This window comes from Heloderma suspectum, chromosome 6 (genome assembly GCF_057233095.1).
Source record: "Heloderma suspectum isolate Gila_16-S chromosome 6, 16-S_ref, whole genome shotgun sequence".
Lineage (NCBI taxonomy): Eukaryota > Metazoa > Chordata > Lepidosauria > Squamata > Helodermatidae > Heloderma > Heloderma suspectum.
Window position 1 is genome coordinate 18,520,811 of NC_139463.1, and position 72,089 is coordinate 18,592,899.

Below are 72,089 nucleotides of genomic sequence, written 5' to 3' on the forward strand. Positions count from 1 at the left end.
CGGTCTTTTGACCGGCTGCCGCCGCCGCCATTACAAGCAAAGTAAAAAACAACAACAGTGCCCCTGTGATAGGCTACGTAACGATTAATGTAGCCTATCATGGCTAGATTTGCAAAGTCAGCCGTGATAGGCTACGTTAATCATCACGTAGGTATCACGGGTGACGTTAAAAAAAAAAAGCATGTACGGCTAATGGCGGCCCCCATAGGGAGCCGCCATTCGCGTTCCTTATTTGGTCCCTGTAGTCTACGTAAAGATTTACGTAGACTACGGCAAAAATAAGGACAACGCAAATAGCGTTGCCCTTATTTTCGCCGTAGTCTACGTAAATCTTTACGTAGACTACAGGGACCAAATAAGGAACGCGAATGGCGGCTCCCTATGGGGGCCGCCATTTGCGTACGTGCTTTTTTTTTTTTTTTTCAAAGTCACCCGTGATAGGCTACCTGACGATTAACATAGCCTATCATGGCTGACTTTGCAGATCTAGCCATGATAGGCTACGTTAATCGTTACGTAGCCTATCACAGGAGCATTTTTTCTTTTTCTTTTGAAGTTCGCGGCCGGGGAGACGGGACGCTTCTGCCCGGCCTGAATTTCGGCCGGGCGAGGCGGGAAGCCTCCCCCCCCGGCCTGAATTTTGGCTGGGCGAGGAGGGAAGCCTCCCCCCCCTGGCCTGAACTTCGGGGGGAGCAGCGAAGCGCCTCCCCCCCACCGCGAAGCAAGCTGCGAGACCAGGTAAGTGACTTTCGTGCACCCCTAGTGAGAGATGAGCGAGCTCCTCTCCCACGGATTGCTGTTCTTCCTCAGAATCAGAACTGCTCTGGGGCTCTATTGGCTCAGTTTCCACCCTGACACTATTGCTTTCCCTCCTCTCCCTCACCCCACATAGTCTCCCACCCCCTCCACAACAGTCAGCATTCCATGACCACTTGGGTGGGTTTTTTTTTGCCCCCTCCCGTTTTTCCCCTAAAGATTTTTGTGTACTTTTGCAAACTTTGTGGTTCCCCAAGAGTGCTTGTACTTCAGCTCTTGTGAATGGGTGGTGCCATTTTGGGTACATGAGTAACTGCATTCAAAGCCTTAACACTGGAAATAGAAGGAGTAATACGAATTTGAATGTGTGTGGAAATTGCACTCAACAACTTTCATATCAAAACTCAAGCCTAGATTTGATGGCTGCAGCTCTCTGTTGAAGGGACACTTTGGGATAGGCATCTGCCACTGCCACATAATATGCAAAATGGCCATTAGAGAAGACCAGCAGTATCTATCCCAGGGCAATTTGATTCCTTGTCCAACTCAGGACAGGACTTTACTGACTGTTGATTCCCTTAACAGAAGCCATAAAACAGCCTTCTGCAACCTGGTACTGTGTTGGATTGCAGTTCCCATAATTCCCAACCAGGATGGCCCTGTACAGAAGGCATTAAAAAGCCTTTTCCACCTTGAGGCTGTTGAACTACAATTTTCATCATCCCTAGCCAGGATGGACTACAGTTCCCATCATCCCTAGCCAGAGTCCCCTTACAGAAGCCATTTAAAAGGCCTTACCCAACCTGATGGCTTCCAGTTGTATTGGACTACAACTTCCATCATCCCCACAACTGGAGGGCACCAGGTTGGGGAAAGCTGTCATGATCTCAAGGAGGATCTGAAGCAACTGCTTCATCTCAGATGGTGAGATCTGTTTTCCCATTCAAGGACATTTCTGCCTATCTTGACTGAAAGCGTGGTGGGTAGGATCCAAAATACCAAGCTGTCTACCATCACATAGGAAGTGATAACAAACACTTGGCTGGATACAGAAGAGCTCCCACCCACCGCTTCCCTTCTCTCTTTTTATTCAGTAGCTAGTGTCTACAATGCACTGAGTTAAGGAAGGAAAAAGATTTTTTTAGCTACATTCCTTTCACCAAACAGGGAGTTCTTAAAACACATATACCCTCCCTCTGCCTGAAGAGCAGCATTCAAAAACAACAACAGTGAAATGTCATATCAGCATCATCATAATACTTCCTATCTAGTACTTTGCTTGTGTCCATGGATCTCAGAATGGTGAGTAAGTCCCTGTAGTCGTCCCCATTTTGCAAATGGAGGGAAGAAGCCCAACTAGACAGAGGGGCCCATCTGAGTTCAGCAATACAGCTGGGAACTGAAAGCATGGGCCTCCGGTCTTAAGTTTCCAAATCTCCCCTTGTGCCTCCTCCATGGCAGGTGCACCTGAATTCTCTATACCTCAGCAAGTCTTTGTGTTATGAGGACAGGCTGTCCTCCCCCTCTCCTGCTGTCCCATTGGCTCCATTCATCTCTGCTGGCTCCAGGCGTTCATCTTTGTCCTCATCCATCTCCTCCAGTTTTCCCTCTTCCTGATCTTCCTTCTTCTTTCCCTCTTCTGCCTTCTCCAATTCTCCCCCACTCAGGAGGTTGGCATTGGATGGGTGGCTGAGGAGCCGCCCCTCCTGGAAAGACTCAGCCAGTTCTTTGGCACAGCATGCTGGTGTGCTGGTTTCATAGGTGCAGTGAAAGCTGTTGTAGTCAACTTCGTAAAAGTCCTTCTCCAGGGTAAGAACAGGGGTGAAGCGGTGTCCCCAAAGCACTTCTGTGTCCATGTAGGAGCTCCGAGCCTGGCAAGTCATTCCTAGACAAAGAGAAAGAATGGACAAACCTTCAGTGTATTTGGCGAACAGACAGTCTTCTTGGATGCTCACACTCTGCTCCCGTTCGTTGCTGTTGTTTAAAAGCAGTTCAGTGTTGCTTCCGTACCTGGTTGCTCCAGGGCATGGAAAAGGTCTTAGCTTAATAAGCCTCCTTTTTTTTAAAAAAAAAAAAGTGTGTGTGTGTTGCCCCGGCCATAGGCTTCAAACTCTTAATTTAGAGGTGCCAAGATAGTGATGAATCAGACTCAAAGGTGTACTTACAAGGAGTACTTTATGGGATAACTTACAGCACACAGGCGTACCCAATGGTTGGATCAGACAGCTTCTCTGAACCAAGAGCCATGGGGTGCAATGGGTTTTATACAATATATATTAGCAATAAGCAGCATAACAGCAGCAAGCGCCCCCTAATGGGCATTCCCAGCATGGACTAACAGCACTAGGTTCTCAGCACAGCCACCTGTAGCTTTAAGGTAAACAAACTCTGCTTCTCAGGCACATCAGTGATAAGACATTCTCCTCATTAGCAAGGAATGTTCTTGGAGCTGCTTCTCACCCTTTTGACTCATCTGGCTACATCAAGAGGCTGGCTGAGGGAAAACAGCAGCCCTCTGACCAAAGGCAGAGAGCATTATGGATCTAAGCCACTCTAAAGCTACTAATAGCTTGGTTCAGGCCTGGGGCCTTAAGGGTGGGGGGGATTCTAAAGTGTCATGTTTAAACAAAAAGTTCAAGTATCTGATGAACTAACTGACCATGCTTTTTGTGGACAAAAAATCATAGGCTGAATGCACAAAAGAATAGTTTTAATAGCATACAGTGGTATGGGCAAAGTACAAAGCTCTTCCAGTTCCTTGTGAAGCTTTGCTACTGAAACTTAGGGCATATGCATAGGCTTCTCTCTCTCTCTCTCTCTCTCTCTCTAAGGTGCAATCCTATGGCAGCTAGTCAGCAGAATAGCTCGGTTCCCAGAAACTGACCTCAAAGCCCATGCTCTGAGGTCATATCCCTGAGAACCAACCTCCACCCCCTCCCACGCTGTCTTGTAGGCCGCATGGATCAGCCACGTGCTCCATACTCATTTCTGGGGCCAGGCTGGGGCAGGTGGAAGTGCCTTTCCGATGCTTCCTATGCGTCATCTGGTCCTCCTCCCCTCTCCAACTTCCCACAGCCAGACAGCTGAAACTGGCCGTCTAGCCGCGAATATCCCCTCCACTCTGTTCCTGCCCTGCCTTGGTTAGGCGGTTGCCTCTGAGTTTGGAGGCGGCCACCTATCCTGATAGGTTTGCGCCCTTATTTATTTATTCATTACATTTCTATACCACGTGTTAGCTGAAACTCTCTGGGTGGTTTACAAGACCTGTAAGTACACTTGTAGGTATTTTCTTGCTTTCATAGACCAACACCTTAGCAGCCATTCCATGGGAGGAAATTATAGCTCTCTTTGGCCATTCTCCAAGTGTACAATGCATGCATAGAGAAGGTGGAGCAGGAGAGCATTGCTGGATCCACCCGCAACATTGTTTGCCCCGCCCCCATCCTCCATGCATTCAGCCAAAGGGAAACCAGCTTGCGTACAGTTGTGTGTATGTAGAGCAAGGGCTGAATTCAAGTTCAGAGAAGCTCTCCGGGGCTGCATTCCAGTGGTGCAAAAAGAGATGGAGCCAAAATTCCAAGAAATAGCAGCATGTTTTAGATTCAAGCTCTTCCTGCCCTTAACTGATCCTTGGGCATTTCAACCTTTTAGAATGGGGAAGAAATTTTACAAAAGCCGGGAAACCACCAAATGATTTGCAGTCAGGGTGGGGGTGGGGGACAGAAAGCTGGAACCACTTGGTGATGTGAGAAAGGGGCATGGCCTTTTGGGAAACCCCAGGGGGCTGGACTGGGACTCCAGGTGGTCCTGTAAGTTGGACCTCTGCATGATCTGGGGTTCCAATTGTGTGTACAGCATCTCTGTGTGTACAGTTGTATATGTTAATAGTCAACTCCTTTACAGATGCCCTGCTGTCAGGAGGTTGCCCCTGCTGCCTTCTGAAATCCTCAGGTAGCCAGAATCAACACAGAGACAATAGTGCGGTTTTCCAAGGCTTTATTCCCATTCAACCTAATGACGCTTACAGATGCTAATTACTTGATCCTATGAGTGAGACTTAAGAAATCTGCCTACTCAGGGGATCTAGCCTTAGGAATCAGAACTGCTTTGGGGCTCTCTGGGCTCCAATCCAACCCTGACACCTACTCAATGTCCGGACATCTGTAGGGAGATGCTGATGAGGTGCAAGATGCTGGGGAGGACGGGGACAACTGGTGCAGACAATGCTGAGCTAGATGGACTGATGGATTAAGGAAGCTAGCTTCCTAAGTTCCCATGAGTTGCTATTGGCTGGTACAGAAGTTTGTCAGTGGTGATTCATCTGCGATGGCTCACTGACAGATGCATACCATTATTTGATAGCAACTGGCCTTTGGCACATGAGCAGATCTGGCCAAAAGCTAGGGTGAAGTCTCATCACATCCCTTCCTTAATAATATTATTCTGCATAACTGAAAATAAAGCCACTTATCAAGGAGATGGCTGGAAAGAGAGATGTGGTGGTGGTGATGGTGCGGGGAGATGAAGAAGGAATGTTTTGCTCTATTTGAAGCAGGACTAGAAATCTCTCCAGCAGCCTGTTAGAGAAGACTTCCGTTAGAACAGGCTTCAGGGCAGACACAGTCAACAAGAACTGCATTAGTCACAGCGTCCTGGCTTTCAGCAAACACAAGAACTAGGAAGTTCCACTGGAGGAGGAAAGGAAATCCAGAATGTTCTGAACAGGATGAGTGGGCCCTGCTTAGGAAGTGGTAGGCTTGGCTAGAAATCAAGGTTCTGCTCATAAGTAGGTCAAGACAGAATCCTGATTCCAGCATGACTGTAATAATAATCTTCCATCATTGCCTTTACTAGGTTGGCATAAACTGAACTAATCAGGATTGGCTCTACCATTAGGCAGAGTGAGACAGTGGGATGTGTGCGTGGGGCAGTGGCAGCACCCTTCTGCCCCCCTCCTGGCTAGGGCACACACACATAGTCAATAAAGAGGAAATGCATCAGCAAAAAAGTGGACACGGATTTGCATATGCTAATTTATATGCACAGTGGAAAACTTAAGAAATCATTACTAGAATTGAAATAGAAATACATCTCACACTACTAGGGAAGACTACAACCAGGTGAGCTATGTGCTGAGCAGACTGTGTGCTCACTCAGTCTGCTGTCCAGGTGCTAACTGTTGATGGGTGATGTCCAGGTCGTGTTCTCCCTTCTTTTGGTCCTTTATGTTTAAACTGGACTTGGACTGGACAGCCTTTCAAACAGAGGATGCCTTCAAACAGAGGACTCTCATCTGTAAAACAGGTCATATGGACACCCTAACCCATGAACATTCCATTTTCCTAGGGAACTGAGGTGTGCCCTAAGCTAGCCTGCTCAGGGTGTGGTGGAAGACACTGTCTGGACTTAATAAATAATAAATTAAATAACCATTTGCAGCCCTTTCATGACAGCCAAATCTAGCTGCCTGAAGCAGTCACCTCACTCTGCCTAATGGTAGGGCCAGCCCTGCTAGTTATTAATATAATAACAATAATGTTCTCCAATTACTGTTAGCAGCTAGTCAAGGCAGGGCTGTCCTTCCCACAAAGTGATAAGCAGCACACTTTCTGAAAGGCAGAATGTGAATAAAGGCACCATGATCTTGCCTCTTGCTTTCTCTTCAGTGTAAGTAAAAAAATGGTTAAGCGTAGCATGGGTTCACATCAAAGTTATGCCCCTGGAGATGGCTTTAACATGTACTTTACATACCTTGACCTTCCCATCCTGTGACAGATCTATGTGCCCTCAGTGTGGCTCCATCTCTCAAGATTCTCTCTCTCTCTCCCCCCTCTCCCTCTGAATCTATATCTATATCTATATCTATATCTATATCTATATCTATATCTATATAATCAGATAGAAAGAACTTCTGCTCCCAGCATCAGGTAGCCCCAGACATTGGACATGAAATGTCAGCCTTGCAATCAGTCCTCGGAACAGCTCTTGTACCTAAGGGAGTACCTTATCCTGATCTGGAACTCCACAACCAATTTCGTAGTTCTCTCCTGCTGTAAGTATTCAATTAAGGTAGGAACAATGGAAAGCTTTCACCAACCAAATGCTGTCTTTCCACTGGCTTCCTGCCGAAGCTGCTTTCTCGTAACCCCAGGGGTACACAGAGCCAGTGCAATTGAAGCAACTTGTAATTGCTCCATAATGCCATTCAGATATTCCTTTTTAGCACCATGTGCATTGGAGCTAATCGTACAGGGATGAACTGCCTGGTAACCCTGACGTCCCTTGCAAAGCAACACAGCTCACTTCAGACTCCATTAAGTGCCTGGCTTGGAGGCTGCCTACTCTCCCGAATGCGTTTCTCATTTTCTTGGTTAATTATTCCTTGGCCAAAATGAAGACAACGGTAGGAGGTGTTAAAACAGAATACCCAAGCTTCATTAAGTGCAGGCAGTCAGGAACAGTTGCTTTGGCACTTGCATGCAGTGTGACCTCCAAATTTGTCTTTTCTTCTTCAAAATATATTCAGCAGTAGACAAAAGACCATGAAGGTCCATTCTGATGTGACATCAAATGTTAAAATCCATAGCAGTTCAAGGTTGATGAGTCAGATACTTGAAACGCCCCAGTGGATTTTATTATCATAATTTAGATACCTCTACATGATTCCCCTTCATGGATCACTGCCTTGTTGTGGCGAAGGGGCTTGTGTAACTCAGTGAAGCCATAAGCTATGCTGTGCAGGGCCACCCAAGATGGACAGGTCATGGCAGAGAGTTCTGACAAAATGTGGTCCACTGGAGAAGGAAATGGCAACCCACTCCAGTATTCTTGCCAAGAAAACCGCATGGAACGTATCACAAGGCTAAAAGAGATGACGCCGGAAGATGAGCCCCTCAGGTCAGAAGGTGTCCAATATACTACTGGGGAAGAGCAGAGGGTATTTCCAAGTAGCACCAGAAAGAGTGAAGTGGCTGGGCCAAAGCCGAAAGGACACTCAGCTGTGGATGTGTCTGGTGGTGAAAAGAAAATCCAATGCTGTAAAGAACAATATTGTTTAGGAACCTGGAATGTCAGATCAATGAATCAAGGTAAGCTGGAGGTGGTCAAACATGAGATGGCAAGATTGAACATCGACATCTTGGGAATCAGCAAACTAAAATGGACAGGCATGGGCAAATTTAATTCAGGTGACCATCATATCTCCTATTGTGGGCAAGAATCCCTGAGAAGAAATGGAGTAGCACTCATAGTCAACAAAAGGGTGGGAAAAGCAGTACTGGGGTACTATCTCAAAAACGATAGAATGATCTCAGTACGAATCCAAGGCAAACCATTCAACATCACAGTAATTCAAGTCTGTGCCCCAACCACTGATGCCGAAGAAGCTGAGGTTGATCGGTTCTATGAAGACCTACAACACCTTCTAGAACTAACACCAAAAAAAGATGTCCTCTTCATCATAGGGGATTGGAATGCTAAAGTAGGAAGTCAAGAAATCACCGGGATAACAGGCAGGCATGGCCTTGGTGTACAAAATGAAGCAGGACAAAGGCTAATAAAGTTTTGCCAAGAGAACACGCTGATCATAGCAAACACGCTTTTCCAACAGCACAAGAGGCGACTCTTCACATGGACATCACCAGATGTGGCTCAGATCATGAGCTGCTTCTTGCAAAATTTCGGCTTAAATTGAAGAACATTGGGAAAACCACTAAACCATTCAGGTATGACCTAAATCATATCCCTTATGAATATACAGTGGAGGTGAGGAATAGATTTAAGAGATTAGACCTGATAGACAGAGTGCCTGAGGAACTATGGATGGAGGTCCGTCACATTGTTCAGGAGGCAGCAATTCAATCCATCCCAAAGAAAAAGAAATGCAAGAAAGCCAAGTGGCTGTCTGATGAGGCTTTACCAGTAGCTGAGGAAAGAAGGGAAGTGAAAAGCAAGGGAGAAAGGGGAAGATATATCCAACTGAATGCAGAGTTCCAGAGAATAGCAAGGAGAGACAAGAAGGCCTTCTTAAATGAACAATGCAAAGAAATCAAGGAAAATCACAGAATGGGAAGACTAGAGATCTCTTCAAGAAAATCGGACATCTCAAGGGAACGTTTTGTGCAAAGACGGGCATGCTAAAGGACAAAGAAGGCAGGGACCTAACAGAAGCAGATGAGATTAAGAAGAGGTGGAAAGAATACACAGAAGAACTATACAGGAAAGATCTTAATGTCCCTAATAGCCATGATAGTGCGGTCACTGAACTTGAGCCGGACATCCTCGCGAGTGAAGTCAAGTGGGCCTTAGGAAGCATGACTAACAACAAAGCTAGTGGAGATGACAGTCTTCCAGCTGAGCTATTTAAAATCCTAAAAGATGCTGCTGTTAAAGTGCTGCACTCAATATACCAACAAATTTGGAACACTCAACAGTGGCCACAAGACTAGAAAAGGTCAGTTTACATTCCAGTTCCAAAGAAGGGCAACGCCAAAGAGTGCTCAAACTACTGTACAATTGTGCTCATTTCACACGCCAGCAAGGTTATGCTCAAAATCCTACAAACTAGGCTTCAGCAGTATGCGAACCGAGAACTACCGGAAGTACAAGCTGGGTTTCGAAGAGGCAGAGGAACTAGAGATCAAATCGCCAACGTTCGCTGGATCATGGAGAAAGCAAGAGAATTCCAGAAAAATGTCTGTTTCTGCTTCATTGACTACGCTAAAGCCTTTGATTTTGTGGATCACAACAAACTGTGGCAAATTCTGAAAGAGATGGGAGTACCAGACCACCTTACCTGTCTCCTGAGAAACTTGTACGAGGGTCAAGAAGCAACAGTAAGAACCAGACATGGAACAACCGAGTGGTTCAAAATTGGGAAAGGAGTACGACAAGGCTGCATATTGTTGCCCGGCTTATTTAACTTATATGCAGAGTATATCATGAGAAATGCCAGGTTGGATGAATCACAGGTTGGAATTAAGATTGCCAGGAGAATTATCAACAACCTCAGATACGCAGATGATACCACCCTAATGGCAGAAAGCGAAGAGGATCTAAAGAGCCTCTTGTTGAGGGTGAAAGAGGAGAGTGCAAAAGCTGGTTTGAAACTCAACATTAAAAAAACTAAGATCATGGCATCTGGCCCCATCACTTCTTGGCATATGGAAGGGGAAGAAATGGAAGCTGTGACAGATTTTATTCTCTTGGGCTCCAAGACCACTGCAGACAGTGACTGTAGCCATGAAATTAAAAGACGCTTGCTCCTTGGGAGGAAAGCTATGGCAAACCTAGACAGCATAGTCAGAAGCAGAGACATCACCTTGCCGACAAAGGTCCGTCTAATCAAAGCTATGGTTTTCCCAGTAGTAACGTATGGCTGTGAGAGCTGGACTATAAGGAAGGCTGAGCGCCGAAGAATCGATGCTTTCGAACTGTGGTGCTGGAGAAGACTCTTACGAGTCCCCTGGACTGCAAGGAGGTCAAATCAGTCCATCCTAAAGGAAATCAACCCTGAGTGCTCATTGGAAGGACAGATACTGAAGCTGAAGCTCAAATATTTTGGCCACCTAATGCGAAGAGAAAACTCTTTGGAAAAGACCCTGATGCTGGGAAAGACTGAAGGCAAAAGGAGAAGGGGACGGCAGAGGATGAGATGGCTGGATAGCATCACTGATGCAATGAATATGGACTTGAGCACGCTCCGGTAGAGAGCGCAGGACAGGAAGGCCTGGCATGCTATGGTCCATGGGGTCACGAAGAGTCGGACATGACTGAACGACTGAACAACAACAACAACATGATATTCAAAATGCTTCACACACATCAGTGCCATCATCTCTTGCAACACAGGTGCAAGACCCCCAGGCCCAGGGGCCAGATCTGGCCCTCTGTGGGTTCCAATCCAGCTGTCCAGGATTTACCAGAAGGCCCCACCTTCTTCCTCTGGCTCTACCCTTCCCCTTGATTGCTGATCATTTGTGGTTTCCCAACATTTGTGCAGTTTCCCTCCATTCTAAAAGGCTGAATGCCTCTCCTATTGCTTAATTACTAGCACTAAGAGGTTTAAGCTAAAATACGCTGGTATTTTTTGGAGGGGGGGTGTATTTTAGCTCATCCCCTTTTTCCTTTGCCCACCACTGGAATGTAGCTTCTGAGAGCTTCTCCAAAATGGAGCCTGGCCCCGAGCTGAAATAGGTTCTGCACCCTGCCTTACAATAGCCCACTCTTGCTACTGCAACTGGTTTTCAGTGATATTTCATTTATTTATTTATTTAGTGCCATCAATGTACATGGCACCGTACAGAATAAAAATAAAATAAGGCAACAAATCCTTATTGGATTCTGAGAGCCAGTGTGGTGTCGTGGCGAGAGTGTTGGACTGGTAGTCGGGAGATCCAGCTTCTAGTTGGCCATGGAAGCTCACTAGGTGACTTTGGGCCAGTCACAGACTCTCAGCCCAACCTACCTCACAGGGTTGTTGTTGCGAGGATAAAATGGAGAGGAGGAGGACCATGTAAACCATCTGGGGTTCCTTGCAAGAGGAAAAAAGGTGGGATATAAACGCACTAAATACATACATACATACATAAATCTGTGTCACAGAAGCATGCATACAAATAAAATCAAATGATAAATCTGAAAGGAAGAGAAGGAAATATACCAAATGGGCACAGGGAACAATACAAAATAAATAATATTACCAAGCAATGAATAAAATCTAAAATTTCCAAAAGCTTTGGAAAGAGAAAAGGTTTTCATGGAGATTTAGAAACAGAAATTGAGCCAACCACCCGCAAATCCTCTGGAAGAGAATTCCAAGAATAGGGAGCAGCAAGAGAAGATGGAAGGAGTGGAGCAAGGGAAGTAAAAACCCTTGGGCAGGCAAGAAACATGCCATTCTGCTTCTGAAGCAGAAGTTCCATCTAGCCACCATGACTAATAGCCAATTTAGGGTGGCCACATTTCCTACTTTACAGAAGACAGTCACCCATTTGAAGGGTTCTCAGAGGTGAGTCCTCTATATGAAGGCATCCTCTGTTTGAAAGGCTGTTCAGCCAAATCTGTTTTAAACATAAAGAACTGTAAGAAAGGAAGCAGCAGGCACCATGAGGTGTCCCATCCGCTGTTAGCCCCTGGACAGCACCAGGTCACATTCTTCCCCACTATGGTGAGATATACTGCATTTCCATTTAAATTGTATAACAACTCTCTCTAAATTTTCATCTGTACGCGTCAATTGTTGTTGTTGTTCAGTTGTTAAGTCGTGTCCGACTCTTCGTGACCCCATGGACCATAGCACATACAAATTGTATGGAAATTGGTGTCCTCTTTTTCAGTGATGCATGTCCTCTTTTTGGCAATGCATAAGGGGTCATCCTAATAGCCATTGTCAGAATCTCCTTCATAGAGGGATCTACCAGCTTCCCTCCCTCGACTCTTTCTGCCCTGGAGACAAATTTATTCATTTATTTATTACATTTATATCCTACCTTTCTTCCATCAAGGAACTCAAGGTGGCCACTTCTGGTTCCCAAGTGGTTTCCCTTCCAAGCACTGACCAGACCTGGACCTACTTAGCCTCAGCAAGGTGGCTGCCTCATGTGCCTTCAGACGATGCCTTGGAATTTTATTTCAGGGGCCTTTGGACCCATTGAGCCAATTTTTTTCATTTGTTGCACCACTCTTCTTTTAGGTGGTATTTTTATGTGGTTTTATTGATGTTTACTCTGTCAAGATAGTACTGCCTTTGTGTAATTTGCATACCCCGTTGGGTATATACCTGCACAGGAAACTGATATTTGGCCAAAATGCATGGGAGTAGGTGCCACTGGACAGAGAGAGACTTATTTCTATGCTGCAAACAGCACAGGGCGATTCTATGCATGTTTACTCAGAAACAAGGCCCACTGAGCCCTGCAGCACTTACTCCATCCTAAGTGTCTGGGATTGCACTGTATAACATGCACATAAAGAATTCAATAAGAACATTTTTCTCCCTCACTCATACTAGAACCCAGTGGGGTCCACCCATGAAGCTGATTGGCTGGAGATTCAGGACAGATAAAAGGAAGGACTTCTTCACACAGCACATAGTTAAACTATGAAATTCACTTCTGCAAGATGTAGTGATGGCCACCAGTTTGGATGGCGCTAAAAAGGGGGTTAGACAAATTCCTAGAGGAGAAGGCTATCAATGGCTACTAGTCCTGATGACTATATGCTACCTCCAGTATCAAAGGCAGTATGTCTATGTACACCAGTTGCTGGGGAACATGGGTGGGAGGGTGCTGTTGCACTCATGCCCTGCTTGTGGGTTTTCCGTGGGCAGCTGGTTGGCCAATGTGTGAACAGAATGCTGGACTAGATGAATCTTGGTCTGATCTAGCAGGAGCAGGGATGTTCTTATGTTCTTAACTTTAGAACCCTAGTAAAAGTTTGGTCCAACCAGATATGAAGTGCAACTTTTTTTTTTTTGCAGAAAAGTTTTTTTAGTCCTTCAAATGAGAGTTTCACTTATATGGAGAGGACACAGGGATGATCGAAGAGAGTTGCCTCCAAAGGCATGGAGGAATGGACACTGTCAGCTAGCTTGAGTGGGAAAGGAAAAGTTATAAATTTTCTAGCTATCATTTCTCTAATTAGGCACTGTATGTCTTCATTAGCATCAAAGGCTCCAAAGTATGATTTCGAATGTTTGTAGAAATTAGTACCCCATTTGCACCAATTAATCTAACTACAACCTTGGCCTCTGAAATAGTCAATATTGTTCCTCCCCTTACTTCAAAAAGACACTAGAAAGCAGTTTGGCTCGGTTCCCAATTAATTCGTTGCATTTTGCCTGTAAAAGAGCTTGTCCACACACAGTTCACTTTGATTTCCACTGCTGGAGAAAAGATGGTAGGTTTCCAGTTTTGCTGAATGCTCTGTAGGCTTGAAAATAGTCCAGAGATTTGTTAACTGAAATGAAGGCAAGGATCTGAGAGGGGAAAAAAGAACCGGGGGGGGGGGGTATTGTGCTATGCACTATGGTGAGAAGAACGCGCACACACACACACACACACTTAAATTATGCACAGAGACAAAGGAGACATGACGTTACACTATCTATCCCATGGTGCATCTTGTGATAAAAGCTTTAGATTTCTGTGTTACAAGGTTTGATTTAATTTAATTTTTCTTCAAGCTCAGACGTGATCAAATCCAAGGAGAAAAGAATCTGAAAGAACATGAAAAGATCATTAAGACTGAAACTTCAACTACAATGTAACATAATGTTTCCTTTGCATGGAAAGTCACGTATACAGTAAAACCTCCCTCTCCGAATCTTAGTCCACAAACACTGTTTCATAAAGAAATACATGATGTAGGGATGTCAGAGATATCTGCAATGGAACCAAATGAGTTTGGATTTTGATGGATCTGACCAGTGGATTCTGCAGCAGAGCAGTCTTTCCCCTGTTGGGTGGATTCCCTGGACTTGCAGACCATTTTTTAAACTTTCCCGCTTTCGTGCAAATTTTGCTGCAGAAAAAACCCGGCCAAAAATGTGCATTACCCCCATAGCCTAAAGTGTGGAAATACACCTTTTGGGGAATTTTTGCACATTTTGGGAGAATTTGCGCATTTTTGCAGCTATGAATTTGTGCAAATGAGCATTTGCACAAATGCGCAATTGTGCAAATTCAGATTTATGATTTTGAAAAAAATCTGATTCTTTTGAAAGGTGCCTGACAATCCATGAAACACAGATGGAATGGATTTAACACAATCCACACATCCCTAACATGATGAATGAATGAATCTAAGGTAGTCTTATGTATTCAGGTAGAAACATATGCTCATTTGTGGAGAAAGTATAAAATGTACTCTAACAGTACAATCCTAATCATGATGCTCAGAAGTAAGCCCTTGAGTTCAATGGGATGTACTCCCAGGTAAGTGTATATAGGACTACAACCTAAATCAGATCAGTTTTGAAGCTGTCTACCTTCAGGGAGTCCTTTCTAGAACATAAGAAGAGCCATGCTGGATCAGATCAAGGGTCTCCATCTAGTCCAGCATTCAGTTCACACAGTGACCAACCAGCTGCCTGTGGGAGACCCACAAGTAGGGCATTAATGCAATAGCACTCTCCTGCTCATGCATCTATATCAATACATCTGCTGAGCAGCCTCTTAGTGCCTGCTGCAGGACCCCTGGGCACTGCAAACTATTCTGGGGCATCTTCTGAGTCTTCTTATGCCTTACTATAGCTCTTCTTGAGGTGAGAACATGACCTACAACGAGGGATGTACAGATTTTGTAAAATCCATTCTGTCTGTGTTTCTCAGAAGGTCAGGTGGTTTTCACTCCATCATCCACTCATTGATGGAATCAGTTTCCCTTTTCCTGAATTTGTGCAAATTTGCATTTGCGCAAATTTGCACTTGCAAAAATGATAAAATATCCCCTCAAATGTGCAAATCCCCCAAAAATGCTCATTAGGGGCATGGGGATTCAGTGTTTTAGGTGACAAGGGTGACAATGAAGGACCAAGGGAGAGGAGTGCAAATGTTCACATAGTGATTCAAAATCAGTGGCCAAATCTTTAGTTGCAGGTCCTCCTAGGAAAATAGGGAGCTTATTTGACTATCCAGATCATTGTAACCATTTGTCTTGATTTAATGGCATAGACATACTCATGATCAGCTTGTTTGCCTAGTCCCAAAATCTTTGCTGTGGCAGGAAAAAGACTCCATTTTGGAGGAGGAGGAGGAATTAAGCTTTTGAACTAATGGGTGGCTCACCCTTCCCAAAGGGAACCCTAGATCTGGGATAAGGAACATATGGCCCTCCAGATGTTTTATTTTTTTATTTTATTTATTTATTAAATTTATTAATCGCCCATCTGACTGGTCACCCAGCCACTCTGGGCGATGTACAACCCACCATAAAACAATTTAAAACAATAAAATTTTACCATAATTTTTTTTAAAAAAATACCCTAACCCACCCCAAATGCCTGCCTGAACAACCACGTTTTTAATGCACGACGGAAGCTCATTAAAGAGGGGGCATGATGGAGTTCCCTAGGGAGGGAGTTCCACAGAGTGGGGGCCACCACAGAGAAGGCCCTCTCCCTCGTCCCCACCAGTCTAGCTGTCCTGGCTGATGGGACAGAGAGAAGGCCATCTGAGGCTGATCTTGTTAAGCGGCCTGTCTGGTGTTGCTGGAGGCGCTCCTTAAGATAGGCTGGGCCGGAACCATATAGGGTTTTAAAGGTCAAAACCAACACCTTGAATTTGGCCCGGAAAACAACTGGTAACCAGTGCAACTCCTTCAGCACTGGAGTGATGTGATCTCGCTGGTGGCTGCCTTTAATCAGGCGAGCCGCCGCGTTCTGTACCAGCTGCAGCTTCCGAACCGTCTTCAAGGGTAACCCCACGTAGAGCGCATTACAGTAGTCTAAACGAGAGGAGACCAGGGCATGTACTACCAATGGGAGCAGATGGTCGGGAAGGAAGGGGCGCAGCCGCCATATCAGATGGAGTTGATACAGCACTGTCCGACTCACAGCTGACACCTGAGCCTCCATGGACAGCTGGGAGTCCAAAATGACCCCCAGGCTGCGGACCTGGTCTTTCAAGGGTAGCCGTACCCCATTCAACACCAGGTCAACATCCCCCAGCCTCCTCTTGTCTCCCACCAAAAGTACCTCGGTCTTGTCAGGGTTCAGCTTCAACTTATTCCTCCCCATCCAGCCACTCACTGTCTCCAGACATTTGGACAGGGATTCTACGGCCAACGTTGGTGAAGATTTGAATGAGAGGTAGAGCTGCGTGTCATCCGCATATTGATGACACTGCACCCCAAACCTCCTGATGATAGCCCCCAGTGGCTTCACATAGATGTTAAATAGCATCGGGGAGAGGATGGAACCCTGTGGCACCCCACAAGTAAGTGGCCACGGGTCCGAAACCTCCTCTCCCAGTGCTACCCTCTGGTACCTGCCGGAGAGGAAGGACCGGAACCACCGCAATACAGTGTCTCCAATGCCCAACCCCTCCAGGTGGTCCAGGAGGATACCGTGGTCAACGGTATCAAAAGCCGCTGAGAGGTCGAGGAGAACAAGGAAGGAGCATTCACCCCTATCCAGAGCCCTCCTCATATCATCCACCAAGGCGACCAAGGCCGTTTCTGTCCCATGCCCAGGCTGAAGCCCGACTGAAATGGGTCTAGATAATCAGTTTCTTCCAAGTGTGCCTTCAACTGCACCACCACCACCCGCTCAATCACCTTGCCCAAAAATGGCAGATTTGAGACTGGGCGAAAGTTGTTCAGAACTTGAGGATCCAAGGAGGGCTTCTTTAAGAGCGGTCTTATCACTGCCTCCTTGAGGGCTGATGGCATCACTCCCTCCTCAAGGGAGGCGTTCACCACCACCTTGATCCCCTCACCCAGTCTCTCTCTGCAGCTCATAATGAGCCAAGATGGGCAAGGATCAAGTAAGCAGGTGGTTGGCCTTACAGATGAAAGCACCTTGTCCACTTCATCAGGAGGAAGAAGCTGGAACCGATCCCACAAAACCGGTTTGCCACAGGCCGCCTCTTGCTCACTAACTGTATCCACAGCATGCAGAGTAACACACCTAATCTGATCAATTTTATCTGCAAGGTGCCTTGCCAAAGCCTCACAGGAGGCCTTAGAATGCTCCAGTGGTTCCGGAGCCACAGGACCGACCAGGCTGTTGCTTGACTACAACTCCCATCAGCTCTGGCCAGCATGGCCAGTGGTCAGAGATGATGGGATTTGTAACCCAACTATCATAGTAGTCCAACACATCTAAAGGCTGAGCCAGTGGAGTCTGGTGGCTCTGATGTTATGGGGTGGTGAATCTGCTCTGGGTTTCAGTCAGAACTCTAAAGGAATTATCCAAGGTGCCAAACCTATTGGTTCAGCACATTGGATAGCTCCTTTAGAGTTCTGATCATTCTAACTGAAATCCAGAATGCATTTACCACCCCACTGACATTGGAGTCACCAGCCTCCACTGGGCTAAGCTAAAGTATTATTTTGTAAATACATACATTTTAAAATGTAACATCAATTCTGATGATTGAGAGCGTTTTCATACATGAGTGAAGCTATGTTCAGGCATTCTAGTCCTCACACAATTAGAAGTGAGGGGGGGCATGCTTGCTGGCCCTGCCCCATCCATGATGTCCCCCTAGACTGGTCCCACTACCCTCCACATGTTGGATCGGGAAGGTCTGCCATGGAGAGTCTGCTCAATGGGTGTAGGACCCCCATGCAATTCAGAACCCTGAAAGATTAGGGTTCTAAATCATACAGGGTCAAAACAGACTCTATGTATTTATGAGATTTGTATATCACCCAGCAGACAAATGCCCTTGGGCTGGTTCACAATCATAATAATAAATAACACCCACCTGGTTTGCACATACAGACAAACCATGGTTTAATTAACCATGGTTTGTTGAATCATGGGTCATCGTTACATGCAAACCCAAAACTATGGGTTAACTATGGACTGTTATCCACAAACAACCCATGAAGAGAATCCATGATTTGTTGTTGGGATATGAACTATGGGTTGTTTAAATCATGACTGTCATTATGTACAAACTCAGAATTATGGGTTGTTTTGTGGGCTACAGTGGGCAAGAGCTATTACTGCAGTGCTGCAAAGGCAGTTGGGATACAGAGAGGGAGTGGGTGAAGGAGGAGGGGAACAAACAACCCAGGGACTGAGAAAACAAACTGTGGTTTGTTTGATCATCTGGTAGACAAAACCGGGGTAGGGCTAGCATTACATGTGAAACAGGTCAATGAAATAGCAAACAAACACAAAACACACACACACAAAATACAACAATAATAATATCAAAGTAAAACAATATTAAACACAGAAAACATTAAACTGTTTTTTTTAAAAAAAAAAATTAAAGAGCCAGCAGTAAAACTAATAACCAGAGCAACAGATTAAAGATTAAATGCCTGTTGGAAGAGGAAGATCTTAACCTGGCAGCTGAATGTATACAGTGAAGACACCAGGCAGATCTCCCCGGGAGAGGCATTTCACAGATGGGGTATTTTACATTACTTTAAATATGTGTCCAGTGGCTGTATGTATTTTCATTTTTACCCTAGGGTAGATGCAGGGGTCCCAATCCAGATCTTAAAATCCCCCCTACCCATCTGGTGGGGGAGGGGAATCCATATTGGATCCCTTGTGATCCAGTGTGGTGTAGTGGCGAGAGTGTTGGACTGGGAGCCGGGAGATCCGGGTTCTAGTCCCCACTTGGCCATGGAAGCTCACTGAGTGACTTTGGGCCAGTCACAGACTCTCAGCCCAACCTACCCCACAGGGTTGTTGTTGTGAGGATAAAATGGAGAGGAGGAGGAGGATTATGTATGCCGCCTTGGGTTTCTTAAAGAGGAAAAATGGCGGGATATAAATGTAATAAATAAATATTGTAGAGTAAAAATGGGGAAAAGATGTATCTGTTAAGAGCACACTCCGGGAGAGAGCGCAGGACAGGAAGGCCTGGCGTGCTATGGTCCACGGGGTCACGAAGAGTCGGACACGACTGAACGACTGAACAACAAAAAACATCTGTTTTGACTCACAGGGAGCCTATACATGTAAAGCAGCCCCCCATGCAGACCTTTGTCTTCAATGCATAGATAGCAGTGGGGCTCGGAAATGGGATCATGACAGACAGTGGCCAGCTCCAGGTTTCAGAGGACCCTTGGGCAAGATACCCTCAATGGGTCCCCTCCTGCAGTGAGTCTCACTGCCATTGTCACCAGCTGCTATTGCTCCTTCTCTTTCTCATCACTGCTACCACCTGCTTGCTTCTGTTCCAGGAGGTGAACACTGGGTAAATTCTGGTCAATGCCAAAATGAAACTGATTTCTCATACATCTCTGTAAACTGGTGAAGCTGGAAAGCTGCATGGCAGAGGAAGGAAGGAAGGAAGGAAGGAAGGAAGGAAGGAAGGAAGGAAGGAACTCTCATGCCTTTCTTAGAAGACAGCCAGGAGCTACAGAGGAAAATGAAGCGGGGGTGAGTAGTCTTCCCTTCTCTCTGGTTAAGAATAAAAGAGGACACAATACTCTCAGTGTTGGCTCCAGGTTTTTGAGGACCCTTAGGTGAGACACCGCCAATAGGCTGCCTTAATTTTCACCACCATTCTCACCAGCTGTTATTCCTCCTCCTCCTCCTTGCTACCACTTGCTTGTATGACAGGCAGAGAGCCAGTGAACAAGTAGGAAATACCATCTATTGCTCTTCCTTCTCGCCACCACCTCCATTGTCTGGGTGAGTGGGTGAGCAAGCAGGTTGCAATGGTGAAGAGGAGGAGCAACTCCAGGGGAGCTCTTGTCAGTGGGCCCCTGCTAGGGTGTGGGCCCTCGGCAGGCGCCTGATCATGCCTATCCTTTACGTTGGCCCTGGCTACAGTGGAGGAAGAACTCCACTCTCAACTCACTGCATGAAAGCTAGAATGTCTGAACAAAGCTTAAAGGATGGATGGAGGAGGTGGACTACAGTTCCCATGGCCCCTGACCATTTGCCATGCTTGCTGTCACTGTTTGGAGTTGGAGTCCAGTAACATCCACAGTTGATGTTATTGGACTCCACAGTTACCCCACCCCTGCCTTAAAGGGTTCCAGTAATCAGCTTCTGTCCTACAGTAACAGCAGCTGCTGGCCTTCCTAGCTCTGAGCTAGTGAACTCTGACCACACTGATGTAAATGCACACCATCGACTCGTAATAGGTCTTGTTATTAATTATCATCTCATTAAAGTTGCCTGTTAAAAAGAAGCATTTCAAGCAGTGAAAGTGTCATATTTCAAGGCTACCTTTCCAGTCCATTATTTGCAAACTTTGTCAGCTTCACTAAAAATAATAAGTCTCCGGCTGGCTAATTGCCAACAAGACACAGGTTGGGTGGGAGGTTTGGCATGAAGACAATATCTGCCATAAAGTCAGAGACGATGTGCAGACTGCTTCATCATATGGAATGATGGCTTAAGGGTGAAAAAAAATTGTACTAGCTAATGTTCTCTAATTGAATCAGCCAAGTTGTTCATCAAATAACTCTGACAATGCTGAATGCGTGCAAAGTGCAGGCAGCTGATTGCTTTTATCTGCTTTGTTTTTGTAGTCTCTTTTTCCCTCCTGTGGAGCAAAGACACCTCTATGAACCTGAAAACCACAAAGAAGGGTGATGTCAGCGAGACTGAAGGCAAAGAAGGATATTAGGACATGTCTGCACTACAAATTTTCACTGTTTTCAAGTATGTTTAAGTATCCTACCAAGAAGCCTTGAGAAGTTGCCTACACAATTCTCCAGATATTCTCTGGAGATGCAAATATTTGGCACACCATCAAATATTTGTTATTCAGTTTCAGCTTTTAACAAAAATGGTTTTCCAGCCAATATATGGAAACGATGTACATGTAGAAATCAGCACAATTGTCTGACACCTGACTTAACAATAGTATTTAAAGATGCAATCCTATGCATATTTAGACAGAAAAAAGTCCTACAATTCCCAGCATGCCCCATTCAGCATGACTGGCTGGAGGGATGCTGGGAGTTGTAGGACTTTTTTTCTGTCTAAACATGCATAGGATTGTGCCCTAAGAATATGTAATGCTTACTATAGTCATTCATAAGCGGTGCAATCCTATGCATGTCTACTCAGAAGTAAGTCCTTCAAATCCTATATGGCCTATTGACTTCATCCTAAACACACTTGCTCCCAGATAAGTGTGAATAGGATTGTAGCCTTAACCAGACAGGAAACCCTCCCCTTGAAAACACAAACAACAACAAAAACATTGTTGTTGTTTTTTCTGTCAAATTTCAGTGGTGGATTTTGAAAGGAAGATCTGAACTGAAAAATTAGAGAATTCACTCAATTGAGTTTCTTTCTTTGTTTTGCTGGGGGGTGGGGGGTTGTTTCCATTCTAACACTGACCTGAGCCAATGTGAGAAACAGTGCAAGGAAATTCTGTTGAGCTAAGAGTGACTAGATACAATGTTTAATTGATTGATCAATTAAGGCTTCAATATTTAATTGATGAATCAATTAAAATATTTTGATCCACTAAAAAGATTTCCCTGATTAATCAGCTAACAGGTTTAAAAATATATATTTTTAAACATCTTTTGATATAAGAACTTGACTGTGCATGGCAGGCACCAACTTAGAAGATGCAAGATCCCTCTTGTCTCTAACAAAGGAAAGGAATGCCTCTTCGACAGGCTGGCGTCACCACCTGGCATCCTTGGACAGCTACCAGGGGCCCAGCATTCTGGTAAGGTCCACCACTGATGGTCGCTTTCGGTCTCCTTTTTTTGTGCAATTTTTGTGCAGCCTGACATTTCAAGCTGTTTTAGGCAGTTGGGTCTAGGTGCCATTTAAACCTTCCACAATGCCCTGGAGCGACACTGCATCTGAAGCATTGTGGGAAATTCAAATGGCACCTAGTCCCAGCTGCATAGTGTTGCTCAGAGAGCTGCTGGCCACTGCCAGGTAAATCTGCCAGGGACTAACAATGGAAGAGGGGGCTCACCAGAGTGCACTTTGCCTAGCTCCCTCTCAAAACTGGAGGCAGTTCTCATCTTTGAAGACATGCTCGGATGAGCATGCATCTTCTAAATGCAGGTAAAGTAAGGATGTCATGAGCATTTGAACAGGAGCACTTACTTTGAATGCTCATTAGCAACACTGAAGTGAGCAGGGCAAACTGGGCCCTGCTTACCTTGATCCTGTGATTACCAGCATCTCCCTTTCTCCTGACCAGGGGGATGCCCAGTAACTTACCTTGGGACATAGGAAGGAGCCAAATGCTGGTAGCAGGTGGTGCTCCCAGAGCCCTAGAGGAGTATTTTTCCCTATCAGGAACTACCTGTTTCCAAATCCCCCATGAGAAAATGATGCTGTTCCTGTTAATTCTGCCAGGGAGGACTCTGGGACTAATCCCAACCCTGGAATGCTAAGATACTCCACCGGAAGTATTCCCCTGCCCCGCTTTCAATAGTATCATTTCATTCATATGCAAAAATATGCAGGTTGAATTACTTAATTGATTAATCAATTAAAGTAATGATTAATTGACTAAGATTTAAACATTTGAGTGACAGTCCTATTTTTAATACTATTTCCTTTCATTGTGGAAACAGGACAGGAACTTTGAAAATGAAATGCTGTGCCTCCCTCACCATGACTGCCATGCCCCCAGTGGAAGAATCCTCCTCAGAGCTCCCACAGCCCATGTCAGAAGACCAGGAGGAGCCTGTGCCCTTGGGGGTGATGGCGCAAGTCCATCCCCACAGGAAGTGGGAGACTCCACCTCTGAGGCAGCGGCTGAGTGATCCCCTAGCCTCCAAGAATGTCATCATCTCAAGAGGCAGGCCAGAGAAACCCCTGTGAGGAGGAGTGCTCAGTTACAAAGGAAGGCTTCTCATGAGTAAAGGACTCCTTGTGAGTAGGGTCCTCCTCATGAGGACTTCTTACAAAAGCCTCTGATGTGGCGCAGTTGAATCCTGCATGACTCTCTGGAAGCTCTGGCTATATAAGCTTTCAGCTGGAACTTGCTAGGTGCTATCATCTTCAGTGGCTTGAACCCTCATTTCTCTCACTTTGCTCCATGACTGAACCTCTGTGGTACTGACCTTTGGACCTCTGCTTGACTCTGCTTCTTGGACTGCATTTGTGTTTGATTGCTTACTTGTGTTTGGATCTTGGCCATGCTTCAGACCTTTCTCTTAGAACTTTCCTTCTTGCCAGGTAATGCTGATCCTTTGACCATTGCCTGTTTACTGACTACTTCTTGCTGGATTGATACCACTGTGCTTGTCCTTTCGCCTGTTTACTGACTTATGATTGGATTTGCCCCTTAATTTGTCCTTACGCTGAGTAGGACTCAGCCAGAGCAGGACACTGACAAAGTGAAAGACTGAAGTCTGTCCACCTCTGAATGCTGCCTGCTGGTGCTGGATAGATCTGTGCATGTGTGTGTGAATGGATGAGCAACTTTACTTGCACTGCTGAGTATTATGATCCACTTGAAGCAACCCTGATACCGCTTAAATATTCTTCATTAGTCCTGGATGACTGTAAACTGTATTGCAGCTCTTCATCTTGGTGACAGGAGTTCATGAAAAATCATCATAACGAACACATTCTTAATTGGCTGTCTGAGCACTGACTCTGAGAGCTGTCTGGGACCTGCTGGTTGCAATTAAATGCAGTGAGGAGTCAGAAGGAGGAACAGTGCTCCCTCTAAGCTTCAAGGCACTGACCGCCATTACTGGAGCATAGGAAGGCATAATATGTGATGCTCAGAATACTCCCATATTCCTCCTGAGCACCTGTGGTAGGCAGGATGGTTAAAACCTTATTTTGTAATGACCCACAAAAGCATGTTTTACGACTTAGGTAAATATAGATTGAGCTAAGTGAGCTTCCCCCAAAGAATATGTCTCTTTCATTTCTGCAATGTCAAAAGTTGCAGTTTTTCATTTGTAAAAAAGAATCCTAACAATAAGGACAGTTCTGGGAAGGATCTTAAAATAATTTAGCCCAGATTGATTTTTTTAAAGTCTGCTTTTCCACCCTTGTCCAACCCTTACCCCACTCAGGACAGGAGCCTCTGCCTCTTGTATGGCAGGGATGGGCAGAAAGTGGATCTTCAGAAGTTTTGGACATCATCTCCCAGCATTCCTCACCATTGGCCATCCTGACAAGGGCTTCTGGGACCTGGAGTCCAAAACATATGGAAATTTACCTTTTGCCTACCCCTGTTGTACAGAACCAACATCCCATACATTTAACCTAATAGACAGGACTGTATGAATTCTGCAAGAACATCACGCAAGTATAGAAACTGTTATCTGATGCAGAAGATGTGATCCTGAGAATTTCAGTCTTCATTTTAAAAAAATCAAGTTTCTAATCTTCAAGCCTCGTAGAGATTTGAAAATGTGTGGGCTATGATTGCCAGAAGGTCAGAAGCTGGTAGGGAGGTGTTTATTGGAGCTGAACAGGATTCCAAGTGGTTATGAGCAATGCTTAAGTCTTTTTTCCTCTCACTGATTAACAGAAGCAAAATGCATTATGCAAAATATATTAATACATGCAAATTTTCAGAGTTTAGACAAGTAGCAGAATTCTGCTTCTCTAGGGTGAAGAATTTTGCTATTCCTTCACCTGTGTTGAACATGTACAGCTCTAGTTATAGAGACATGGGTAATGAATAGGAGTGAACAAACAATATCATGCTAGAGCCACTAGCCATAAGATTTTCTCTGAGTGAGATGATGATTATGAAACACAGTTAGTTCTTATGACTGCTTCAGTGTGTCACAGGCAAGAACCACAACACTAATCAAGATGATGTCAAATCATGGTTTGTGCTCAGTTGATGAGATCAACCTGTGTTGATGATTCTGGAGCAGATTATAAAGCAATCCATCTGTAAGCACCTTGAAAACAATGCAGTGATTACTCGAAGCCAACATGGATTTGTCAAGAACAAATCCTGCCAAACTAATCTGATCTCATTTTTTGATCAAGTAACCTCCCTTGTGGACTGCGGGAATGCTGTAGACATAATATACCTCGATTTCAGCAAAGCTTTCAACAAAGTGCCCCATGATATCCTGATGAGCAAACTAGCTCAAAGTGGGCTAGGTGAAACAATGATCTGGTGGATCCACAGTTGGCTACAGAATCGGACTCAAAGAGTGCTTATCAATGGGATCTTCTCCAACTGGAGAGAAGTAACGAGTGGGGTACTGGGCCCAGTGCTCTTCAACATTTTTATTAATGACTTGGAGGAGGAGGTGCAGGGAATGCTGATCAAATCTGCAGATGACACAAAATTGGGCGGGACAGCTAATATTTTGGAAGACAGAAACAAAATTCAAAGTGATCTGGATAGACTGGACCTCTGGGCAGAAAACCACAAAATGACATTTAATAGGGATAAATGCCAAGTTCTGCACCTAGGAAAAAGAAACCAAATGCACAGCTACAAGATGGGGGATACATGGCTCAACAACACTACAAGCGAGAAGGAGCTTGGAATTCTTGTAGATCACAAGCTGAATATGAGCCAACAAGATAGTGGGAGACAAGAGGAGGCTGGGGGATGTTGACCTGGTGTTGAATGGGGTACAGCTACCCTTGAAAGACCAGGTCCGCAGCCTGGGGGTCATTTTGGACTCCCAGCTGTCCATGGAGGCTCAGGTGTCAGCTGTGAGCCAGACAGCGCTGTATCAACTCCATCTGATACGGCAGCTGCACCCCTTCCTTCCCGACCATCTGCTCCCATTGGTAGTACATGCCCTGGTCTCCTCTCGTTTAGACTACTGTAATGCGCTCTACGTGGGGTTACCCTTGAAGATGGTTCGGAAGCTGCAGCTGGTACAGAACGCCTGATTAATCTTGCCTGATTAAAGGCAGCCGCCAGCGAGATCACATCACTCCAGTGCTGAAGGAGTTGCACTGGTTACCAGTTGTTTTCTGGGCCAAATTCAAGGTGTTGGTTTTGACCTTTAAAACCCTATATGGTTCCGGCCCAGCCTATCTTAAGGAGCGCCTCCAGCAACACCAGACAGGCCGCTTAACAAGATCAGCCTCAGATGGCCTTCTCTCTGTCCCATCAGCCAGGACAGCTAGACTGGTGGGGACGAGGGAGAGGGCCTTTTCTGTTGTGGCCCCTACTCTGTGGAACTCCCTCCCTAGGGAACTCCGCCATGCCCCCTCTTTAAGGAGCTTCCGCCGTGCATTAAAAACATGGTTGTTCAGGCAGGCATTTGGGATGGGTTAGGGTATTTTAGAAAATGTTTTTATTGTAGAATTTTATTGTTTTAAACTGTTTTATTGTATGCTGTACATCGCCCAGAGTGGCTGGGTGACCAGCCAGATGGGTGATTAATAAATTTAATAATAATAATAATAATAATAATAATAACAACAACAACAACAACAACAACAACAATGTGATGTGCCTGCAAAAAAGGCAAATGCTATTTTGGGCTACATTAACAGAAGCATAGCTTCCAAATCCTGGGAAGTACTAGTTCCCCTCTACTCAGCACTGGTTAGGTCTCATCTGGAGTAATGTGTCCAATTCTGGGCACCACATTTTAAGAAGGATGCAGACAAACTGGAGAGTGTTCAGAGGAGGGCAGCAAAGATGGTCAGGGGACTGGAAACAAAGCCCTGTGAAGAGAGACTGAAAGAAATGGGCATGTTTAGCCTTGAGAAGAGAAGACTGAGGGGAGATATGATAACACTCTTCAAGTACTTGAAAGGTTGTCACAGAAAGTAATGCCAGGATCTGTTCTCAATCATTCCAGAGTGCAGGACATTGAATCATGAGCTCATGTTACAGGAAACCAGATTCTGGCTGAACATCAGGAAAAATGTCCTGACTGTTGTGTTAGAGCAATACGACAATGGAACCAATGACCTAGGGAAGTAGTGGGCTCTCCCACGCTGGAGGCATTCAAGATGAGGCTGGACAGCCATCTGTCAGGGATGCTCTGACCTGGATTCCTGCATTGAGCAGGGGGTTGGACTCGATGGTCTTATAGGTCCCTTCCAACCCTACTATTCTATGATTCTATGATTCTATGATTCTATGATTCTATGATTCTATGATTCTATGATTCTATGATTCTGTGATTCTATGATTCTGTGATTCCATGATCAATTTAGTTGGAGTCTAAGATCATGGCATCAGGCCCCATCACTTTCTGGCATATAAAAGGGGAAGAAATGGAAGCAGTGACAGATTTTATTTTCTTGGGCTCCAAGATCACCGCAGACAGTGACTGTAGCCATGAAATTAAAAGACGCTTGCTCCTTGGGAGGAAAGCTATGGCAAACCTAGACAGCATAGTAAGAAGCAGAGACATCACCTTGCTGACAAAGATTTGTATAATCAAAGCTACGGTTTTCCCAGTAATAGCGTATGGCTGTGAGAGCTGGACTATAAGGAAGGCTGAGCGCCGAAGAATTGATGCTTTCGAACTGTGGTGCTGGAGAAGACTCTTATGAGTCCCCTGGACTGCAAAGAGGTCAAATCAGTCAGTCCTAAAGGTAATCAACCCTGAGTGCTCATTGGAAGGACAGATACTGAAGCTGAAGCTGAAATATTTTGGCCACCTAATGCAAAGAGAAAAGTGACTGGAAATGACCCTGATGCTGGGAAAGATTGAAGGCAAAAGGAGAAGGGGACGGCAGTGGATGAGATGGCTAGATAGCCTCACCGATGCAATGAATATGAACTTGAACACACTCCAGGAGAGAGCGGAGGACAGGAAGGCCTGGTGTGCTATGGTCCATGGGGTCATGAAGAGTCGGACATGACTTAACGACTGAACAACAGCTATGCATGGTGATGGTGGGGTTCAGAATCATATGCACTGAACTCACCTCTTTGCTTCACCCAACGTCTACTCATTCAAGGCTGTGTCTGCTCAGGGGCCTGCACATCAACACCTAAATGGGAATATGCTATGTACATGCAGCCTGTAACTCTCTAGATGCATAATCAACAATCATGGATGACATAAGTGACATAAGCATATGTTTGAAATATTATTAATTATACCTCTAATTATTATTTTTCACATAGTTGAAGTGTGAGTTCTAGAGCCAGTGTAGTGTTGTGATTGGGCTGAGATTGGGGATACATTTCCATTCAGCCATGAAGATCACTGGGTAGCCTAGGGCCCTCTCTGCCAAACCTGCCTCAAAGGGTAATTGTGAGAATAATGGGATGAGGAGGGGGAAGAGGACCACACATGTTGTCCTGAACTCCTCTTGGAGGGAAGGCAGGATAAAAATGTAATAAATAAGGTTTGAAATGGCTTCCAGGGCTGAATCTCTTGTTCAGCCATGCATTGTCCCATTCTGTGATTACTTGGTTACATTGGAAGCTGGTATCATCTGATGACAGTCAGATCAAGGCAAGTAAAGTCCTATCCAATAAACAGAGTCAGGTCACAGTAGGCAAGGTCAAAGTAGGCAGGTCAAAGCATGTCAGGCAATGGCAAGGCAGAAGAAAACAGGAACTTGGATAGTTCCAAGTGAGTCCTGTTAGCTGGAACTCTCTCCTACCGGAACAATAAGAGGATGTTGTCTCAGCAGAAAGCTAAAGCCAACTGAAGCCTTATGAAGGATGACAAGATCTGTAGTCTGGTCAGCTCTGCCCTCCTGGAGAAGCTGACTGGATTTACACAATCAAAACCTGCATACATTTGAAAAAAAGGCATGAAAAAAGTTTACTTTTTAAAAATGCACAAAATTGATGGGGAAATTTTCATGTGTATTTGGGAAAATACACATGAAAATACACATTTTCATGCAAAAACAATAACAAAGCTTGCAATTTGATATGGACATAAGTCAGAATGAGCATTGAGGTGGAATTTGGAGAACTTTAAAGAGCTCCAGTGTTGTTGATTCACACATGTCTACCAGGGATTCATCCTCTGAGTCAGAGAACAATGGCAGGGCAGTGTCCTTTGGCTGGGAGGGCCCTGAATAAGACCCTGGCTGTCCTATCACCAAGGAAGTTTACTGTGCCTCATTCTCATTAGAATCCTCTGCTGCACACTGGAAGGTCCAAGGGCTGGGGATCTGAGAAGCATCCGACATTCACCTAGAATCTAGGTCCTAGATCAACCTTCCCCAATCTGGTGCCCTACAGATGCTTTGGACTTCAAATTCCATCATTCCCAGCCAGCATGGCCAATGGTCAGGAATGCTGGGAGTTGTAGTCTAAAATGTTTGGAGGGTACAAGTTGGATAAGGCTGACCTAGATGCTTCTCCCATAATCATATTACTTTGACTCTTCCAGCTCCATATTTAGGTCTTAACAGCAGATGCAGTCTGCTTTTCTGGGACTAGAGAAATGAATTTACACAGATGCAAGCTGCTTAATGCTATTAGGTACCAGTCTATGTGTTCCCCTGGGTAAAAGAGTCCCATTTGTACAGTGATATGCTTTTGCCATGCTTTTAATTCTGAGCTTGTTATTGATAATGACTTCCTCTTGTACATCATTAGCCACACTTGGGCTTCTAGATGAGGAAGCGTTGAGTATGGGTAAGCATAGGATCTCTTCCCACCACTCCCAATAGCAGCAGCCTATGAAGGTGAACAGGGATATGAATTCATGGATGGATCATATATGGACGATAACCCGCAAACCAAATATTTGGCATTGTAAGAAGGAATCACGGATGGAGGCAAACCAGACTTGCACTCCTACAAAACAAGCAGCTTTAAGTGTGTGTTGGTGTGCTGCAATATTATTTGTAATTGCTGCACTATCTTTTCTGTCTGTATCAGAACCATGACAACAAAGCGGTTTAAAATAAACAGTTCTCAACCATATATGATCCATCCATGAGTTCAGATTCCTGTTCACCATCATAGGCTACTGCTATTGGGAGTGGTGGGAACAGATTCTGGGAACACAACACTACCTCATCCAGAAGCCCAAGTGTGGCTAATGATGCACAAGAGCAACTCAAGCCCAAAACTTAAACAGGAAATATTGTCAGAGAAGAAGCTCGTGGAGAGATTAAAAATGTCTCTTAGCTTAACAGATCAAATATGCAAACACATAGTGCATGCACTGATAAACACCAGCATCAATGATGCATGCTACAATTAATGTCACCACTGGACAAAATGTTGCCTTATCATTCCAAAATGCCAATGAAGGAAGAAAATGGATTTGGATGTAAGATTACAAGGTCTTCACTCCACACCCACCATAGGAGTCTCAAGTTGCAAGCTTCTTTTGGAATGGCTGAGAGAAGAACAGAAGAAGAACCCTGCTGGATCAGACTAAAGGACCCATCTAGTCTAAAATTCTGTTTCCCACAGTAGCTGATCAGATGCCTCTGAGATGCCTACAAGCAGGATCTCTCTCTCATTATTGCTCTGGTATACTGCTCTCTCCCCTTAGAACTGCTTCAGATCAACTTCTGTCTTTGGAACTCTAGTGAGGCAAATTTTTACATACATTCCAACTTGCCATGCCATTCTGATTCATCCATATTAGAACCCACTCAAAATTCTATACTTAGAATAATATTGGGTGTTCCCATACCCTTTGGGGTTTCTTAGAACTGAAATATAGGCCCTACCAATTATGAAGTATGTTCAGATATGCACTTTCCATTATTGGATTAAGCTACAAACCATGGGAGGTGGTAGATCCCTGCACTCCGTTATCAACAGAAAGTTTCTGAAAAAGGAATGTGTGTGTGGGAGATAAGATCAGTGTGTTTAATTCAATCTTATGGTTTTCCTGAGAAATACTTTTTGGCCACCTAATGCGAAGAGAAAACTCTCTGGAAAAGACCCTGATGCTGGGAAAGACTGAAGGCAAAAGGAGAAGGGGACGGCAGAGGATGAGATGGCTAGATAGCATCACCAATGCAATGAATATGAACTTGAGCACACTCCGGGAGAGAGCGCAGGACAGGAAGGCCTGGCGTGCTATGGTCCATGGGGTCACGAAGAGTCGGACACGACTGAACGACTGAACAACAACATAGTAAGACTTGGTGTGAAGACAATCTGTAAGTTGGTTTGATTCAAATTAACTTGACAATGCTGAAGTAAGTTACAACAACTCCATGGTATTAAATGTTTACATGTATAAATGCTTATGAAAGTTATCTATTGACTCTCTTGGTTAGTAGTCCTGCTGGTTAGTTTTCAGTTAATGTCCACTGCTGTGTTGGATGGCTGTATTTCATCAAAGACAGATATCTGGGGAGGAAATGATGGAGATTTTATGTCAGTATTTGTTCCATTGTTTCACTTATCAGCACTGGAGCAAGCTCTCCTGCTGCCTGAGGTGGGAGATTACACACACACACACACACACACACACACGTGCTGCTACATGCCCCCCACTCCCTTGCCATCATGTCCTGTCAGGCACCTAGAGAACGTGGCTGCGGTGGCTGTTCAGAGAGCTGGCCAGGCCACATGCCTGGCTCTGAGGGGTCCTTCCTCAGACCCAGGAGGGTTGTCCCAGGAGACTGCCTGTGGTACAGACGATTTCCTGAGAAAACTTACAACTCTCTCTTCCACCCCCCTCTCACACACAACCAATTAATTTGTACAATGCATATTTTGCCCATGCAAGAAGGCTTGGCTGGCCATGGATACTTTACTCAAGTATGCAAATGTAATGTGTGAACCAAGTGGACCAAAGTGTAGTTGATAGTAATTTCAGGGATTGCTGTGGCACTGTTTCCTTTTGTCCACTACCTTGACAGTGAGAACTGCTTGCATGGGCAGAAACTGGTTTGTGGGGTCTGGCCATATTCCACTCATTTTCTATAAATAATGTTGCTGTCTAATAGATCAATAGCGAGTGAGTGGTTCAGCTCAAACTCTCTCCTTTTGAAATCTTATAAGCCCTGGCAAGTGTCAGGTATTGATCTTGAGCACTCAGCTCCAGACATGTCTGTGGGATTCTGTTTATGTTTAAGGTTGCGTTTGTGGTTTTTAAAATGCATTGTAATAGAGAAAGTGTTTTAACAAATGCCTGTTCTTTGTCTACTTTGTTTTACTCAGACATAGGCTCCTATGGCAACAGCGTATCTTGAAGGCCACAGAAGTGGCTATTTTGAGTAGTCTCCAAGAGAGAGTTAATGGAAGTTACAGCAGGGGGGAGATTTCCCCTCAGAACGACCATGGTGTTTCATTGAGTGAAGAAATGTGTGCAAGTTAATCAAAAACACTGTGCTGTGCCAATCCTCCACCATTTAGAAATTATGCTAGCATCAGATTGAACAAAGTTATGGAAAAGGAAGAGTCTATCAGCAGCTATTAGTTATTAACTTACTCCGTGCTCAACAGTACCATAACCTGGATCCTGCAAGCAGAATTAATATGATGGTACAAAGATGAGCAGGTACAGGCAACTTGGCCTAATCGGAATAGTCTCTTCTATCACATGTAAAGATTAGCACAAACTGACCACACTCTATAGAATGCATTTGTAGCCCACTGATATATTTTTCTTTAAGAATTCTGAGTGGGAATATTCCTGCACATGCTCAGTAAAGGAGTGGCCACCATTTTAGGCAGTTACCAAAATGCAGCATGGAAGAAGCATTCTTTCTCCACTCTGCAAGTCCCTGAACCCTTGAGACAGGTTAGTAGGGAGGTTTCCTTTTGAATTTTTTTTAAAGCGACATGATTTATTTTTATCTTTTTTTACAAACACCAAGAGTTCCTTGTTGTTTATCTTCTTTTATATTATATAAAGGACTGTTTAACAAGTTGTTCCTGTGTTGCTGGATCCTGGTCTATTTTGAGAAGATTGCTGCGGAGCTGGAGTGAACTGAGTAGAGACTATTTTCTTTCTTCGGCCAGCAGAAAAATTCAGAGAGAAGTTTCATTGATGTTTTTGTTGTGGACTCAAGCTCAAAACAGAGCTCTGTTTTATTGTTTTGGTGATAAAATAGTTACGCATGTAAAATTATTACATGTGCGTTATTATTGTTGTTAATTAAGAAATTAATATGTTAATATATGTTAATTGTCCCGGTACAAGGCCTTTGCTGTGAGTCCCTTTAGAGACCCTGAAGAAAAGTGTTACACATTCAAGATCACAGTGCATGTTAGGTACAAAGAACAAAAAAGGAAACAACTGCACAATAGATATGGCTGCCCATGCATTTTGTGGAAAACTCACACCCACTTGTGTCATCATCCCTATTTACACTTCCTTTGTGTTGAGGAGAGACACAGAGTCCCATGCCTCTCCTCAGCATGGAGAAAGGGACTCGGACGCCACTGGAAGGAGCCCCTCCTTGCAGTGCTGGCCAGTGGAGGCCAGCACTGCAAGGTGCTCCAATGACAGTGGGGCAGTGAATCCACTCTGGGTTTCAGTCAGAACTTAAAGGAGCTATCCAAGGTGCCCCACTGACATTGAAGCCACCAGCTTCCACTGGTGCTGACCAAATTCCTGGGGTTGCTTGCCACTTGTCTTCCCAATGGGGATGGCAAGCAGAGCATGAATGCACTCAGATGATGCTCCTCTCAGCAACAGCTTTGTCAGATGCCTCCTCCATATGCCTCTTGCCATCCCCATTAGAGGTAGCAAGAGGTGTGCAAAAGAAGACTTGGAGACCAAGCCCTACCATGGAGGTAGGGCAATTGTGGAGGAACTGAATTGTGGAGCCCAATGGGCTGGATTAGGCCCATGGGCCAGGGCTTCTACACCCTGAATTAAACATTTCCCTTGAAAAAGCTTTTTCTCCAAATGCTTTGGGAGCCATATTTATCATGCAGCTCTCCTCTTTTTCTTTTGTTCTTGGATTTTTCTATTGCTGTTATTGATTTTCTCTGTTTGTGTAGATTACCTAGCTACCCCGTAACATGCCTTCACTACCATTTTTCACCACCAAGAAAATGCATGGTAAGTATTTAGATTTTCCTGTCACTTTTTCAGTGCAGACATTCAGGGCAGATTTGCAAGGTATTCTCAAAATAATAGGTATATCCAGGACTTTTATTCTGGATGTATCACCTCATGTGTTAGCACAATCACTAGGATGGGTTAGCAGTTAGAACAGGGGTGGACAACTTGTGGCCCTCCAGGTGTTTTGGCCTACAACTCCCATCAGCACTAGCCAGCGTAGCCAATGGTGGGGAATTATGGGAGTTGTGGGCCAAAACATCTGGAGGGCCACAAGTTGCCCACCCATGGGTTAGAAGTTAATCATTCCACCACACACTTCGGAAAGCTTGGAAAATATCCTTTCCTCAAGCAGTCTTAGAACAATGCAATAAGGCTACAATTAATATAATATAATATAATATAATATAATTATAATATAATATAATTATATAATATAATATAATTATAATATAATATAATATAATTATTATATTATATTGTATTGTATTGTATTATATAATCCACTTTAGAGAAACTGACAGTGCATGCGGAAGAGGTTGAGTGACTGTTTTGCTTTGCATTAAAAGCCATGCCAGTTCCAGGTTTTGTGATACTTTGGGCAAGATAATCTCAGTGAGCCCCTCTTCTGGAGAGGTGCCACTCCCTCACTAGTCTAGCCACTGCCCACTCACTTGCCTCTTCCTCTGAGCCCAATTGGCACAGCCTCCCAGGAAGAGGGAGGGAGAGGGAGGACAAGGTGCACAGGGCTTACTCCTCTTCCTCGCTCCTTTCACTGTTCGTTCAGACAACAGGTGAGCAGGCAGCAACAGGGCTGGGAGACACCAGGGATTGTCAATAGGCCCCCAACTGAGGTCTGGGCCTGGACAAGGGCTTGATTATGCCAAACCCTGATGCTCTCCCTGATTGAAAATTCATTGCCTGCCCATGTCTTAGCTTCTGCCAGGCCTTGCTGGCTCCAGCTTTTTGAACGCCCTTAGGCAAAACACCCTTGATGGGTCTCTTCCATCAGTAAGTACCCTCTCAGTGCCATTGTCACCAGCTGCTGTTGATCCTCCTCATCATTGCTATCCCTTGCTTTGCTTGACAGGCAGAGAGCCTGTGAGCAAGTAGGCAATGGCGTCTACTGCTCCTCCTTCATACCATCAACTTTGTCCAGGCCAGAGTGATTGAACCATCAGGTTACAATGGTGAAGAGGAGGAGCTGGTCCAGGGGGCTCTTGTCAGTGGTCCTCTGTGGGCCCCCGGGAGGTGCCCAAGCATGCCTGCTCTTGATGCTGCCCCTGCTACCAGGCATTCACAATTCATGCTTATCCATCTAATTAGCAGGAGAGCAATCTTCTTCTTGCCACTCAGCTTCTTACATGTCAGCACAACTCTCCTTAAGCAGAATAGTGAAATGCTCTCCAGGGTATGTAATATATAACACTCTCTAAACAAAACACAAAGTGTATCTCTATTCTGTTAGTTGCTCATTTGCCTATAATTTCCATGACAGACTGTTTCCTGTTTCTCCCTAATGATCCAGAGCTCAATGGAATGCAGTGTTGTTTGGTTGTGTTTCAGACCATTTATTATATATGATCTGAGTAATATGTAAAAAGAAGAAAAGGAAGCTTGTGTTCTGTGCAGGTTTTGATCCACATTCCTGACTGCTAGCTCTGATTCAAGCATGTCATGAGACACTGGAATTCCCACAGTCCAATATTCCATCCCACGTATGTCTTGGATAGCTCTGTCCTGGACTGCTGGCTTTTACTATGAGTAAAATTCAAACCCCAACGTTTTGACTCTTAGGTACAAGGTGGCCACTTATGCATTGTCATAAAAGAGGGAACACATCACCAAAAAGAGGACACCAATTTGCACATGCTAAAGTATATGTGTAGAAGAAAATTTAGAAGTCATTACTAGAATCTAGATAGAAATACAGTATGTCTCATATGTCGGCTAGACTGTCAACAGGTGACCTATGCGCCTGCTTAGTCAGCTGTCCGGGTGCTAATTTCCAAGCCCTTGCTCTCCCTTCTGTTGAGTTCTTTATCTTTAAACTATAAATAGAAGATGCTTTCAAATAGAGGACTGTCCTCTGACAGCTCTTCAAATAGAGGACTGCCCTCTGTAAAGTGGGATACATGGCCTTCCTACTTAACTACAAAAATGTCCCATTGCAATTTTCATATTTTTGTTTCTTCGAGTGCAATCCTATAGAGATAGACGGGTGCCTCCAACCTCCCCTGAAGTTGGAGGCAACCACCTATCCAATGCAGGGCGGAAGCAGCATGGAGGAGAGGATTCCCTCCATGCTGCAGCCACCCTGCACTTTGCCTTAGTCATGCATCTAAGTGTGGCTTCGGGGAGGGGGCAGGAACAGGGCTGCAGACCACCTAGGAAGCTGCCTCAAAACAGCTTCAGTGGTCTCCTCCCATCCCTGCCCCCAGGAACACCCTGTTTTCACCCTTCCATGCTCCGTGTTATGAGCATGAAGGTGGCGGTGGTGCAGTTCTCTCTGCCCTGGCTACTTGGGGGCAGGGTGCACAATTTCCTGGCTATGAGCACGTAGCACTGTCTATGAGCTCGGAGCTGGGAAACTGGAAAATCTTATCTGCCCTAGATGCTGTCTAGAGGACATAGGATTGCTCTCTTAGGCTACCTGTCTACCAAATTTAAACTTTCTGGCTGCCCTGGAAATGCCTTTGTTGTTGTTCAGTCGTTCAGTCGTGTCCGACTCTTCGTGACCCCATGGACCATAGCACGCCAGGCCTTCCTGTCCTGCGCTCTCTCCCGGAGCGTGCTCAAGTTCATATTCATTGCATGGAAATGCCTTAACACACTCTATATATTTGAAATAAGTCCAACATCAGTGTTGTCTCAGGTGTGCCCATTTGCTTCCCAGCTGGGTGAACTTCTCTGAGCCAACCCTGAATTCCCCTGTTGGGAATGATTTAACTAACACAGAAATCTTTGTGTTCCTAACTGGATAGACAGGGCCCTGTCTGCAAATGGTGATTAACTGAGTTTTTTAGTTTTCATTTAAAATACTTTAGACATTTTAACTGATGAGCTTTTATTATGTATTTTAATTTTTAATTTTGTAAACTTCTTATTTTTTTTTTAGATATGGCAAGCAGTGTGTACATTGATTGAATAAATAAATACTTGGATGGTCTGACTCAGTATAAGGAAGCTTCCTGTAATTAAAATCCATCGATTATATACATCAGGTTTCTACAGGCCATCTTGGCTTTGACACTTGAATGATGCACCTTTGACATCAGTGTTAGTGACAATAATACCAACATCGACACTGCACATATGCCTTACCAGTTGCTTCCACCATCCCCTCCAAAATGACCACGATTTCAAACTCCTCTTTCTCCAGCTGGGCACGGGACATCTCCCAAAATGGGCTCTTCTCATTGATTTCATGTGAAATGATGAGTGGAGACACCAGAAATAGCCTGTCATCCCCTGTGTCAAACCCCACATTGATGTCTGTTTGGTTCAAGGGGATAAATTCCCCTTCTTTAGTCTGTTTGGATTTAATCAGTTTGGCTCTAATGGAAGCTTCCACGATGTGGGAATTCCTTAGATCCCCAACCCGGAACATGAGACAGAGCTTCTCGTCCCTCATAGAAATCACAGCATTGTTGGAAAACATGAGGGTCTCTGCCCTCTTCTTTGGTTGGCTGATCTTCACAAACATGCATCCTACCATGAATGCATTGACTATAGAGCCCAGTATGGCCTGAACCAAAAGCAGTATGATACCCTCAGGGCATTTTTCAGTGATCACCCTATGACCATACCCAATGGTGGTCTCAGTCTCTATGGAAAACAGAAATGCTGAGACAAACCCACTGAGATTGTCAACACAAGGGATCCAGTCTTCATCTTCTGCATGATCTAGGTCTCCTCGAATGTAGGCAATGAGCCACCAAATGAACCCAAAAAACAGCCAAGTGATAGTGTAGACCATGGTGAACACAAGAAGGTTAAAGCGCCACTTGAGGTCCACCAATGTGGTAAAGAGGTCACTGAGATATCGGTAAGTTTCCTGGACGTTTCCATGGTGCACGTTGCACTTGCCGCTTTTTTCCATGTAGCGCTGGCGTGGCTTCTTGATTTCTGCTGCCAAAAGGCGTGTTCGATCCGTGGCAATCGGGACATCATCCCGGGCTTGTTTGGGAATCTTCTTATGCTCTCTTGGAGTAACACCAATTTCCATGTCCTGGTTCATGAAGATTCTGGAATCTCCAGCCATGCTTGGGCTATATAAAGGAAAAAGAAACATAACTGAAGAACAAAATAACTCTCCTAAGGAACTGTAACAGCCTTCCCCAACCTGGTGCCTTCCCAGATGTGTTGGAGTACAAGGGTTGCTGGGACTTGTAGTCCAAGACATCTTGGGGGGTGCCAGATTGGGAAAGGCTCAGCTTTAAGATTGCATTAGCAAAGGTACAGCAGATAATCCTTTTTTGCAACTTAAAAAAAACCCCAGTTTTTAAAGTTGCTGTATAAAACATTAAACACATAAAGGGCCTTCTCTTTTATGGTGCCTTGGAAGTGGAATGCTGTTGCCAGGTAGGCTCACCTGGTGCGGAATCTCTTGCCAGGTGAAGGCCTTTTAAGATCACTCTCTGGAATTGATCCGTACCTGCTTTGTACTGTGACAGTTCCGGTTTAGTTTTCAGTTTTTGTTTTTCATTGTATGATGCTTTACTAAACCTGTTTGTTTTAAACTTGTAGGCCACTTTGAGAGTCCTTTGGATTAAATAAATAAATAAATAAATAAATGGCTTTATAAAAATGGTTATCCATAGTAATACAATAGACAAATGCAAAAAGGGTTAATAATCCTTATGAAACACAGATAAAAATATGAGAAATCCATACATTAAAAGCCAAACGTGATGGTAGGAGATCTATAATTAATTTTCCCTCTTAGATGGAGGAGGAGGAGGAGGAGGAAGAGGAAGAAGAAGAGGAAGAGGAAGAGGAAGAAGGGCCAAATATGGACTGAGGCCATGGTTCTGGGGAAAGTTTTTTTAAAAAAACAAAACAAAACACCAGTTTATAATGACACTGTTTTCCCAGTCCAAATTGCCTCTGCGGGCTGCTATGTGCCCCACAGGGGTAAAAATACAGGAAGTCATGCTTTCCCATGGGGCAAACAGCAACTCATGGGGCAAACAAAGGGTGATCTGGATTGAAAAAAATGGCATGGGCTGAAAGGGTTAGCTCCTCACTGTATTGACACACCCAGCCACTTGGGAGAATGAACAGGGATTGCAACGCAGAGCAGCAGTGGCCGCATCTACCAGAAGGCAGTGTATTACACAAGAAACAGATGGGAAAGAGGCCGATGAAGAGGGCCCACCAGAAGTCATCTTGCCAAAACCTGGAGCCATACCTTAGGTCATCTCTGAAAAAAATGGAACCAGTGGAGACTGGGGGCTCCGATTTTGGTGGCGCTGTGAATCCATTCCAGGTTTCAGTCAGAACCAGCCAGAACTCTAAAAGACCTATCCAAGCTGCTGAACCTTGCCCCCAAACTAGGTTCAGCACCTCGGATAGCTCCTTTAGCAATCTGACTGGTTCTGACTGAAATCCAGAATGGATTCACAGCCCCGCTGAAATTGGAGCCACCAGTTTCCATTGTTGGGCGCCATCCTTTAGGCTCAAGATCTATTTCCAAGTACAATCACATGTAGCACATAAAACTTGATCATGGTGATTTTCCAACAGCTATGCAGTTATAACAAAATACAAAAGATCTATTAACATGTAAGGCAATCCCCAGGTTTGCCTACATTTTCTGGTTCAGGTGCCATGCCTGATTTTTAACTTTTTCCATTGATATCCAGATTCAGATTCTTGGTATCTAGAAAAATGTTTCACACCTAATATTTTCATTTAGAACTAGCCTCATCCCTCCTTCCAAATCTTCTTATCCAGCCTTCCCCAAATTTGTGGCCTTTAGATTTTTGACTTACAACTCCAAGCATTCCTGTTCTTTAGCCATGCTGGCTGGGTTGATGGGAGTTGAAGTCCTGAACATCTGGAGGGCACCAAGCTGGGAAGGTAGGACTGGTACCTTAGATATTTTCCTCATTAAAATGTCATCATTACCTTTATCCAAAATTTGCTTGGACAAATTAATCAAGTTTTGTGAGACAACAAGATACAGGTGCAAATGACTTGTCAAATCTTTCCAGTACCATCTCCAGCAAACCAATGATCATTTACAAGTACCATAAGATACTGCATTTGTTAATGGAATCCCTTTGATCCATTTAGGGGGAAAGGAAAAGAAAGAGGGAAAAATCAAAGAGAGAACTTATCATTAATCTTTGGACAAAGGAATAATCTTCTGCAGAGAACTGCTTACCAACTCTTCAGTATATCAAAGAGAGAAGATATAGCAACAGGCTTCTTGGTGCCCATCCATTGCAAATCCTATTAAAATCTAACAAACTCTATTCTTTCTCTATTTGTGAGCTTCTTGTGGCTTTAGAAATGGAGTAAGATTAAGCAACAATATAATTAGAGAGGTGTACCTTGGGAAAGGCAAACTCATGACTTTTCATCAAATGGCAGAAAGACCAAGAAAGCTGATGAGATGCAAAGTTTTATAAGCGCGTTCCCCATTAATCCCCACCCCGCAATTCCCCATCATTGTAGCTTTTCCTCTGCATTTTCCCAGGTACAAATTACAGTGAATCCTGCACTGGGCAAATATATTTCCCACAGTAAAATAGCCATCTGAAGTCTAGACACTGTATAACAAATGGGAAACACTGGTACATTGGCTGGGACAAATTGAACTCTTAGAAATACTTTAGAACAGAAGAAGTCAAAGCCAACGAGGGAGCCCAGCTAAGTTCAGTAAAATATACATGTATACCTATGAAATAATCCTTATCTCAGTATGAAAGGCAGTGTAGTACAAGACATGGGATGTTGGCTTTGATCCTGAAAGCCCTGAGTTCAAATCTCATCTTACTCATGAATGTTGTAGGTCAACTTGGCATAGTGATATACAGATTTTGTAAAATCCATTCCATATGTGTTTCATGGATTGTCAGGCATGTTTCTTTCTGTCATCTGCTCATTGATGGAATCGGATTTTTCTCAATTTCCCGAATTTGTATTTGTGCACTTCTAAAAATGTGCATTGGCATAAATGTGCAAATCCCTCTCAAATCTGTATGTTCATAGCTTATGGGGGGAAATGCACATTTTCAGCTGGTGTGTGTATTTTCTTTTTGTATGACTAAATTTCTGTACAATTCTGGAAAGTAAAAAGCCAGTCTGCAAGCTTGCAGAATCTGTGCAACTCAGAAAGAGCTAGTCCACTGAAGAATCAGATTAATAGAAATCTGAACTCATTTGAATCTGTTGCAGATTTCTCTGACTTCCCTAACTTGACATACACATTTCTCCTTTAGCCTCCACTCAATGGCTACAAGATGCGAGCAAGAGATTGCAAAAATAGGATTAATCTGGAAAAATTACTCCGTGTATTACTACTGGCAGCTTCTCAGACAGAATATCGACCCATTTTAATGTTTTTATTTATCACCTTCAAACAACAGAAGCACAAAGTTATGCAAGTTAAAACAAACTGGATATGAATACATAAATATATATATTTATATAAAAATGAGACACATGAGAGACATTACAAATCCTTCATGCTGCTTTAGCTATCCCCGAATCAGCTCATAATTTTGACAAGGCATGCAATTCAGCCTCCAATTGATGTTTAATTTAAGACCTCCTGCTTTCCATTACATGCTTAAGATTCCAACCCTACACACACCTACCAAGGAGCAAGCCTCATTAAACACAGTGGGATTTCCCTCCAGGAAACATGCAAAGGATTGTGCTATAAACTATTTTCTCAATCTCCAAGAAATGCCGAAATATTAACAAAGCTGAGATTTAATAGATATGAGCTTTAACTTTCCAGATTTTCTTTCTTTCTTTTTTTCCTTCCTTCCTTCCTTCCTTCCTTCCTTCCTTCCTTCCTTTCTCTCTCTCTCTCTCCCTCTCCCTCTCCCTTTCCCTCTCTTTCTTTTTCAATCATAAGCCTAGTTACTGCTATCGAATCAATTACCTAGGAAGATGTGGTGATGATCTGAGTATTTTCATATGGGGAAAAAGAAATTAAATTAATGGCAGTTCTGTGCAAGCAACAGAATCAGACACCGGGTTGTAAAACGGTGGCTCACCTCTCCCAGCCACATTCTGCCAGAGCCATGGAGTCAGTCGGTCACATGGACCACCCTGTTATGGTTATTCACCAGCCTTGGTTAAACAGGGCTAAGGATAATGCTTCTGTCACTTTTGTATAAAGCCACTTGTTCCTTCAGGATAGGCTGCAGAAAGCTGTGGCAGCTGCAAATGGAGAGGAAAAGGTAAAGCATTGTTCTGTTATCAGTCGCGCAAAGAGGCTTTTTATCAAGCTTCTCTATATCATGTAGCTTTTACAAGCATGCCAAGGCTGGGTGGGTGGGAGTTGCTACTGTTCCCATCACCACCGCCACCGCCAGGCTGCTTCAAGAATTCTGAGGTTTCACCCAAGTGCCTCTGAAGAAAAGCAATTTGTCCTTTCTCTGAGAAGAACCAAGATTTCTTTGGAAAAGGAGGTAAGCATAACACGCATCTGAGCATGTACTGAGTGGGACATAGGAGTACAGTGGCCAAATATGAACTGCCAAAAAAGAGGAAACACATCACCAGAAAAGAGGAAACCAATTTGCATAAAATTTGCATATGCTAACTTATATGTATAGATTTATGCATACTAATTTATATGTATAGAAATACATACACATTTAAGAAATGATAATTATATTTTTTACAGAAATATACTACAGCTCACCATAGTGCAGAAGACTGTGGTCAGGTGATCTTTGTTCCTGCCTCTGCAGTCTGCTGCCTTGGTGTTAACTGTGGTTGGGCAGCCATTCTTATGGTTCTCTGTCCTTAAATTGGAATAGAATGGGATAGCCTTTCAAACAGAGGATGCCTTCAAATACAAGATGACGCTCTGGCAGCCATTCAAATAGAGGACTGTCCTTTCTAAAAGAGGACACATGGCCACCCTACATAGGAAGCTGCTTGGTCCATCTAGCAGTGGCAGCAGCAGGGCTGGTCCTACCATTGGGCAGAGTGAGGCAGTTGCTTCAGATGGCAGATACTGGGAGGTGGCAGGAAAGTGTCGGAGCTAGCTGGCTTCAGACCCAGTGGAGGAAGATGTTCCATACCCGGTATTGAAGTAAGATTCTTCTGCTAGTCAAGTTGGCTTGGGAGTGGGTGCCATCTTGTTCTTCACATCAGGCAGCAAAATGTCTTGGATCAGACCTGGACAGCAGCTCTCAGTGACATCCAAGAGGCCCGGCCAGCACTCCTTGCAAACCAAGTATACACCCTAACACGCCTCTCAGAATCCTTTGCAATGCTTAAGGTTTCTAAAGCAAATATACAGATGGTTGTTTGCTGACAAATTAATTTGGAAAAAGGTTACCAGAAGGCACAAAGTTTGAAAAACACAGCTATCAAGGACAGGGCCTTTGGAAAAAAAAGATTCTGAGACACACTCTGTGGCTCTGTGACCTGATCAAATAGCACCTCTGCAAAATCCCATCTTTGATAGAATTCTTTTTCTTCTACTGCTGTTTTCTTTAAGCCACCTTAAAGGGGTGCAGGCGTTTATGAAACACATTTTTGCCCCAAGTGCAATTGATGCTAAAAACCATGAGGATCTCTTTGAACTCAGGATTTGACTTAAGATGTTTAAGAAAAATAAAAAGGATTAATCAAGGGGGTGGGTGGGGACAGGGGAGTGGAGGAGGAAGAAGAGAAGATGCTTTGCTTTTTAATTTGAATGCACAGGGTGCAAGCAGGCTATGTGTGTGGCCATCTTGTCTGGGGCATATAGGCATTGTAATCCAAAGCATCTGGACTGCACTAATTTGCCTACTCCTGATATAGAACTTTTCTACACAAGGCTGTTAATCAGCCGTATTTACTTTTGGTTTCATTGCGGAATTGAGATCTGAGCACTACACAAGGAGTGTCTCCTTTACTGCTTTTCCTCTACATAACCTCTAGGGAGCACTGTGGCATAGCATAATATTCTTTCTTTTGCTTTCACAATTGAATGCAGCATTTTCCCTACTCTAAAAAAGCTCTCTGAAAGTGTTGGTTAGACACAGAAGCAAAACTGGATGGTCAGGACATCATCTAAAGAGCCCATAGGGAGTAGGAAATGACAAGCAGATGATAAATGCCTAATGTAGAAAAGCATCATTTTATGATTCTGCAGGCCAGTCAGACCTACTTAGAGTTGCCAACCAGCCAGAATGAAATGCCATCCTCCTGCCTAGTTGCCGAAGGAGGAGGAGATCAAGCCAGAATAAAGATGTGTAGTCAGCTGGTTTTGTTGTTTCCCAACTTTTCTAAGGTGTTTCCCCCCCACCAATTTTTATTAAAGATAATGACAAGAATTTGCCCTTGAAAGGTGGGGAGATCTCTGCACATGCTCTAAGGCACTCAGTCCTGCAATTATTTTAGTAGCTGCTTGAAAAGTACTCTTTAGTCCTTTTTGAGATAAATCTTTATGGTCCAACTCAATGGGGTTTATGTCTGAGTAGACATGCACAGGTGTCAGGAGCGCCCTAGCGGCCTCTTTCAGTACACTCTAATACCCAACTCAAGACACAGATGAAAGGATTCTTTTCAAGGCTTTAATCCTTTTACAACTTAATGACTCTTTCAGATGCTAAATCACCAGCGACTAAGCAATGGAGAGCAGAGTAGCCTATGCTCCGGGTAGCCAGTTGGTCCCCATTTGAAGGAGAATCACTTGAAAACCTTGAACTTATGGGCTAGGAAGAGATCCTCCCTCTTTCCCTTGGGTCCACGGGATGCGGCCGTTGCTTGCATGCCAAACAGGCGCTACACCTCCTTTCTGCGCCCTCCATCGCTCGTCTCTCCCTGCGTCTGCATCAAGCATCTAGCAAGCCCCCCTCCTGCACTCTCTCACTGCCAGGGTCACTGTCTATCTCAGGAATGCTGGCAGGAGGAATCTCTACCAGCTGCTGTGCCTGTGAGGGATGAGCTGGCTCCTCTCCCACAGATTGCTGATCCTCCTCAGAATCAGAACTGCTCTGGGGTTCTATCGGCTCAGTTTCCACCCTGACAATAGGATTGCACTGTAAATGTGGTGTTTCAGCTGGCTGAAGATCTTCTTTTAAAGCTTGATGTCTTTTACAACTTGAGTCTAGGCAGTCAGAAGTAATCACCACTGAATTCAATGGAGCTTGCTCCCAGGTAACTATGCATTGGATTGGAGTCATGTTGATTCTAATACACTGAGTATTATACTATGTACTCCTAGGAACCTAGGAATCTGCCCTATACTGAGTCAGACCATTTATCCATCTAGCCCAGTATTGTTGACACTGACTGGCAGTATCTCTGCAGGGTTCCAGGCAGGAATTTTTCCAGCCCTACCTGGAGATGCAGGGGATTGAACCTATGACCTTCTGCATGCAAAACAGGTGCTCTACCACTGAGACACGGCCCCTCCCTTCCAACAAAGAACTGCTGCTCTTTTCAGTGTGTGAAATAAGAACATAACAGGAGCCCTGCTGGATCAGACCAAGGGTCCATATAGTCCAGCACTCTGTTCAGACAGTGGCCAACCAGTTGTCGACCAGGAACCAACAAGCAGGGCATAAGATCAACAGCACTCTCCCACCCATGTTCACCAGCAACTGGTGTACATAGGCTCACTGCCTATGTAGCACTGTGATCACGGTTTCCAATTGGTTCAAGAACATTTACATCTCATACTAGGTCCTGGTTGACACTACTTGGGAATAAATCCACAGTCGCCTCTCCTCTGGTCAGTTCCGTGACCAACTGTTCTAGGGCACAATCGTTTAGGGCACTGAGAAATTTCACCTCTTTGTCCTGGCTGGAACATGCATTTATCCAATCAATATGGGGGTAATTGCAGTCACCCATTATTACAACAGTTCCTTGTTTGGAGGCCTCCCTGATTTCATTTTCCAGGTCAAGGTCATTCTGCGCACTCTGGTCTGGGTGACGATAGCATGTTCCTAGCACTAAATTAGTTTTGGAGCCTGGTATTGTCACCCACTGTGCTTCTGTGGAAGAGGCTACCCCTTTTAGGTGTTCTAGTCCACTTGACACTATGCCCTCTTTGACGTATAGGGCAACACCTCCCCCAGTATGCCCTTCACTGTCCTTCCGATATATCCAGAGATGACAGTATCCCACTGATTCTCTCTGCTCCATCAGGTTTTGGTAATGCCCAAGATATCCAGGTTTTCCTTTAAAATCAAGCACTCCAACTCTCCCATTTTGGCTCAGAGGCTTCCAGCATTTGCGTAAAAACACCTATACATGCTGTCTCTCCCCAGATGCCTCTGGCATGTGCATCTTTTGCTTTGGGACGTTGGCCCCTTTGATTGGCTATTATGTTTTACTATGTACTCCTGGCCTATTTCCTCCCATTCTACATTTGGGCAATCAGAGACATTGTCATCTTGATCCCTTTAGGATGATTTATCCCAGACCAGATTCTTCCCAGCTCCTGTCAGCTTTCCCCCAGGGTTTAGTTTAAAAGCTGCTCTGCCGCCCATTTTATGCCAGCAGTCTGGTTCCATTTTGGTTCAAGTGGAGTCCATCCCTCTTGTACAGGCCAGACTTGTCCCAAAACATTCCCCAGTGCCCAACAAATCTGAACCCGTCCTCCCTGCACCATCATCTCATCCACACATTGAGACTCCACAGCTTCGCCTGTCTAACAGGCCCTGCACGTGGAACAGGTAGCATTTCAGAGAAATCCTCCTTGGTGCTCCTGGATTTCAACCTCCTACCTAGCAACCTAAATTTAGCTCACGACAACAGTTCCCCACATTGTTGGTACCAACATGGACCACAACCACTGACTCCACCCCAGCACTATCTATTAGGCTATCTAGATGGAGCGTGATATCCGAAACTTTCACACCAGGCAGGCAATTCACCATGCTATCTGCACGCCCATCACAAATGCAGCTGTCTATGTGTCCAAACCTGGTTTTCAAACCTACAGGTTTTCAAACCTGGTTCATAGTCCAAACCTGGTGCTTTGGACTACAACTCCTGGCAGCTTCCGCCAACATGGCCAATGGTCTGGAATGATGAGAATTATAGTCCAGATTATCTCTTTGGAAAGCTTTCAGAGTTTGGAGAAGCTGACACAGCTCTCCCCCCACCTTCTTCCAGTTAAGAGGAGGAGACTAATAGGTGGTGGAAGGGGCAACAGACATTACTTTAAATCTATATCTAGCAGCTATGTTTCATCCCATCTTTACTGTAGAGTAGGTGTAGGGATCCAGAGTGGGTCCTTCAGGGACCTATTAGCTGTGTCCCACTCCCAGGGTGACAGCTCCCCTGCTGTCACGGAGAATGTGGGTCTTGGGGAAGGAGGGTGTCATTCTGAGGAAGAGGGAAATGATCCCTTAGAAGAGACTCATTTCTCAGATGAACAAATATCCTCTTGCACTGAGGATGTGCCTCCAGGGGGAGGGGGGCTTGTGGTAGTGGGAGAATCAATCAACCGGCAGGAGAGGAGGTTTCACGGCCGGAGGGACGGGGCACCTCCCCCCCGGCCAGAATTTCAGGGGGGAGGGACAGGGTGCCTCCCCCCCGGCCAGAATTTTGGTGGGGAGGGATGGGGCACCTCCTCCCCAGCCAGAATTTTGGGGGGAGGGATGGAGCGCCTCTCCCCCACTGCGAATCAAGCTTCGGGATCAGGTGAGTGACTTTCGTACATCCCTAGCAAAAGCGCACATGTAAAAACACACAAATTCCCCCCAAATGTGCATTTTCACACTTCAGCCTATGGGAGAAATGTGCATTTTTGCCTGTGTGTGTGTGTGTGTGTATTTTTCTATGACAAAATTTGCACAAAATTTGGGAAAGCTAGAAAACCGGTCCATACATCTGTGGAATCCTCCTGATGGGGGGTTGGGAGCCGCTTTGCTGTGGAATCCACAGGTTGGATTTATGAAAATCTGAACTCATTTGGTTCCATTGCAGATTTATCTGACATCCTATTCTGGGCCATTATTAACACATGATCTGCCTGGCAAAAGGCAGGGCTGGCCAGCAGCCATGACAACAACTGGGTTACCAAGCGCAGATGACACTCCTGAAAACAGTGCAGAGTCTGGAAGAGCATGTGGATATTATTTCACAGTCAACTGATTGCCCCATATCCCTGTGAGAGTTCCTGTGATTCAGAAACACAAGCAACGGTCAACTTGGACATGCTGAAAAGTCCAGGGGTTGTGCACCATTTTGTACAGACCAAAGATCCTAAAGCCAACCTGAAAATTGACAACAGCAGTGCATTCATCACAGCCTAAGACCTTGTGTGTCTCTAGGAGGGAGAGTTTGTAACAGCCCCTGGGATTCTGACTGCTTCTCTGAGTTCCTTGATCCTCTTAGGTTGCTTGTCTTTTGGCAGCAAGATTTCTGGTGAGATCCATGCCTGCCACTTCTGGTTGCAAAGGGGAAATGAAGAGAAACAGCTCCCTCTCTTTGAGTAAAACCTGCTTCACTTTAGTACAATTGCTATGCATTACTTATACAAATCATTTTCTCTATCATTTTCAAGGCAAACAATAAGGGAGGGCAATTGACTACATGCCTTATCAGCAAGCTTCCCAAGGGCTTCTGGCTGTTTGGCTACTGCTGCAAATAAGAGGCTGGACTAGATGGTCTGATCCAGTAGGGCTCTTCTTAAGCTCTGTTATGTACAGAGGAAAAATTGTGACCATTTTTTCCCATCAATGTTGGTGATTAAGGCTATGTTTATATCCTTATAAAATTCCTGGGAAATTAGAGTATGATCGTGCTTGCACATCCAGCTGCAGAATTTGACTGTAAATGATGGTATCCAATTCACCCTTCAGATAAGGATAATAGGAAATGGCCTTATGCCAGGTTGGACTATTCATCCATTTAGCCCAGTATTGTCCACTCTAACTGGCAGTGTCTCAAGGATCTCAGGCAGAGGTCTATCCCAGCTCCTGCTACCTGACCCTTTTACCTATGATGCCAGGGAACCTAGGACCATCTGCATGCAAAACATGTGCTCTGCCACTGAGCTACGGTCCTTCCCCCAGTATCCCATGAGGTTACTATTTTAAAAACAAACAAACAAACAAACAGGTTCCTAGTCCTCTGAGAGGTAGAGATAAATACAGAAAGTCAAGGTAGCATTTCCAAGAAAGGTCTGGAAAGAACTCACAGTGTCATGATGAGCTCTTGTTAAGCCTAAAACTGCACTTTGGGCTAAAGGTAAGAAACTTTGCACGCGTGTGCATTGACTAATAGTTTGTGATCCAGGGCAAAAATTCTTATCGCATGTGATGAAAAATGCTGAACATGATTTTTGGTAAGGGCTATACTCCAAGAGATGGAAAATAGGTGGTAGACCTGCAGCAGCCACAGAATTTATATAACTTTTACCCTGTCATGCAGCAAGGTGAAGTAACCTTCTTAAGGCAGCACTGCCCTCTACCTGCTCCCTCCCTGTATCCCAAAAGCCTTTGTGGTGCTGTAGTACTGGCATGTAGAGTAACTATAGGGTGGTGTGTTTTGGGGTTGTTTTTTTTACCATTCTTGCCCACCACCTCTGTAGCCTGGGGAAACAACCCATGGTTCTGGGTTCACACATAATGACAACCCATGGTTTGAACAACCCAGAGTTCACAACCCAACTACAAACCATGGGTCGTCTTTCTGGGTTGTTCATGGTAACAAACCATAGTTTGTTAGCATGGCTAGGTTTGCACAGCATGATAACCCAGAATTCAGCAACCCATACCATAGGTTAGTGTTATGTGAACCCAGTCATTGTCAAGCATGGCACCCATGCCAAAAATACCAGATCTAGTAGTAGTAGTAGTAGTAGTAATTTCTTTACTGTCCCATAGCTGAAGCTGTCTGGGCAGTTTACAGAAGTTAAATCTACTCAAAAATGGATAAGGAACTCAGGTGTGAGAACCCAACATTAATCTGTGGGCTGCCCCAAATCATATGCCCAAACCTCAGGGAGAGTGGCCTCTATGAAACATCACAATATTGCATCTGGGCCAATACTTTATTGGGGCACAAGACACTGTCAAGCATGGCACCCCTACACCAAAAATACCCAATCAATGCAGAAACGAATATGGAACTGTAGGTGTGTACCCCACAATAAAGTTTGGGACACCCCAAACCATACACACAAACCTCCAGTGGAGTGTTCTCTCCAAGCTGGCATACCATTGCATTCCTCACATTGCTTCCTTTGGGCATAAGGCACTGTCAAGCCCATTGCAGGTGCATGCCAATAATAGCCCAGATACGTGTAAATGAATACAGAACTGAAGGTGTGGACTTCACAGTAAACTTTAGGCCACCCCAAATCATACACCCTAACCTCAGGGGAACTGTCCTCAATGAGACACTACAGCATTACATCTAGCCCAATTCTTTGTTCAGGCACACAAAACATTTTCAGGCATGGTACCCCCATGCCAGTAGTACCTCATGTATGTAGAAAGGAATACAGAACCAGGGGTGTGCTCCCCACAGTGACCCGTGTGCCACCCCAAATCATGCAACCAAAACCTTTGTGGGAGTGTCCTTGATGAGTGGTATAGCCTTGAGTCCAGCACAACTCTTTGTTTGGTCACAGGACACTGTCAAGCAGAGGGACCCATGGTGACTGGGTGTGATGTGACCATGTTCTTGGCTGGGAAAGGCGAAATCAGCTTGGGTCACATGGAATATATTTCTAGTTGCATTTATGACACTGGCGGAAGCCCCAGCACATATCCCTGACAATACCATGGTGCTCCTTGAAAGGTTTGCAGTATTTCTGTATGATAGAACCAGTGGATTGTGCAAAGTCAACAAAGCAAAGCAGCATCTGTTTCAAGAAGGTCATGATCCCTGGAGAATATTCCACTAATGCAGGCACTTCTCAAACAGCACATGATGCGTGCAATCTGTCAATGTATGGAGAAAAGTATTTTAAAGAGATCCAAAGTTCCATTGTCCTGCAGACTGGGGCTGGGACAAGAAAGGTGGATCTCAATGGCAGCCAAAGTGAACAATTGTTGGCCAAGCTCAGTAACTGTCAGGAGGCTTTAGCCGGCCTCTTTCAGTCTACTCCAGTAGCCAACTCCACAGACAAAGGATTCTTTTCAAGGCTTTATTCCTTTTACAACTTAATAACTCTATCACTAGCGACTAAGTTATGAACAGCAGAGTAATCTATGCCCCGGGTTGGAAACAGTTGGTCCCCGTTTGAATGAGAATCACTTGCAGACCCTAAACTTATGGGCTAGGGAGAGTCCCTCCCCTTTTCCCTTGGGTCCTCTGGACTCAACCATTGCTTGCGCGCCAAACGGGCCCTATGCCTCCTTTCCACGCCCTCCATAGCTCGTCGCTCTCTGCGTCTGCGTCGAGCATCCAGCCAGACCTCCTCCTGCGCTCTTTCACTCCTAGGACTGCTATCTATGTCTGGAATGCCGGCAGGAGGAATCTCTGCCAGCTGCAGGACCTGGGAGGAATGAGCGCGCTCCTCTCCCATGGACAGCTGTTCCTCCTCAGAATCAGAACTGCTCTGAGGTTCTATGGGCTCAGTGTCCACCCTGACAGTACTGTGTACAATAACACTACACTGTAACAGTAAGAAGGCATACATAGGCAGGGCTGGTGCAAAGCTTCCCGTCCACTGACGTGGGAGATCGCACTGTTGCCCTTGTTTCTTGCCCCCACACCCACCTGAATGGCTGCTGCTGATGCCACCACCCACCCTCCTCCTCCTCCTTTCCTCCCTCGACACTGATGATGGCAGCTGCCACCTCTCCACCTCCATATCCTCCCCCATGCCCTCTCTTTTCTGCACCCCAGGCTGCATGATGGTGATGGCAGCCAGTTGCCCACTCCCTTCTTCTCTTCCTCCCTGCCAACAGTGATGACTGCCACTTACCCCCCTTCTCCTCCTCCCCCCTGATGCTGCCGTCTTTCTCTCCCCTGCCCCCACCGAACATGAAAATGAGGGCGGTGGCAGCAGCAGCCACCTGCTCCCTCTTCCTCCTCCCTTCCCCCTGCCGCTGTTCTTTTCTCTCCCCACCGCCCCCCACCACTAGCCAGGCTTGGCCCACTCCTCCTCCAGTCCTCTCACCTTCCTGGTGGTGGTTGCTGGGCATTGCCCTCCTCCTCCTCCCAGTGGTGGTGGCAGCAGGTCTCTACTCTCCCTCAGTGCCTTGCTTGAGGGGTTCTTCCTTAGAGCAAGGCATTGGTGGGGAGGTGGCACTGGGGATTTCCTGTGCTGCGGCAGCACAGGATCCCTCGCAGCAAGGCATTTGCTCTCTGGAAAGCCATGCTAGCTGCTCTCTCTGCTGAGTGGCTTCCTGGAGAGTCCACCCACCTGATGCTGAACTCTGAGGGGTCTGCAAAGCGGGGCATCAGGTGGGTGGCACTCCAGAGACCCATGTCAGCCACTCTTGCTGCAGCAGGACAGCATCCAGCATGGCTTTCCAGAGTGCCGGGTGGGCCATGCAGTTCTCCTGGTGGTGGGATCTGCTGCCCTTCAGGACCTGTCACCTGATGCAGGCCAGCCCTGGAGAGTGCTGTATCACCACCCCTGATTGCACTGCTCTTTTTCACCATGAAGGAAACTGTTTTCAGGAATAATTTATCTTCAGTAACAGTGATGTCATATACATTCATTCATTCATTCATTCATTCATTCATTCATTCATTCATTTATTTACTATTCCGTCCAATAGCCAAAGCTCTCTGGGCAGTTAACAAAAATTAAAACCAAAGAGCACACAATAAAAAGTGAACTTATGCCATAAATACAGCAAGTATCGAGGCTTCCAGTTGAAGTTTATCAATAAAATAGATACATGACGTAGATCATCCTTATACCCCATAAGTCAATTTATGCTCGATACATTATCAATCTGCACACATAACTCAGAAGTTTTCAAGATTATTTAGGGGTTATTAATGTTTGTTGTTTATTAGCTCAGTGATGGATATAAAATGAATTTTAACAACATTTACTAATGAACTACTTACATCAGCCTTCCCCCACCTGGTGCCAGTGGCCATGCTGTCTGGGGTTGATGGGAGTTGTAGTCCAAAACATTTGCAGGTCACCAAGTTGGGGAAGACTAACTTACATGTATATTTATTTAAAGATATGTTATAGGAGTCTGTATTACATTGTGAACATGTACGTTCCTTGTTTTGTGATTATTGTCTATGTCCATCCATTTTATATTTCTCATCTAATTCTATTGGGACATTACAATCACCACTAGGAACATTCTCTTGATATAGAGAATGTCCTTTATAAAAGAACAGATGAAAACATTATAAAACTTATTTATTTCAAACAGAAGTGACTGTGAGGATGGATCCATATCAGGAAATGTTTTGGCATTATCACTGCATGTCTATGGCACATTTGATGCTTTTAGCCCAAAGCGCATCACTTGGTTCTGCTATTTATAGAACACTGCCCCCTAAGTGACTGCTTTATCTATCCTGGGCTTGCTTAATGCCTCTACGGATGCAGTCCTATGCCCACGTACCTTGGAGAAAATTCTGTTTAACTTAATGGGACTTACTTATGAGTAGATATGCACAGGCTTGTGTTGTCACAGCAAGAAGATTGTATTCCAGAATCATAGAGTTGGAAAGGGTCTTGGACATCATTTAGTCTGACCCCTTGCTATTGAAACCCCTTGGATACTTTCATCGTATTTGGTTTCTCATGTGTCCTTTGGAGGTCTGTTGTTATCCACAACCTTGTAAGGCAGGTATGTGGAACATGTAGCCCTCCAGTTGTTGTTGTTGTTGTTGTTGTTGTTGTTGTTGTTTTAAAAAAATTTAATGTAAGTATAAATTTTATCGGTCACCTTTACTTTTTGGCCCAAATAGGGCCCCCAAGATAACTTACAATTAAAACTTAAAGCAATGTAAATCATTTTTTTAATATTTTTTTTTAAAAGTTTGTAAACATTGAAAATAATTTGAAAACGTAAAACCAAATTAAAAACTTTTAAGCTTCACCAGAGCAGCAGAGAATCTTAAAAACAGTGTGGAACTAATACATTTAGGGCACAATCCTATGGGGATAGGCGGCCACCTCTGAACTGGTAGGTGACCGCCTATCCAATGCAGGGCAGGAGAAGCATGGAGGGGATTGTTCCTTCCATGCTTCTCCTGCCCTGCATTTGTGGCTAGACAGCCAATTTTAGCTGTCTAGCTGCGGGAAGGCGGAGCAGGGGAGGAGGCTGCTGGATGACACATAGGATGTGCCGTACCAGCATTTCTGCCTTTCCCACCCCAGAACGCCCCCCAGAATACCCTGTTTTGGCTGCTCCATGCTCCTCTTCCGAGTGCGGAGCTCAGGGCTGTTCCCCCCCGATCGGTTCTCCGGGAAAAACCTCGGCACATGGGATCCAACTGGTTTCTTGGATGACTCCTACTACTAGCCTTATCAGAAAGAGATAAGAACTTTTCTCTACCCCCTTGGGACTCAACTGAGGTAAAAAAAACCCTCCTCACCCCTGCAAATAATGCCATGTTGACTGGTCTCTTATTCTGGGTAATTCTTCCCCTTTTCCTCATTATAAAACTACTAGTTATTCATGCTACAGTCTACAGTGGGAGCTGATCAAACACTCCAGAGCTGACCTCCCTTCCAATCCCTACAACTTTCCAAGGATATAGAACTGAAAAGACCTTTATTGGAGCTAACTGGGTGGGGTGGGGGATGGAGAAGCCTAAAGTGATCTCCTCCAACAACACTGATAAGGGTACATTCCATCAAGACATTTTCCTGCACAAGTTGCACTGTGTACCAAATACAACCTGCACACAGGCATATTTTGCATTCAGTTTCATAGGACTTGTGCAAGAGAACATCCCTGTGGATCGCCCACTAATTGACTACCTTGCCCTCTACTGAAAGAGCGCTGCCTTCCATGCTGTGTTTTGTCCATTGAAAGATCCTGGAAGAGAACACATCAGCAGCTGTTTCTATGCAGATCAGACTTTGGCCCTTAAATTCCTGCTGAGGGCCAATCAAATTCAGCTCCAGCTAGGTCCAGTGGCACAGCGCTGTGGCTGAGCTGTGGCTGAGAATGACTGAAACGTCACTGACTTCCAATCAGTTTGTAGAACTCAGCTCAGTCAGTGACTTCCACCATGACAAAAACTTAGAAAGCCTGGATAGTAGCATTGCATTTGTTTATTCATTTATTATAGACCCAGCTTTGCATGGGTTAGAATAGCCCTTAGTTTGACATCCAAGTCTTCAAGCAAACTTACACAGCTGTCAGAGTTGGACACAGTGTGCCTGGCCCGTCCAAGTGAAGCCATGTCTGCTGGCACCACTGGGCACTGACCTTGTCATGGTGTACTCCCTATTTCCCCGGAGGAGGGGTCTGATCACTCCATACCCCACAGCATGAGGGAGGAGGCAGGCATTCAGCTCTGTCCCTCAGCCTACTACTGTCTTCTAGCTTCAAACTTTATAGACTACAAAGCTTTGTGCTGGTGAGGGAAGTCTGCCCCTAATGGCTGAAGATGCTACTGCAGGCTTCAATTAAAATTAATGCATTAAAAAACATCACTCCACACAGCACACACCTCTAGGGTCCTCTTAGTATGCATGCCAAGTTTCAGGTGTCTAGGTTTCACGGTCTTGGTGCTACAGTGCTGGTGGACAGACAGACACACAGACAGACACACATTCTCTTTTATTATTATTATAGATAGCCTGATTCAGGCATTCATGGGATGCAAATCAAAGGACAGTGGGACCAATGCTTGCTGGCTCCACTCCCTCTGTCATGTCCTTCACCCCTTCTACTCCTTGGAAGGGGAACTTTTCCAGTGGGGAACCTGCTGCCCTCACGCAGTAGGCTTCCTGCACAATTCAGAACCACAGGAGACAACACTCTGTGGCAGGGGTGATGAGGAGGTGTTAGAGAGGGTGAGGCATGGTCCCACACCCCTTCCTCGTGCCAAGAGCTAAGATCTGATTCAGATTCATGGAATATTAGTAGTGTGTATATAGTGTATAGAAAAAGGAGAAACTCCCTGCTAGAACATCCATGGAGTGCTAACAACAGTATCCATCTTGGGTGGTGGGTTACAGATCACCCAATGGCTCTATAGATGAAGATGGATTTGAATCCAAGTATTTCAGTCTCAAATTCAGCAGTACGATAAGATTACAGTGGTTCCACTGCCTTTGCCCCCCATCTGCTCATCTCAAAGTTGAAGAGAAAATTCACATCCACACACACATGTGTGCGCATGTGTGTGTGTTTCTATCACTTTTTCAATCCATGGAATGAAATCAGTCAGTTGAAAACCAATTGTTTCTCAGTTGTCACTTAAGCCCCTAAAGAACAAACAAAGACCTCTGTTGGATTACACCTACATCCATTGAATCTAGGATTCTGTTTCCAACAGCATCCAGACAGATGTTTTCCAGAAGCTCACAGGCAGGATATAAAGGGATATGTCTCTCCCTTGTTGTATGTTGTATAGCAAGGTATACTGCCTCTATACATGGAGGTTCCATTTAGCTCTCCTCCAAGACTTTGTCTAATCCATCTAAGCTAGTTGCCCTTGTCACATCTAGTAGGTGCCATCAGGGTAGGATTTGGGGGCAGAAGACAAGGGCCCCACCAAGCAGGAGGGCCCCAAAACACAGCAGGGCTGGTTTGCCACATTTTCAAGTAAGTGAAGTAATACACATTACCATCTAAAAGGGGGGGGGGCATAAAACCATTAAGTTTAGAGTCTACCTAACTGTATCACTGGTCCCTGAGGTACATTACAGCTTACAATGGATGGCTTATAATTTTTTAAAAACAAACACAGTATTTCCAGTGCTGAAATTTAAATTATTTTCAGTGTGCACTGAAATAATAAAAAATAAATAGTTATTTAGTTTCAAAGCCATAATTAAGCTTTAGATTCTCCTTATCAATCTACCCTAATATTTACACATGAGCAAAATCTAGACTAACTTCTCATATTTTTGCCTTGTTTGAGCCCCCCTAGGTTTAAGAGCAGAGCGTAGCCCATAGGCAGAAGCTGGTTTTTCGCGGATTCCCCAGTAGTCCTCGGGCATATTGCAATATACTTGGGCTTCCTTCTTCATCTCCCATCCCTGGAAGCCCCGGCCTGCTCGGCTGATCTTGTAACTTCCGGTCCTCCTCAGCCAAAGGAAAAGAGAAAAATAAATCAGAAACAAGAACTTACCTGCAAGCAGTGGTGATGCCTCATGAGACACTTTGCGGGCAGCGGGTGGTGGAACCAACGAAGGTAAGACATCCGCTCCGCAATTGTCCAGTCCATGCCATCATCACCAGAACGCTGGAGAGGTCTCCCGATCCTTTGACTCTCCCTCTCGCCCCCTGCTTGCTACAACAAAACAGGCACCAGGCACCACGCCGCTCACGCCCCCCTGTTCTTCGCCATCCCTGTCCTCCGTTATCTTAGACAGAGCTGTCGGTCCCCGTCCTCGCTACTCACCCATCCCCATGCCACTTTTGCTTGTTAAATTTCCCTTTCCTGTTGCTGCTGCTGCTTTCTCTCTCTTTGTATAGTACCAATGATTTCTCTGTGTAATATAGCTATTTAAAGGGCTGGAGAGGGGAGGGAACTGGAAGGCGAGGGAGATGGGTCCATGTGATCAGAGCATCATCTGTTCTGAATGAACAAGAATGGAAGGGGAAGGGAAGGTGGCGAGAAAGAGGAAAGCGGCAGAGAACAGGCAGAGGAGTGGTCTCTAATGTGCCTGTGCCTTGCCTTTCAGGCTGCACAGATAGCACCGATGTGGGGCAAGGGAGGGAGAGGTGACAAAGAGGGGAGAGGTTGGACACAGGTTACCTTGAGAAAACACAGATGCCTGGACTCTCTTTACCAAGCTTTCCTGCCTGTCAGTTCTGAACCTCTCATTCCAGGCACACCCAAATAGTCCTCAAGGTTCTCTGCCCCCTGAGCTGAGCTGTGCTTCTCTTTTCTTGCTTTTCTTTGCAGATGTATGTATCTCCAGAAAGTAGAAGGCAGAGGAAATGCAGAAACTCTCTCTCTCTCTCTCTCTGTGTGTGTGTATGCACCCGTCAGTTTCTGCTAACAAACAAACAAACAAAACAAACACTCTCAAAAAGTGTCTCTTTGGGAAACGGGGGTCAAGGAAGGAAGCAGAGAAGGAGCCAGAGGAAGCCAGTCCGCACTGTGGCTAGGTACATCCTTGTAAGAGGGGTTTGCTAGGTCATGGGGGCAACACATGCGGTGTGCTGAGCACTGCTTGCTGCCCTCAGCTATTCTGATGCATCGCAAGAGAAGCCCGAAGGCCTCAACTCTAAGCAGGCACACGAAGAACCGTTGAACTCAACGCTACTTCTTGGAGGTTGCAATCCAGTGCAGGCTTACCTGGGAGTACATGAGAACATAAGAGCCCTGCTGGATCAGACCAAGGGTCCATCGAGTCCAGCATTCTGTTCACAGAGTGGCTGACCAGCTGTTGACTGGGAACCCACTAGCAGGACACAAGCGCAACAGCACCCTCCCACCCATGTTCCCCAGCAGCTGGTGTACATAGGCTCACTGCCTCTGGCACTGGAGGTAGCTCCTTTGAACTCAGTGGGACTTACTTCAGGGTAAAGATACATCTAGAAATGGGATGCAAGTCTTCCACATTATGGGCCACAAACCCAGCTACAGTTTTTTTATGCACAATGAGTAATGTGGATGTTCATTCATATATATATATAATTTATTTATTCATTTATTATAGTTTTGATCCACCCAATAGCCAATATTCTCTAAATAAATGTATTACATATTTCCCTCACAGTTTCTCCAAGTTGCTCAGGCTGATATTCAGGTTTTTCTCCCATTCTGCCCATTTTATTCTCACGATATCACTGTGAGATAAGTTAGGCTGATAGCTGGTGACCTGCCTGAGGTCACTCAGTCAGCTTGAATGAGGACTGGGGATCTGAACTGGGAATCCAAGCCCCTAGTGCCACACTCTCACTCAGGGGTGGGGAACCTGTGACATTCCAGAAGTTGTTGGACTACAGCTCCCATACTATCCAACCATTGCCCATGCTTGCTGGGGCTGATGGGAGTTGGAGTCCAGCAACATCTGGAGGGCCACAGGTCCCGCACCCCTGCTCTAACCACTGGCTCTCAGATGTCATATTTAACCAGCTCAATAGGTCTTGGAGGAGAATCCTGAAGCAAATAGGGAATTATTATTATTATTATCATCATCATCATCATTATTAATATAGCACCATCAATATGCATAGTGCTTTACAGGTTCCTCTTCAGGGGTTTACAATTCAACATGGGAAGATAACAGAAGGTGAAGGAAATGGAGGCAACGGGCAAATGGGGGAAAATATGCATTACATGTACTTTGGCTTAGTTACAGTGGGGCACTGGTATATTAGGACTAGGGACTGTGCCAAAGGCTTCATCTGAATGTGTACCTGTGCTGGCAGTGCATGGAGATAGCTCTCCCTGGATCAGTGCAAAATGTGTAAAGGATCAGGGTGATATTAGGTTCATACAAGTAGGACCTGCAAGCAAATATTGCAGTGTGGAGAGCTCCTGTTCAGCATTCCAGCCATGTCCTCCTCCTCTGTGATACCCATTCCATTCCTCCTCCTACCCGGGGTTCCCCCCAACAGTCAACCAGCCTTCTGGCTGAGCATGCTCCATCCTTAGAAAGTAAAACTGCCAAGATCACACTCCCCTTATACAAATCTATGGTGTGACCACTCTTAGAATACTGGGTACAGTTCTGGTCACCGGACCCAAAAAAGGATATTGTAGAGTTAGAAAAAGTGCAGAAAAGGGCAACTAAAATGATCAAGGGGCTGAAGCAACTCCCCTATGAGGGAAGGTTACAACAGCTGGGATTGTTTAGCTTAGAAAAGTGGTGAGTAAGGGAGACATGATATGAATAGTGCTTTACAGAATGCTGGACTAGATGGACCCTTCGTCTGATCCAGCATGGCTTTCTTATGTTCTTATGTTCTTTCACTGGACTCTTTGGGTGGGGTAGTTCCCCCCTCCAGCCTTTCCCCCTGTAATTCCTAAAGGGTTTTTTTTGGGGGGGGGAAGGGAAAGTATGTCTTCTGCAAACCTTCGGATTCTTTTAAGCTTGCCGATGCCTGTTGTGTATGGGTGGTGCTGTTCTGCTTACTTGAGCAACAGCCTTCATGCCTGAACATCAGAAACAGAGGGTGTCAGGGTTGCCTCTGAGCACAAGGAGTGGCAGAGTAGTTCAGATTCTGAAGAAGAACTGCAAGATGTGGGGGAGGAAGTTTCCCAGGCTTGTACAGAGATGGATAGGCAGACTCCTCAGGCCCCGCCTCTCCTTGTTCGCTATCTCTCACAGGGGTGTGTGAAGAGGGGCCCTCTCCATCCAGCTGTGCCTTTGAAGCCTGAGAAGTCTGCTTATCCATCTCTGTACAAGCCTGGGAAACGTCCTCCCCCATGTCTTGCAGTTCTTCTTCAGAATCTGAACTACTCTGCCACTCCCTGTGCTCAGAGGCAGCCCTGGCAGAGGGAATGATTAAACAAGGAGCTGTCCTAGGCCAATTTTATGACTCAAGATTCTTTTATGTGTCCTCTGTTCAGTGCAGGATCAGACCATCTGATCCCCCTTCCCCAAGGCGTGCTTAACGGGCCATGTTGTCTCTCCTAATATCCATGTTCATTTGCCGCATTAAAAGCAAATGAGAAATGACCTCCTGTAGGAGTCAAACTTAAAAGATGAGAACATGAGCACTTCCATCAGTTTAGCCATGAGCAATTCCACGCACATGACTGGGGATGATTTAAACAGGGTCTCCAAGCCAAGACTGCCTCACAAAATCTGCAGGAGTTCCTGACATGCATAGCCTGAGTCTATGCATGTTTACTCAGAAGTAAGGCCCAATTCTTTCCATAGGATTTTCTTCCAGGGAAGTGTACATAAGACCATTCTCACCAGCTCTTATTGTTCCTCATCCTCTTTCTCATTGTTGCTACCACTTGCTTTCTTGACAGGCAGAGAGCAGCAAGGAAACTGCCAGTGGCATCCTCCTTCTCACCACAACCTCCATTGCCTGGCCAGAGTGAGAGGCAGGCAAACAAGCAGATTGCAATGGTAAAGAGGAGCAAGTCCAAGGGTGTCTTGCTAGTTGGCCCTTGCTGGGGTGTGGGACCTTGGCAGGCATCCCACCATGCCTACCCTTGTTGCTGGCAACGCACAGGATTCCATCCAGAATTTCAGACTCTTTCCACTAACCTTGTGTGTCTTTTACTGCCAAAGGGTAAACAAGACTAAGAAAAGCTGGTGAAAGATCCAGAATTGAAGAAAAGAAACATATGATTTTTCATATTATTCTCCCCTGCCCCTCCACACACACAAACACTGTTGGCTTTTGCCAGCTGGGCTCAGATGCAAGACATTTGGTTTCCATTCTCTCTTCTTGGTTTTCCCTCGTGTTGCCCTTCTTTCCCCAGCTTTGCATTCTGCCAAACCTGTACTGGCAACCGAAACAAGAATGTTTACCTTAGTTATAGGTGCTGTTTGTGCATATAATTGTGATGCCATATGGAATAGTATGGATCCAGGTGCTGAAAGTATGTCTAATTGTAAATAATAACCCAGCCAACATCAACAAAGTTGGAAGAAACCCACTCTCTTGTCTGCCCACTGTAGGTCTTGCTAGAAAGCTCAGGAAATGAGGGTAAAGACAGCATTCTAGAGGTTTCTCATGTTGGAAATAGTTTCCTTTGTTTCTACTCAACTTAAAGCCAAATTCTCACATTCATTTTTTGATACTGTTTCACATTATGAATGCAGTGAAGGCTGGTTGCTCCTATGTCAGTAGGGTGGTAAAGCTGCTCTGGGTTTCAGCCAGAACCAGTCAGAACTGTAAAGAAACTATCCAAGGTGCTGTTCAGCACCTTGGATAGCTCCTTTTTGAGCTGCCATAGGAGTCACTAGTCTCCACTGGATGAACGTGTCTTTGTGTGTCAAGTTCTCATATCTTCCATGTCTTCATCTTGAGGCTGGACCATAGCTCAGTTGTAGAGCACATGGTTTGCATGCAAAATGGATGCTTCCAGATGAGGCTTTCATCTTGCCATTGCCCTGTGTCTTACATTTCATTAAATAAATAAAAATAAAAACACAGAATTTTACAGGGGCTCCAAATATCATTGCCTTCCCATTTGTACGCCTCCTGTGTTTTACAACCACCTCTTCCTTTTTTTCTTTTTTCTTTGGTGCTTCCAATTATAAGGCTTCTAGTGCTAGCAATCAGAAGACACCATGCAGCAATCCCATCTTTTTTTTTTCCTTAATGGATTTTCTGCTGTAGGAAAAAAGATGGAAGAGGTGGTAGGAAAAAACAGAAGAGCTACAAGTGGAAGATGATGATGTCTGGGCCCTGTAAATTGTCATGAATGAGGCAGGGTGATGGTGAGATAAAAGTCTAATCTGGAAGCACCCTTTCTTACAAAAAAAAAAAAAATCAGCTAAGGAGGAAAAGGCAGAACAGGTACAAAACACCTTTTTGTCAGTAGTGCTAGGAATCCTCCATCTGGACGCACCCAGGGTTCCTGGTTCAACCCCTGGCATTTCAAGTTAGAAAGATCAGGGATCTGGTGATGGGAAAAAACTTCTCCCTGGGGGAGAAACAACACTTGACATTTACTTTTTTCATTTTATTTATTGCATTTCTATACTGCCCAGTGGCTGAAGCTGTCTGGGCAGTCCACAAAAATTAAATCCATAAAATACTACATAAAATATGTTATAAAAACTTAGAAATTTAGAACTACAGTGTAAAATAAAAATTCCAATCAGAATAAAACCTAGCAGCGATGCAAAGATTTAAAATACAACAGAACTAAAAGACTAAAATGCCTAGGAAAATAAAAAGGTTTTCACCTGGCATCAGAAAGAGTACAATGTAGGCACTAGGTGAACCTCTCTAGGGAGCTCATTCCACAACTGGGGTGCCACAGTAGAAAAGGCCCTCTTCCTGGTAGTCACCCACTTCACTTCCTTTGGCAGGGGCTCCCAGAGAAGGACTGCTGAGGATGATCTTAGGTAGGGATGTCAGAGAATTCCACCATGGATCTCGGTGAAGCCGAATGCCAGTGCATTCAGCCCCCCGAAAATCCATGGCGGAACGAAGCCCTCCCGCCCCGCCCCCTGCAAAATGGGCCCAGAACAGAGCACCTACCTGCTGCCATCGCTTCTTCCATATAGCCATGATAGGCTACGTAAATAGTTACATAGCCTATCACGGCTAATGCAGGGATGCCATTTGCATCCCTGCAGAAGCTGTGATAGGCTATGTAAGTATTTATGTAGCCTAACACGGCAAAACTAAGGGAATGCAAATGGCGGCGGCTACGGCGGCTGCCATTTGCATTCCCTTTTTTTTTTTGCTGTGATAGCCTACGTAAACAATTATGTAGGCTATTACGGCAAAAAAAAAAAAAAAGGGAATGCAAATGGTGTAGTGGCCACCATTTGTGTCCCCCCCCTTTTTTTTTGCCATAATAGGCTATATAAATATTTACGCAACCTATCACGGCCAAAAAAAAGGGAACGCAAATGGCAGCCGCCATAGCCGCCGCCATTTGCGTTCGCTGTTTTGTTTTGTTTTTTGCCGTGACAGGCTATGTAAATATTTACATAGCCTATCATGGCAAAATACAGGGACGCAAATGGCGGTGGCTATGGCCGCCGCCATTTGCGTTTCCCGCAGGATGCCCAGTGGCTGGATATCCAGCTGCGGGCGGCTCCAGCCGGCGGCTCCGCAGCATCTCCACAGAGCGGAGCTGGCCGGAGAGAATTTCGGGGGGAGGGACGGAGCGCTTCCCCCTCCATGAATGTCACCCTTTGAAAAGGTAAGTGACTTTCGTACATCCCTAATCTTAGGGTCCAGGCAGGTACGTATGGGAGGAGACGATCCTTCAGGTAACCTGGCCCCAAGCCATTTAGGGCTTTGAATGTTAATACCAGCACTTTGAATTGAGCCCGATCATGGACTTGCAGCCAGTGCAGATGGAAAAGTACTGGCATAATATGATCACATTGGCCAGTTCCCATTAACCATCTTGCTGCCCTGTTTTGGGCCAGTTGAGGTTTCCGGACCGTTTTCAAAGGCAGCCCCACATGTAACGCATTGTAGTAATCCAGATGAGAGGTTATCAGAGCATGGATAACTGTAGCTAGGCTATCTCTGTCCAGATAAATTGGTATATCAGCCCAAGCTGCTAAAAGGCATTCCATGCCACTGAGTCCACCTGTGCCTCTAGTGACAGTTCCGGATCCAAGAGCCCCGCCCCCAACTACAAACTTGCATTAAATGGGTCTTTGCATCTAAGGTGCAGGATTATAAAGTGCAAGTTGCATGAGCTGAGGGATGCTAGTAATTAATGGGATCAGAGTAGGTGTGGAGGAGGAAATTTCACCCCTTCCTCCCCTGCTGCCATTCTAAAGGAAATCCCTCTTCTGAAGCTAGCATTTGCTTTGTAGTGGGGAGGGGGGATTCCCCATTGGTGGGAATAGGGATACCCACTGAACCACCCAAGCAAATGGTGGTTTGAGAAGAAGGATTTTCCTCACGACTGCAGCAGGGAGGAAAGGGTGAAATTACCCCCTCTGATCCCATTAATGATCAGCTGATGCAATTTTCATTCTTTAAGAACAACAAAACGATGCAAGTTAGATACAATGATGCATTTAATATCTAGGTCAGCCATCCCCATCCTGGTGCCCTCTAGATGCTTTGGACTTACAACTCCCAGCATTCCTGATGATGGGCCATGCTCGCCGGGACTGAAGGGAGTTGAAGTCCAAAACCTCTGAAGGGCACCAGGTTGTAGAAGGCTGCTGTAGGTAATTAACACTATCAGTCTGATGTCACTGTTTACACATTTCCCCCTCCCTAACCATGTGTGTGTGTGTGTGCATATACTTATAACTCAGGATAACACTTTATGCATTTGATGACGTACACTATACTCTGCAAAAGCTCATGCCATAATAAATGTGTTAGTCATTAAGGTGCCACAAGACCGTTTGCTGTTTTTGTTGTGAATGTAGCCCTGTCCAGGTGCTCAAAGTGGAGTTAAAATCTACACACAAACGGAGGAAGCACTCTAGTCCCATCCTTCTCCCATGTTGTGTTTGCTACACTCTACTCGTCTGGGGTGACTGTCTGAAGAGAAGAACTGCTCTATCCATGGGGGCTCTCTACCTTGATTTTCCAATATTCTCAATCGTGTGCAGAGCCTCCATGGATAGAGGAAGCTGTCCTCTTCAGACAGTGCACAAGTAGAGGACATCTAATGTGTCAAGGAGAGGGGCAGGGCTGGTACCCTCCTTCCCCTCCTGTGTTGATTGTAACCCCTTTTTGAAGAAGTGAATTGGGCTGTGTGAAACCGCGATCACAAATAGTTTGCCATGAACCATTCTCTCTTATGTCATGCAGTTATAGAACAAGGGAGAACAATGTGATAATTGATACCTCTGCTATGTATACTTCCTACAATTTTAGTGATAAATCTCTTCTTCTGGCTTGCCTGTCATTGCTAAGCAGTTGTACAAAAAAACAAAACAAAAAACAGAATCATCAATGATAGTCATGATGGACAATATTGCACAACAATCAAGCAATAACAGCATTCAGCAATTTGGCTCTCTAATCCATAGTTTTGATTACATCTTCTTGCAGCTGGAACTGTCTCTCCCATCTGTGCTATTCTCTTGCACTCTGGAGGTGTGTAACTTGTTAAGCTAATTGTGATATATCCCATGAATGTTGATCTGGGGATACTGAAACTCTGGGCTGACTGGGTTACAGGCCGGTGTCAAGGGTAGGCATGGTGGGGGCCCTGCCAAGGGCCCACACCCCAGCAGGGGCCCACTGACAAGAACCCTCTGGAGTCACTCCTCCTCCTGCTTATTCACCCGCCTCTCACTTTTGTCCAGACAATGGTGATGGTGAGAAGGAGGAGCAGGAGATGCCACTGCCTACTTGCTCACTGGTTTTCTGCCTGGCAAACAAGGAGGGAGTGGCAATGATGAGGAAGAGGAAGAAGCGGAGCAGCAGCTAGTGAATAACTGAGGGGGGAGCCCCATTGGAGCTGGCACTGCCAGATTACTCGCACAATATCCATTAGACATCAGTTCTTCTGTCTTTGTCTATAAATCCCTCAGTCCCAGTCCCTTTCACTGACTTGCCACTAAGAAAGGTAAAGGTGTCTGTATATGTGTTAAGCCCAACCCAGATGTGATGTCAAGACAAAAATTGTGATTAGATCTTCCACCTTTTTTTTAAAAAAAAAGGAACAAGAAGCAGTGAGACACCACCCCCCATGCTGAACTTGATTGGGGTCATAGTTCTCAGGAAAGTGGGGTTCAAGCCTTCCCCTACACCATTTTCCTGTATTTAAATTACTCCAAACCTGCTCTTTGTAAAAAATGCAGAGCAAAAATGTACTGCCCTCTTTCCCATCCAAGTGTATGACAAGTACACTATTATTGTTGTTATTGCTATTATTTCAATCCAACTGGTGGCTATGAATGTTGATGTGAGCCAGTTTGAAATCCCAGAGAGCACTAACAAGCAGGATATCAATTTTAGAGTAAATAAATCAGCCGATTCATTAAACCTAACTTGTGGAAACAGCAGCCTAGAATCTTAAAAGCACCAGCCTGAAAAACACAGCAAGCCCTAGCAGGAACATGCGTTAAACACTCTTGCTAACAATTAGGTTGGGATAATTTGGGTGCAAAATATTGAACGTTGATATGAGTATACAACACAATGGTTCTGCAATGCTTTGGCAGTAGCAAAAATACTACATGTAAAATGAACGGTAAAGGCTGGGAGACTTTCTTTCATGGCTAGTTTTAGGGGTGGGGTCACACAGCTGTTATTTTCCAGTTGAGCAGGAGCCACAGATACCTAGCAGGGACTGAGTAGTGGGAGAGAAAACAGAAACAGGGCCCAAAACTGAACATACCACCATATTTTAGATTAAAGTTCTTGCTTTCAGAAGCTCAGCCTCAGGAGAGTCATTTCAACCTTTTAGAACAGAGGGGGGGGGAAACTGCACAAAAGCTGGGAAACCATCAAGAGATGAGTAGTTGGGGGAAAGTAGGTGGGAGAAGGGGATGTGGCCATCTGGGAAACCCTGGAGGTCCTGACTGGGAACCCAGGAGCACCAGATCTGGCCCCCGGGTCTGAGGTTCCCACCCCTGAAGTAGTGGGCATGTGGGTTGGAGGAAGCAAAGTATGTGACTGGCAGATGCTATGGTTAGTGGATAGGTCTGAAGCACCAAGGAAAGCTGTGAGTGAAAGATTGAACTGAGGTTGCTCTGAACTGATATGGGGAAGTCTTCAGGCTTCTGGGATCTCCTTTGCTTTTTACTAGGACATTGAGATCTACCAACTGGAGCTGGATGCAAAAGGCTATCAATGGCTACTGGTCCAGGTGGTTATATGCTACCTCCAGTATCTGAGACAGTATGCTTGTGTACACCAGTTGATGCAGAACATGGGCGGGAGGGTGCTGTTGCACTCATAGATGGACCCATGGTCTGATCCAGCATGGCTCTTCTTATGTTCTTATGACCTCCTTGATGGTTCTCTCCTCTCCTCCCCTGCCTTGCCCTATACTGATAAGAGGCCAGTTTCCAGAAGATATTCCTTATTTGAAGGGGGAAACTCCCCTACCCACACAAATAACTTTTTAAACAACTCCTTTTCTTGTGGCTGTTGTCTGATGACCTCCTTATACCCTTGGATGTTTAGCAGGAGCTGAACATTGCTTATTCTTCTGTGTTGGGTGCAGGACAAAACTGGATGCAGTTTCCATAATAGGTCAATACCACCTTCACTACAAAGACATCATGTTCCCCCTTAATGGAAACCTTTATAATAAGATTTGAAATGACTTTTAGTTTAGCAGGAAGCTGGTCCATTGACAACACTGCAAAGTGAAGATCTATGATGCAAGGAAAAGGGTGGAGAAGAAGAAAGAGGGAACTGACAAGGACAGGAAACAATAACCTAACTGTATGCCCACTAGTGTCTTCTTCCCGCGCCCCCCCCAGCGAACAGTTCTCAGGATGCTTCTAAACTTCACAACCTATGCCAGCTTCCCCCAACCTAGTGCCCTCCAGATGTTTTGGAATACAACCCCCAGAATTTTTGACCATTACCTATGCTGGCTGGGGCTAATGGGAGTTGAAGTCCAAAAATCTGGAGGACACCAGGCTGGGAAAGGCTGGAAGACACCATCACTGAGACACTCAGGGAAAGCTTGTTCCTTTATTTGTGGTGGTTCAGAGGACTAGAAAGAAGAAGTGCTACAAAAGTGGAAACATTTGGCCTGTCTACTGATGCCTCTTATGGGAAACCATTGGGAGCTGGAGGGAAGCCATTCTAGTGGAGGGTAAAAGGTGGAATGGGGTGTATTGTGCTTCAGACTCCAGTATGGTTCCACCTCTTTGTGGTTTTTATCTGGCCTGGCTAGGTTGAGCCTGAATGAACCTAGTCAGGACAATACTCTACTTTAGGCCTTGCTTGCCTGGCTTCCTATCTTCTTTCCCTCCCTCCCTTGCATTCTCTTTCCCTGGTTGCTTATGTCTCTGCCTACATACCCCTTCCTTGCATCTCAGTCCTGTCTGACTGATACCAAAGCTTAGACCACAGGTAGGGAACAACTTTCTGACACCCCGTTTCTTTGAGTGATGCTGGTCCTTGATCTTGCAAGTTTTCAGGCTTGGTTCCTCCTTGTCTGCCTACTGTCCAGAGTTGGAACCAAGGTATTTGCCATCACTACTTACAACAAAGGCCCACAAAGGGGTGTATAATAGCAGAGTTATATACCTTACTGGCTGACTGTTGCAGGGTGGGGTGGGGGAATGGAAAACTAGGGTGGGTTAATATGTAATGGAGTATCTTGGTAGGCAGGCTGGCTAGAACCCTGAACAAGAGGACTCCACACTGCAACATTTTGTTGCCCATGTAATATCCTACCACAGATGACTTCATAGAGAGTCAGTAGATTCCAGCTACACCATCCCTCTACACCTCCTCTGTGGGTTCTAGAATCGTGGGTTCTAGAATCATGGGTTCTATCCCAACAAAAGGCAAGTCAGTGAAATTTGCCATTGACATCTCAGATTATAACTTTTTTTTTAAAGTTAGCTAGTAAATCCAAAACTAATTCCCCCCCCCCCCGAGTTTAGTGAGAAGACCTTGTAGGTTTTCTAGGGTTAACATTTACTGCCATCTGCTGGGATGTAGGTTCCTTGCATTTGGCTGCTCTTGCACCACTTCTACAAAGTTAAAATTTCCTCTGGTTTCTAGGCCTGCTCCAGGGTTGATTTCATGGTAAGGGGATGGGGTGGATGGCAACTCAAAAGGTGACTGAACTCTGGATTTTTGCTTGTGTGGTTTTTGAATGAACGTAACACCAGATCTTGACTCAACTGAATTGGCAAACTTAAAAATATCTTCCTTTCATTGCACACTTCTTTTTAAAATCCCAGTATCTACAAAGCAACATGCAGATGTCTAAAGAAATTTGGAAAGGCAATAATCAGACCCAACACAGATCTTTCATCAACTCTCTGCTCTTTTGACATGGTGATGATGGATGCCAAATTAAGTGGCTTTAAAGGGGGATTAGACAAATTCATAGAGGAAAAGGCTATCAATGGCTACTAATCAGGCTGACTATACTCTACTTCTAGGACCAGAGGCAGCATGCCTCCAAATTCCAGTTGCAGGGCAACAAAAGCAGGAGAGGGCTATTGCACTTATGTCCTGCTTCTGGGGGTCCCAGAAGCATTAGAGGGGCCATAGCTCAGTTGGTAGAGCTCATGTTTCACATCCCAGGTAGGGCTGGGAAAACTCCTGCCTGAAAACTTAGAGAGATGCTGCCAGTCAGTGTCAACAATACTGGACTAGATGGACCAATAGCTGCCAGTATAAGGCAGCTTCCTATGTTCCTGTCTGGTTAGCCACTGTGGCAGCCAGGATACTGGACTAGATGAGTCTTTGGTCTGATCCAGCTCGGTTTTCCTTGTCAAAATCAGTGGAAGCTCCTCTTTTTTCAAGCAGTGATTTCTTCTATCTGCGAATGAGTTCCAATATCACTTGGCACTGATACGTGTGAATCAGCCATTGTAGATCAATGACCGCAAGCAGAGCTTTCATGACACCAGATATCAACTCAAACACATTACTTTTCAGTGGGAAGAGTTCACATATCCAGCTGTGAAGCAAGTGAACAATGAATGGGACATCAAGAGCTTCTTTATATGAAGCAAAACTCCTGCACCCTTACTGGGGCTTTGTTTTCTGGAGTCTTCCTGGGATTATGATTGGCACAATACACATGCTTCCTCCCTCCCCGATACCTTTTTTAAGGCCATTTCCTGTATGGGCAAGTTCCATATGTTTCATTTATACAGCCAGTAGATGGCACTGCAATATTGTACAACAATGCACACCTTCTTTTTGATTGTGGTGTGTGTGTGTGTGTATGTATGTATGTGTATATATATATATATATATATATATATATATATATATATATATATATATATATATATTACTGCATTTTTGGCAAGTTAAAAAATGGCAGAATAAAGCTGAAAAAGGATGGGAGAGGCACCAGAGATTGACAACATCATGAAAAGGACCCGCAAACTTCCATGAGTGACCCATCACAAGTGCAGGATAGAAGCCTCATGTGAAGAGACCCCAAATTATATACATCCATCCATGCGTGAATCAGCCTTGACTCTCTGAAAGACCACCCCCTTAATATGCCATAATATTATAGCCTGCTATAATAATCCTTCTGTAGTTTGATATAAAGCAGCAGCCATACCTGGTTTCTCTCTAGTTTCAGTTTGATTGTCACAATACATAACTCTTTTGAGGTTGATTCAGCCACTGAATGAGATGAAAATTAAGCTTGGCTGCTTGAAGCCATTCTGCCAGATGTGCTATGATGTTGCTGGTTGCACCTCGGAGTCTCCAACAAATTAGGATATTTAAGGCTAGTCCACATAGACATTAGAGGTAGTCACTTTAAGCTTATAACCTGATAAGTTTTCCTTCACTGGGAAACACTGCATTCAGATGATAAGGAGATGCTGTGTCCCTGTCAATTCAGGATGATCTGTGATTGCTCTTTCACAGATTGAACTATCATGTGACAGTTGCTTTTATTACATGTGAGCCAGTCTTGATTCACCTACAAGCCATTATTTATTTTTGTCCCACTATCAAAGAGCTGGTCAATGCATTTTATAATCCCCCTATAGGAAGAAGCATATTTACCAGCATGTGTGGAGTTTAGTGCATTTAAAAATAAAATAAAATACTGTGAGTAGATAAAGCTACTTGGGGAATGAGATTAAAATTGCATTATGGGCCAGATATGGTGCTTATAGGCCAAGCACCCTTAGGGTGCTTGGCTTTCCCCTTCCTCACCTCCTTCGCTTCCTTCCACTCTGTCATGCTTTAGGATGTTGGCTCCTTGGGGCAGGATTATGCCTTTTATGCCAGTGTTGTAAGTTGCTCTGTACTGTAATTTAGAGAGCAATTCTATTTGTCCAGCCCAAATGACAGAGAGTCCTCTGT

At 44.9% G+C, this 72,089-nt stretch overlaps 1 protein-coding gene across 2 annotated transcripts; it reads right to left on the reverse strand.

Annotated features, from left to right (window-relative positions):
* Nucleotides 1-552: 552 nt before the first annotated feature.
* On the reverse strand, nucleotides 553-42,652 carry KCNJ5 (potassium inwardly rectifying channel subfamily J member 5). 2 transcript variants are annotated; one of them, XM_084807308.1, is made up of 3 exons: nucleotides 42,489-42,652; nucleotides 37,576-38,522; nucleotides 553-2,641 (listed from the first exon to the last, which is right to left on the reverse strand). In XM_084807308.1, exons 1-3 carry the CDS (start codon nucleotides 42,515-42,517, stop codon nucleotides 2,256-2,258), a joined length of 1,362 nt encoding a protein of 453 aa, XP_084663434.1. In that variant the 5' UTR covers nucleotides 42,518-42,652; the 3' UTR covers nucleotides 553-2,255. The 2 variants fall into 2 exon arrangements, with proteins under 2 accessions (XP_084663434.1, XP_084663433.1); XM_084807307.1 differs by having other exon boundaries at nucleotides 42,374-42,511.
* Between the last annotated feature and the right edge of the window lie 29,437 nt (nucleotides 42,653-72,089).

What these genes read in the sequence shown, in the direction of transcription:
- KCNJ5 (XM_084807307.1), bottom strand. Translation starts at nt 42,408, where the DNA reads ATGAAAATACTCAGATCATCACCACATCTTCCTAG. An exon ending in TCATCACCACATCTTCCTAG is followed by an intron (nt 38,523 to 42,373) that starts GTAATTGATTCG and finishes TCCTTTATATAG; the next exon opens with CCCAAGCATGGCTGGAGATT. An exon ending in GGGGATGGTGGAAGCAACTG is followed by an intron (nt 2,642 to 37,575) that starts GTAAGGCATATG and finishes CTCTTTGTCTAG; the next exon opens with GAATGACTTGCCAGGCTCGG.